The 67680-nt window shown below is 48.0% G+C and overlaps 6 protein-coding genes and 1 long non-coding RNA gene across 9 annotated transcripts; 3 read left to right on the top strand and 4 right to left on the bottom strand.

Moving 5' to 3' along the window:
* Positions 1-23013: 23013 nt before the first annotated feature.
* Positions 23014-24528, bottom strand: LOC120672256. The gene is made up of 2 exons (XM_039952573.1): positions 23363-24528; positions 23014-23273 (listed from the first exon to the last, which is right to left on the bottom strand). The coding sequence occupies exons 1-2, from the start codon at positions 24068-24070 to the stop codon at positions 23031-23033; spliced, it is 951 nt and encodes a 316-aa protein (XP_039808507.1). The 5' UTR covers positions 24071-24528; the 3' UTR covers positions 23014-23030.
* A 3218-nt stretch (positions 24529-27746) lies between these two features.
* LOC120674106 (probable 2-carboxy-D-arabinitol-1-phosphatase) lies at positions 27747-32096 on the bottom strand. The gene is made up of 8 exons (XM_039955222.1): positions 31651-32096; positions 29717-30870; positions 29144-29358; positions 28817-28936; positions 28620-28719; positions 28401-28540; positions 28238-28317; positions 27747-28097 (listed from the first exon to the last, which is right to left on the bottom strand). Exons 2-8 carry the CDS (start codon positions 29820-29822, stop codon positions 27971-27973), a joined length of 888 nt encoding a protein of 295 aa, XP_039811156.1. The 5' UTR covers positions 29823-30870; positions 31651-32096; the 3' UTR covers positions 27747-27970.
* LOC120674105 (D-amino-acid transaminase, chloroplastic-like) lies at positions 30902-35236 on the top strand. 2 transcript variants are annotated; one of them, XM_039955221.1, is made up of 5 exons: positions 30902-31107; positions 32434-32549; positions 32811-32904; positions 33079-33122; positions 33979-35236. In XM_039955221.1, the coding sequence occupies exons 3-5, from the start codon at positions 32886-32888 to the stop codon at positions 34906-34908; spliced, it is 993 nt and encodes a 330-aa protein (XP_039811155.1). In that variant the 5' UTR covers positions 30902-31107; positions 32434-32549; positions 32811-32885; the 3' UTR covers positions 34909-35236. The 2 variants fall into 2 exon arrangements, with proteins under 2 accessions (XP_039811155.1, XP_039811154.1); XM_039955220.1 differs by lacking the exon at positions 30902-31107 and having other exon boundaries at positions 32228-32549.
* A 277-nt stretch (positions 35237-35513) lies between these two features.
* On the top strand, positions 35514-38094 carry LOC120674107 (uncharacterized protein At4g28440-like). The gene is made up of 2 exons (XM_039955224.1): positions 35514-35866; positions 37681-38094. The coding sequence occupies exons 1-2, from the start codon at positions 35608-35610 to the stop codon at positions 37866-37868; spliced, it is 447 nt and encodes a 148-aa protein (XP_039811158.1). The 5' UTR covers positions 35514-35607; the 3' UTR covers positions 37869-38094.
* Positions 38095-38295: 201 nt separating this feature from the next.
* LOC120674108 (probable metal-nicotianamine transporter YSL1) lies at positions 38296-40928 on the top strand. The gene is made up of 3 exons (XM_039955225.1): positions 38296-38963; positions 39072-39169; positions 39394-40928. The coding sequence occupies exons 1-3, from the start codon at positions 38430-38432 to the stop codon at positions 40835-40837; spliced, it is 2076 nt and encodes a 691-aa protein (XP_039811159.1). The 5' UTR covers positions 38296-38429; the 3' UTR covers positions 40838-40928.
* A 51-nt stretch (positions 40929-40979) lies between these two features.
* On the bottom strand, positions 40980-42479 carry LOC120674109. Of its 2 annotated transcripts, XR_005674975.1 has the most exons (3): positions 42374-42479; positions 41978-42014; positions 40980-41185 (listed from the first exon to the last, which is right to left on the bottom strand). It is a non-coding gene; the product is annotated as an uncharacterized LOC120674109 (long non-coding RNA). The 2 variants fall into 2 exon arrangements; XR_005674974.1 differs by lacking the exon at positions 41978-42014.
* A 1876-nt stretch (positions 42480-44355) lies between these two features.
* LOC120673553 (probable transcription factor GLK2) lies at positions 44356-48961 on the bottom strand. Its single transcript, XM_039954444.1, has 5 exons — positions 47893-48961; positions 46373-46513; positions 45202-45537; positions 44842-45033; positions 44356-44738 (listed from the first exon to the last, which is right to left on the bottom strand). Exons 1-5 carry the CDS (start codon positions 48502-48504, stop codon positions 44589-44591), a joined length of 1431 nt encoding a protein of 476 aa, XP_039810378.1. The 5' UTR covers positions 48505-48961; the 3' UTR covers positions 44356-44588.
* Positions 48962-67680: the final 18719 nt, after the last annotated feature.

Genomic DNA, 67680 nt, shown 5'->3' with positions numbered 1-67680 from the left:
CTTATCAAAAACCTCACCACTGTACCTCTTCTTGAAATTTTGGACTAGATGGTACATACACTCTCTATGTTTAGCTTCTGAAAAAACCTCACAAACCCCATTCATCATTGCCTGCCCACAATCAGTGCTGAATGTTAGGCCAACTGGGGTGCCTATAGCTTCCTTCAACCTCTCCATGAACCACACCAAAATTTCATTTGTTTCTAAGTCAATCACACTAACAGCTACAGGGTACATCCAGTTATACCCATCAACTGCACAAGCTACGCACAACTGGCTTTTGATCAGCTGGACCCGGAGACTCCGGGTATAGGTCCGGAGATTCCGGATAAGGAATCCGGAGAATCCGGCCTGTAGCCCGGAGTATCCGGCCCTTCTGAGCCAGAACACAGAAAGTCAGAAAACAGATAAACCACAGCTCAAATATGTCACACACTAGCAGAAATTTCTTCGAAATAACTCAAGATCGACAGCTAAGCACAGAGTAGCACACATTACAAAGGTTCTCACACCACATAGTCCTTACAAATGATCAAGAGAGATTAAAACGGAATGGAAACGACATAAGTTCGATACAAAGGCGACACATGCCCAAATGAGTACATAAATGGCATTTTCACTCCCCCTTTGTCATCAAGTGCCAAAAAGGGAATGAAAAGAAACATGAAGTCCATCTACTCATCATCTTCATCTTGGGCGGCATCCTCGGAGGTATCCTCATCTTCATCGGAGTCGGGGTGCTCACGATAGCCTAAGGGCTCATCTTCTTCGGTCTCCTCTTCCTCATCAAAGATCTCTTGGCCACTTGGAGGAGCACGACGGGAGAAGAAGAAGTACGGCGACGAGAAGAGCGGGGCTGACGACGAGCACGTGGAAGTGGAGCATGAGTAGCGGCAATAGAAGCCTCATCAGCGGCATCCCACTCAGCAAATGGATCATCAAAATCCGGGAGCTCGCGGTGAGGATCCAAAGGAAGTCCCAAATGACCCCGAATCTCATTGATGGACCTTGTGTTCTCATGCACATCATTTGCAATATTCCTACACATCCCAAATAAGCTGTGAAGGGCTCTCTTCACAAAGGAGTCATGATGACGGTGACGAGACGATGAAGAGGCACTCACAGAAGATGGAGCAGGATCATGTCTTGGGTTCCTTGTTGCACCTGCATGAGCTGGAGGAGGAGGTGGTGCATCACCTGAGCGGGCACGCAAGTGAAGAGGCTCATGCTTAACTGTCTTTGGAAATGTAACATTGGTCACCCTCTCTATCATATACATGATGTATGGTGCCGCAGGAAGGGACTTCTTGGCCTCAATCATAGTCCTTCTTAGCTCATTCCAAATGAAGTCCATAATGCAAAAAGGTCTACCACTTGGCAAAGTCCGGGCTAGAAGATTCACTGCATAGTATCTAAGTGCCACGGGATCTCCATCCTTTGCATCAATGGTTGCTCTAAAGAATTGATTCATTGCATAGTAAACTGGCAAGAGATGGTTTGCTTTTCCTTCTTGAGCACAAATAGGATTGTAGAACAAGGTGGGTACTTGATATGTTTTGAGTTGTTCCTCAACATGAATGGGATCTCTCTTCTCATCCTCAGTGCCAAGTCCGAGTAACCTAGAGAAAGTCATGTAATCCACTCCATATTTTGCTCCTTCGATGGTCCAATAAAATGCAATCTCATTTTCATCATAATATAAAGAAGAATGAAATTGAGGAAGGATCTCCTCATTCCAATCATAGCGAAAACCCATAATATCATAGAGACCCATCTCCTTGCACTTTGCCATAGCCTCATTAAAGAATGGATCCTTCATATTCTCATAATATTTCCAATCCACATACTTGCAATGAACAATGGGAGCACGAGACTTACGCATCACAACTGAAGAATAGAAGTCTTCGTGAAGCTTGCACCAAAAACGCCGCTCAAGACCTTCACTCTTGTCATATCTGTAAACTTTCTCTTTGCGTGCCTCCCTAAGTGCCACATCTTGCTTGTAATAGTTTCTTTCCATTTCTACTGTGAAGCCAGGCACTATCCCAGGTCGATGAAGCCTTGGAATGTTAGGATAAGTGCGGTGCCCGGGAGGATATTCAACTTCCAAGCGAGGGGGGTCTTAGGACATATGTCATGAGCAATACCCTTGCTTGTCGGAGTCGGACGGGATGGAGGAGCCGCGGCTCGGCTTTGCAAAATGTAAGGAGCTTTCCTTGGCTCCTTAGAACTGCTCCCAGCGGGTTCCTTCCCGGCACGATGACGTGGACGCAACTCCCTTGGAGGATCATGACACCTCTTTTGTCTTCTTTGTTCCGCATCCTCCAAGGATTCACCAGCACGTGGCCTCACCATGCCTAAGTATAGAAAGGAATGATCAAGACAAAGCTCGATAGAAATTGGAAGAAAAAGAGTGTTTGTGGTGTCCAAGTCCGGAGACTCCGGGTATAGCATCGGAGACTCCGGCCCAGAGGGCCCGGAGTATCCGGGTATATATCCGGAGTTTCCGGATTCAGGCAACTGCAACCCTAGGTTTCAAAAATCTAAGGATTTGACCATGGGATTTGAATGAAACTTGAGCCAAAGGTTCCTACACATGCTAGGAAGAGATGCCCTAAAGATTTTTCAAAGAAACCTACGACATTGGGAGATCGGGCGATCCGAAGTTCAAAAGTACCTTTGAGACCGTTTGAGAGCGCGAGAACTTCAAATCCAAGACTTCCCCGGAGTTTCCGGAGGGGAGGAGAGTCTTCCTTCAAAGATTTACGAGTTCTTGATGCTTGGAAGAGTGGAATCGCCCCTAGGGCGTGAGTGGGAGAGTGGAGAGGAGAGGGGGCGGCGGCTGTGGTAGAATGAGTGAAGGTAACCGTTTACCCCGACCCCCCGCGGTATATATAGTAAAATCCAAATGTCCGGAGTATCCGGCCTCAGGGCCGGAGTATCCGGATAGTCCGGAGTTTCCGGGCCCTGGGCCGGAGACTCCGGCTCCCCCTGAAACTTAGCATAGAGAAGTTCAAAAGGACTTGATCTAGATGGATTTGGTAAAGATAGATTTTGTAGATCTAATGGTGTGAGAGAGATCACTCAACTTGAGATTAGCCAACATTCAATCAAGGAGAACAATGATCTCAAGTGAGCAAAAAGAATAACCAAACTTTTCACAAAACAAAGGTCACACAATTTGAAAGTTTTCAAGATTCTTAATCTATGATCACACAAGTGTATGCAGTAATTCAAGCTAGGTTACGAGAATCCAAGATGTTTAGTTCACTTCTCAAAGCACAAAACCTTGACTCATCCAGAGGCTTAGTAAAGATATCGGCAAGTTGCCCGTCGGTGCTTACATGTTGTAAAGCAATATCTCCCTTAGCCTCATGATCCCTTAAGAAGTGATGACGAATATCTATGTGCTTTGTTCGGGAGTGTTGTACCGGGTTGTTTGCTAACTTGATTGCACTCTCATTGTCACAAAATAGAGGAATTGCATCAAAATGACAACCAAAGTCACCCAACGTTTGTCTCATCCATAAGAGTTGTGCACAACACGCACCGGCGGCAACATATTCGGCCTCCGCCGTGGACAAGGCAACCGAATTTTGCTTCTTAGAGCTCCAAGCTACTAAGGACCGGCCAAGGAATTGACAAGTCCACGTAGTGCTCTTTCGATCCACTTTGCAACCGGCATAATCCGAATCGGAATAGCCAAGTAAATCGAAAGATGAGCCCTTGGGATACCATAAACCAAGGATAGGAGTGAAAACTAAATATCTTAGGATTCTCTTAACCGCCATCAAATGACATTCTTTCGGATTAGCTTGAAAACTCACACACATGGACACACTAAGCATAATATCGGGCCTAGATGCACAAAGGTAAAGAAGGGATCCAATCATGGAGCGATATACCTTTTGATCCACGGCCTTGCCATCTTCATTGAGATCAAGATGCCCATTGGTTGGCATGGGAGTTTTGATGGGCTTGGCATTTTCCATGTCAAACTTCTTGAGCATATCCTTGATGTACTTGGTTTGACTAATGAAAGTGACATCCTTGAGTTGCTTGATTTGAAATCCGAGGAAGAAGGTCAACTCACCCATCATAGACATCTCAAATCTCTTTGTCATAATCCTACTAAAATCATCGCACCAAGTTTTGTTAGTAGAGCCAAATATAATGTCATCGACATATATTTGGCACACAAAGATATCTTTATCAACTTTGTGAGTGAAGAGAGTAGGATCGGCTTTGCCTATTTCAAAGCCTTTCCTTAAGAGGAAGTCCTTAAGGCATTCATACCATGCTCTAGGGGCTTGCTTGAGCCCATAGAGCGCCTTATGGAGCAAGTAGACGTGGTTTGGGAATTTTGGATCTTCAAAACCCGGTGGTTGCTCAACATATACCAATTCGGAGATTGGTCCATTAAGAAAAGCGCTCTTCACGTCTATTTGATATAGCTTGAAATCATGGTGAGTAGCATAGGCAAGCAAAATACGAATTGACTCAAGCCTAGCTACGGGTGCATACGTTTCACCAAAATCCAAACCTTCGATTTGTGTGTAGCCTTGAGCAACCAACCTTGCTTTGTTTCTTGTCACCACACCATGTTCATCTTGTTTATTTCGAAAGACCCATTTGGTTCCAATGATATTTTGTTTGGGTCTTTCTACTAAGGATCAGACTTCATTCCGAGTGAAGTTGTTCAATTCCTCTTGCATAGCCATCACCCAATCCGGATCATCCAATGCTTCTTCCACCTTAAGAGGTTCCAAGGAAGAAACAAATGAGTAATGTTCACAAAAAGTAGCCAAACGAGATCGAGTGGTTACCCCTTTACTTATACTTCCAAGGATGTTATCCACGGGGTGATACTTTTGAATTATGTGATGAACTCTTGGATCTGGAATGGAGGATTGATGTTGGATTTGTTCAGCATCTCTACCATCTTGAGACTGATCTTGATGTTGGATTGATGGCTCAGCTTGAGTAGCCCAGATACTCCGGTCTGGAGTTCGGATACTCCGGTCAAGATGTCCGGAGTCTCCGGCTTCATATCCGGAGTTTCCGGGTTTTGCAGCGGATGTAGAGGTAGATGGCCCTTGAAACATCAACTCATCATCATCATTGTCCACTTGTTCTTGAGGCTTTATTTCACCAATCGCCAACTTCTTGATAGCTTGACTTGATGATTCTTCCATTCCTACAACATTATCAACTTGCTCCCCTTGAGAGCCATTAGATTCATAAAATGTCACGTCACACGCTATTTCGACACAACCAGAGGTTTTGTTGAAAACACGATAGCCATGAGCATTTGAGGCATAACCAAGAAGAAAACCTTCATCAACTTTAGGTGCAAACTTAGAGTTCTTGGGCTTCTTGTTAAGAATGAAGCACTTACTTCCAAAAACCCTAAAGTAAGACACATTAGGCTTTTTACCAAGTAGGAGCTCGTATGCCGTCTTGTTCAAGATCTTGTGAAGATATAGGCGGTTGATTGCATGACATGCCGTGTTGATTGCTTCAGCCCAAAATTGATCCGAGATCTTGTACTCATCAAGCATTGTTCTTGCGGCCTCGATGAGAGTTCTATTTTTCCTCTCAACAATTCCATTTTGTTGAGGAGTGTATGGAACCGAAAATTCATGACCAATGCCCTCTTCATCTAGAAACTCTTCTACATTAGTGTTCTTGAATTCGGTGCCGTTGTCACTTCTCACTTTCTTGATCTTAGTCTCAAATTCATTTTGAGCTCTTTTTGCAAACTTCTTGAAAGTCTCTTGCGCTACACTTTTGTCATGCAAAAAGAATACCCAAGTGAAACGAGAATAATCATCAACAATAACAAGACCATATTTGTTACCACCAATGCTAATGTATGCCACCGGGCCAAAGAGATCCATATGTAGAAGTTCAAATGGCTTGACGGTGGTGACGATGCTCTTTGATGGATGTGGAACACCAACTTGCTTCCCGGCTTGGCATGCACTACATACACGATCTTTCTCAAAAGAAACATTTGTTAGTCCTAGGATGTGATCCCCCTTTAGAAGCTTATTGAGATTTCTCATCCTAACATGAGCTAGTCGGCGATGCCATAACCAACCCAAGCTAGACTTTGCTATCAAGCAGGCATCAAGTTGAGCCCTCTCTTGAGAAAAATCCACAAGATAGAGCTTTCCCTTGAGCACCCCCTTGAAAGCAATGGAGTCATCGCTTCTTCTAATGACGGTTACACCCTCGTTAGTGAACAAACAATTGAAGCCCGAATCACAAAGTTGTGAGATGGACAACAAATTGTAACCAAGTGACTCAACTAAAAGAACTTTTGAGAGAGTGAACTTTGAGTTTAGATTAATGTTACCGGTACCAAGCACTCTTCCCTTTTGATTTCCCGCAAAAGTAATGAAATGATCTCCACTTGATGCGGTTATTGTTTCAAACATACTCCTTTCTCCGGTCATATGATTTGTGCAACCACTATCAATCACCCAAGTTGATCCACCGGAGGAGTATCCTACAAAACAAAGTTACTCTTTTCTTTTAGGTACCCAACAATACTTGGGTCCTTTAATGTTAGTCACAAGAACTTTGGGCACCCATACATGGTTTTTCAATTTTGTGTTCCATGTACGGTGTCCTACAAATTTTGCAACCACTTTACCACGGTGGTTCCTTATCAATACATAATCGGCATAGAAGGATACATGAGATGATTCTTGTGCCTTGATCTTAGTTGGGTTATATGCCTTGAACTTATCTTCTTTGAATGAGGATGCAACAATCTTATCACCCTCATCACATGTTGTGCCTCTCTTGATGAAGTTGACATGACCACTTTCTTGAATTACATCATTTGTCTTGTGAATGGGAGTAGTCATGTTCACTAGACCTCCTTGAGCACCCAAGGCGGTCTTGTTCTTGTTTTTGGTAAATGGAATGGCATGTGGGGTACCTTACCCATTCCTACCAAGTCCCTTACCCACTTCAAACCCAAACTTGCTCATGTATCTTGACCCAAATCTCTTGGTGTGTTTCTCAAATTCACCTACCCTTGTAAAGGGAATTTTCTTTGGGACTTGAGTATGTGATGGAGCCTCTTCTTGCAACAAGTGAGTGAGTCTAGAGATGTAACATCCCAAAAACTCACCAAAATAAATCATGCGCTAAAGTTGTTTTTGTCGTTGAGCTCGACTCAAACCCTGAACCTTAATTCCCAGAACCTCTCCCGAACAACCCGACATCCGATTTCAATCCACGTCCCATCCTTTCCCATCAAACGCAACGCGTCGTAACCGGCCACCGCGAATCCCGCCCCCTCTTTTTTTTCCCTCTCCTTTTTCCTCTCTTCCCGCCGACCGCGTGCCCTACCTTCCGCGCCCCGCACGCCGCGCGTGGCCGACCGCGGCCGCGATCGCCGCTGGCGCGCACCGCCTCCCCTCCCTTCTTTTTCTTTTCCCTCCCTCCCATTTTCTTTCCCTCTATTTCTTTTTCCCATTTCTTCTTTTTCTTTTCCATTTTCTCTTTTTCCTTTCTCTCCCTCCCTCCTTCCTTTCTTCCCCCTCTGCCTCGCTCCCGCTCGCCCGAGCCCCGCCAGGCCGGCTCCCTCCCCTCACTCCCTGCTCCCTCTCTGGCCTGCCCCGGCCCTCCCTGGCCGCGACGCCGCCCGCCCGCTCACGTTCCACTCACTCCCCACGCACGCCCACGCGTGCGCACCCGCGCGCACCCGCACGCGCTCGCCGCACCGCGGCACACCGAGCGGCGCACGCCGCCGCACACGCGCGCGCGCCCCGCACCCCGGCCACCTCCACCACGCCACGCACGCTGCCCGGCCGCATGCGCACCAGCGCTGCGTCGCCTGGCCGCGCGTGCCCGCTGCACCAAAGCCGCCGCTGGCGCTGCCCCGGCCCCGCGCACGCCGCTGGCCCCAGCGCCGCTCGCGCGCACGCGCCGCACCGCCCTTGCCCCGCGCGCCACGACGCGGCCGCCTGACCAGCGCCCCACCATCACCGCCCCGCCATCACCGCCCGCCGCTGGCACCTCGCCCCGGCCCTGCTCAGCCCGCACGCGCCCACGTGCGCCCGCAGTGCTGCTCGCCGTGCCCTGCCTCGCCGCTCGCGCCGTCACTGTGCTGAACAGCGCCGCCCCACGTGCTCGACGACGGCCTCGCCGCCCTCGCCGCACGCCGCGTCACGACGCACGCGGACGGCCGCACGCCATTACTCCACCCCGCGCCGCTCGCCGGGCCACCTCACCGGCCACACCTACTCACGCCGCCGCACCGCCTTCGCTTGGCTATAAAAGGACCCCCCCCGAGCTCCGCGGCCATCCACGCCACCCCACCGCCGACCCTAGCCTCCCCTCTCGGCCCGCAGCGCCGCCGCCGCAGCCACTCCCGCCCGCCGCCGCCTGCTCCCGTCGCCCCGCCGCTGCACGCCACCCTAGCTCGAGGTGAGGCCGGGGATCGGTCCCCCGTACCCCCTCTCTCTTTTCCCCCGGTCCACGGCCACCCCCGGAGTCCGGAGCGGCCGGATTGGCCGCCGCCGGTGAGCCGGCGCCCCCCTGTTTTGCGATGGGAGGAAGGGGATGAATGGCCATTTTGCATTTAGGCCCCCCTCTCCTCCCATTCTATTAAAGGACCCTTGTCCTTATATCCTTTCTTTTCAAAAAGAACCCTGTCCCTTGTTTTATTTTCAAGAAAACCCTTTCACATGAAACATAATTCCAAGTATGCCCTAGACCTTTCCAGTTTAGTCCAAATATTTCTAGAAATTACAAATAGGTCCCTGCCTTCTCGAAGAGTAATTACAACCAGGCCCCTGACCGACCCCCGAACCTCCACTAAACCTATTATTTCATGAACCTAACGACCTCTAATCAACCCGAAACCTTACCAAGTATCTCTTAACTTAGTTTCGGCCTTACCATTAAGAAACCACTCAAAAATGCCACTTCTATCTCTATATTTTATGTGTTCCCGATTCGAGCTCAGCGATGAATCTTTGTTTTGATTGGACGCTTGGTTGTGTGTGCTGTAGACCGCGGAGTGAACGAAGGAGAGCCCGTCAACGAGCAGTTCTGTGAGAAGGGGGACGAGGACCAGTTCCGCGACCCCGAGCCCGAAGGACAGGACTTCCCCGAAGGCTTTGAAGACGGCAAGTTCAATCCCATCCTTTGATGCATGTTTCTGTCCTAGTTTTTATGAACACAACCCAATGGCCTGTTTTATAAAGTTGCATATGTTTTGCTTGCATGAAAACACGGTTGGATAGCCACCCCTTGATTTGTTATAACCAATCCTTGACCACCTAGATTAATGTCTGATTCTGTTTGGACGTTAATCGCTGCTAGAACGCTTAGGACCTCATACTCATTACAACTTGTTTTTTTAAAGAAAATGCGTGTGTGTGGGGAGGGATAAAATGTGGATTTTCAAAGGATGAGTATGGACGGGATGGACGGCATTTCTGTGTGAATTGCCGATTGGTGTGCTTATGCCTGTGTGGCAGGGCAAAGAAGGGAGATATCCATCTTGTCGTGTCTAAGGACCGAGTTGGTGTGTCATCTCACCTAACTCCACTATCGTGCAAACCACTCGACCGTTGAATGGGCAACGGCGTAGCATAAATCCCACTAGTTGGTGTGGTAGCCATCAGGAGAGCTGAGAGCAACGGGTGACTAAGGAAAAGGGATAAGCCCCGAGTGACTTATGCCCGGTTATACCAAAGTGAACGGTCGATGACCCCTTGGTACATCCCGTGATGGCTAGTCAGGCTTAGCTATGGTGGGTAATGGCTATGTTGGGATCTACACCGACACGACGGTGTTCGAGTTGTGGTATCCTACTTGTGGGTAAAGTTGCACACCTCTGCAGAGTTAAGAATCTATTCGAATAGTCCGTGCCCACGGTATTGGGCGAGTTATGGTGTGGTCACATAACTAGTGTTTCATTGGGTTGGGCTGGTGTGAGTTGTTTTGGAATTGTGTCCGGCAGTTGTGCCGTGTGCTACGACGGACGGGGAGTCCGGTAGCAGTTTAAAACCTGGACTCTGTGTTACTGCAAAAACTGATTTCTAAAAAGGTTTTCCGTAAAATGAACCCTGCATAAAATGTCGTTTTTCTGCAAATTAAACCGTAACCTTATCCTTGATTTATCCATGCATATTATTCTGTTATAACCCCTCCGCGGGTGTGGTTGGACTTGCTGAGTACGTTTGTACTCACCCCACTCTTGCTTTTTACAGAAGAAGACCCAGACTTCATACCGGACGACGCCGAGTAGGGTATCGTTCTACACCCAACCTTGCCTGTGGTACCGGCCCTGTCGAGATGCCTCCGCTGTCGCAATACTCTGAGCCCGTGGTAGACCCTATGTGGTTTGCGGTCTGGTGTTACGTTGTAGCTTGGTTAATTATTATTATCATCTGTATCGAGTGTCCTCCAAGGTTTGTACGGTTTTGAACCATCTGATGTAATAAATGTGGCATCAGCCTCCTGGGACTGGTGCTTTGTATCACATTTAAGTCTTCTCTTTTGAGGGGACGCTTCAGGTGGTATCAGAGCCGTAGGTTGGCCGTAGGACGTGACCCTAGGAGCGAAACCCGTTTTTAGACCCTTTACCTTAGGATTTTTTTCTATCCTTAATCCTTTCCTCACACAAACACTTACCTTTGGTTCTTGCCCTGTTCCAGATGGCTGACAATGGATGGATTGGCGGAATCTGTTTCGCAGAGCCCGACCTTCCCAAGTTGTTGATACTCAGCCTGGAACGCATCGGAGTTGTGGATCCACCAGAGTTTCTCTATCGGGAGTACGACTCCAAGGGTACTCTTCGGTGTGACCTGATGATCTTCATAGCAAGAAGCACCCGCTACCCTGATGTGGACCCTTGGTTCATCTCCACCACTGGATTCCGTTTCCCGGATACCTATCGGAAAGCCGCCCGTAAAGTCCTGCGATGGCTCCGAGTGATCTACAAGCATCACCTTCAGCGGACTCCTATGGGGTTCTTCCCGCCAACTGAAGGAAGAGGACGCACCTGGATTGCCCGAATGAGAGGACTCGGGAGGGAAGAAGAAGATCTGGAAGACACTGTATCCCACCTGTCCATCTATCTCACCGGCCTGGATGAGCTCTACCGCGAGCAAGCAGCACAGCTGAAGCAACAAGTCCACAGAGCAGAAAAGGCAACCCAGGAGCTGGAAGAACAACAGACGAGGACCGTACACGCCGAATATTCCCTGGCTGCCCTCCAAGTCCAAATGGATGAAAAAGAGGCAGAACTGGAAAAGCAGCGGACAAGGGCCACACGTGCCGAGAACTCGCTAGCCGCTCTCCAAGCTCAGATGCGGAGGTACGAGGCTCGCTGGGGAATAGGTGGATGGATAGAGGAAGATGAAGAAGAAGAACCCATGGAAACCCATTGGGACGTAGGTACTCAGACAGAGGAAGAAGAGCCCGAGGAAACCCATTGGGATAAGAGTACTCAGACCGATGATACCACGGATCAGTATCTTCCACTGAAGAAGCGCTCCATTAGGATTGAGGAAGAATCCCCATGATAGGAGTAGTCTCTAAGCTAGAACCTTTGCTCTAATAATCATGTACCCATGAAGTTGTACCCCACCATGATGCCATAAATAAAAACCATCTACCCCCTTTGTGTACCTCAAATTATTGTCCAAGTTTTTCACCATGTCTTTGTTTTCAGATGGCTGAGGAAGGTTGGACCCAGGGCGACTGCCAAGCTGCACCTGGCTTCCCCAGCCTGTTGATCAACGCCCTGGAGAGCCTTGGCGTTACGGAGCGCCCAAGGTACTACAGCAGAGAGTACGAGCATCATGGCACTCTCCGCTGCAGGGTGATCATAGTTATCGCCAGAAGTGATCGCTACCCCGACATCCAATCCTGGCGAGTGACCGCTACGGGATTTAGGCACCATGACACCTACCCCTTGGCTATCAGGAAGACACTCCGCTACCAATGCCGGATTTTCGAAGAACACCTAGCACCCACGCCAATGAGGTTCTTTCCGCCGGCCATCAGAACCCCTGTTTGGGAAGCCCGCATGAGAAGCCTGGAACGGCGCCGCCATGAAGTAGACCCTTTGTACCAAGTGGCTAACTATTTGGCCGCTTTGGATCAACTCTTCGATGAGCAGGCCCACCTGCTGAGGGAGCAGACCCATCGTGCCGAGCAAGCTGAACTCGCAGTGAGACTCCAACAGGTCCAAGCAGCCCAAGCCGAGGCAAGAGCCGCGGCCGCGATCAGCAGTGAGGCAGTTGCACAGGAGAGTCTCAGACAAGCCCGCGACCGGCGCATGCGAGAATGGACCAGAAGTGGGACCCCAGTTCTGGCCATCGGAGATGACCATGTCCTACTTGGGACACCCGTCATAGGATGGGGAACGCTCTTTGGAAGCCCTCGAGCCCCACCCGAGAACCCCGAAGGGTCTACTGCTGTCAGAGAAAGAGAAGTTGCTGCTCAGCCCCAAGAGAACGGGAACCCGGAGGACGACGAGCCGTTTGTTTCCCCGGAAGCACGTACCACCCCAGAAGAAGACTCGCCCCGCGAGTAGAGTGTCCAACCCTACCCTGTTGTTGTACCCTTCTAGCCCTTCCAGTTTAAGTTGTATTCCTAGTTTGAACCTGTACCCGGACGTGTAGTACGCGTTCTAGTCTTGTTCCTGTGTTGTACCCTACCTCGCTTTAGTAAAAGTTGCTTGTTTGCCTTGTTGTGTGCTTGTGTTGTGTGTGCCTTTCGGCAGAAGGTTAATTCTGCCTTTTTCAAAAATATGAATTAAATAACTTAAACATCACCTAATCCCAATCTCACAAAAACCCTACCAAATCTGCAGATGGTTTCCCGAAGCGTTACGAGGGCCTCCCGCGTCAGGGACCCTGCAGCTGCTGATGCAGGAGTACACCCTGACGGGCAAAACCATCCTTAGGAAGAACAAGAAGTGAGTCAGGGCAGAGGAGAAAATCATGGTGCACAGCTGCCACCACCACCACCACCACCTTTCATGGACCTGGCACAAGTAATCCATAACCAGACTCTCATACTGGAGACACTGGCCAATGCTCTAGTGAACAGGCAGCCACGAGAGCAGACCTTTAATGACAAGCTGACAGCTTTTCTGAGGGCCAAGCCACCCACTTTTGCCGGATCCAGCAACCCCTTGGATGCAGATGACTGGCTCCGCGTGATCCAGAGGAAGCTCGAGCCATTTGGGTGCCAGGATCGAGATAAAGTTCTTCTGGCTGCACATCAACTCACCGGGACTGCCTTAGCCTGGTGGGAGAATTACTGCGCTGCTGCCAGAGATGCCTCCACCATCACCTGGAATGAATTCGTGAGGGAGTTCCGCCGTTATCACATCCCCTCGGCCACCATGAAGCGCAAGGCAGATGAGTTCCGCGCACTTCAGCAGGGGAGTATGTCGGTGGAAGAATATACTCACCAGTTTATGGAGCTGTCTCGATATGCGCCAGATGAAGTGAACGACGACGAAAAGAAATAGGACATGTTCAAGAAGGGACTAAATCCAGAACTTAGGACCCTGCTCACTCCTCAGATCTATCCTGATTTCAACACCTTGATGAACAAGGCAATCCTCACAGAGAGGGCTAAGATTGAGGAAAGAAAAGAGAACAAGCGTAAGTTTTTGGAAAGTAAGTCACGCCAGCAGGATCGTTTTCAGAAGACCAGAAGCCTCAGCTACAACGCACCAAGGTCCCAAGCCCCAATGCAGTACAAAACTCAGTCTCAAGTGACAGGACCACGGGCCCCTAACACACAGCCCAGAAGCCAGAACACCATGAGGACCTCACAGAATAATGCAAGCCAGGTCACCAATAACAACAGCAATGTGAGGGCCTGTTTCAACTGCCGAGAGACAGGGCATTTCATCGCCGACTGCCCTTATGCCAAGAACAAGCCAGCTACTTCAGCTTTCTCCAATACAGTGAACGGACCCAAGCCAGTGCTGACCGGTGCCAACCGAGTACCCCTCCGCGGCAACAGCAACAACAACAACAACCAGCAGAGGCAACCTCAGCAGTCTTTTGGACGAGCCCGTGTCAACCACATCGACGCACAGGAAGCTCAAGGAGCCCAGGGCGTAGTACTCGGTGAGTACCTAGTCAGCTCAACTCTTGCAACAGTACTGTTTGATTCTGGAGCATCACACTCATTCATATCTTCGAATTTTGTGGAGAAACATAAAATACCTACGGTACTACTAAAAACACCCCTATTAACCCGGACGCCCGGAGGAGACATCAGGTGTCAACTGGGTTGTCTACGGGTAAGGATCAATTTAAGTGGGGTAGAGTTTTTAGCAGACCTAGTAGTGCTTAAGTCAGAAGGGATAGATGTGATCCTCGGAATGGACTGGCTAAGCAAACATAATGGCCTCATAGGTTGTACGGACAAGGTAGTACACCTAACAAACCCAGAAGGAGTCCGAGTGACCTGTCATACCCGGGAAAGTGGAGCAAACCCGATGGTGTTTAGCATGGAAGCCAAGTCCTTGGAAGAAGTCCCAGTAGTGAATGAGTACCCCGATGTCTTTCCCGAAGAACTTCCCGGTATGCCACCAGATAGGGACATAGAATTTGTCATTGATCTTGTCCCTGGAACCGCCCCCATAGCCAAAAGACCCTATAGGATGGCAGCCTCTGAGTTGGCAGAGTTAAAGAAACAATTAGAGGAGTTACAACGGATTGGCTTCATCAGGCCAAGTTCGTCACCTTGGGGAGCCCCGGTTCTATTTGTCAAGAAAAAGGATGGAAGTATGAGGTTGTGCGTTGATTATCGAGCACTGAACGAAGTCACTATCAAGAACAAGTACCCTCTTCCCAGGATCGATGACCTTTTTGACCAACTAAAAGGAGCCAGGTACTTTTCCAAGATTGACCTAAGGTCCGGATATTTTCAGCTCAAGATTAGGGAAAGCGACATTCCGAAGACAGCCTTTGTCACCCGATACAGACAGTTTGAGTTCACAGTAATGTCTTTTGGACTGACAAATGCACCTGCCTATTTCATGAACCTCATGAACAAAGTGTTTATGGACGAGTTGGATAAGTTTGTCGTAGTCTTCATTGACGACATACTTATTTACTCAAAGAGTATTCAGGAGCACGAGCAGCACCTGAGGGTAGTTTTGGAAAAGCTAAGAATGCGTAGGCTATACGCCAAATTCAGCAAGTGTGAGTTCTGGCTGGAGAAAGTAGCTTTCCTTGGTCATATCTTGACCGCGGAAGGAGTAGCGGTGGATCCCGAGAAGGTTGAAGCAGTCTCCAATTGGCAGCAACCAACTAATGTCAGTGAGATCAGAAGTTTCCTCGGATTAGCTGGGTATTATCGGAGATTCATTGAGGGATTTTCTAAGATAGCCCGGCCCATGACAGAGCTGCTCAAGAAAGAGAAGAAGTTCACCTGGACGGAGTCGTGTGAAAGAAGCTTGCAGGAGTTGAAGCAAAGATTGACGACAGCCCCAGTGCTAACCCTGCCGGATATTCATCGGGATTTTGTCATCTATTGTGATGCGTCCCGACAAGGATTGGGTTGTGTGCTGATGCAAGTTGGGAAAGTCGTTGCATATGCTTCCCGTCAGCTCAGGACCCATGAGCAAAACTACCCAACTCATGATTTGGAACTTGCAGCCGTAGTGCACGCACTTAAGATTTGGAGGCATTATTTAATTGGAAATAAGTGCAAAATCTTTACCGATCATAAAAGTCTGAAGTATATCTTCACCCAACCGGACTTAAACCTGAGGCAGAGAAGATGGCTAGAATTAGTCAAGGATTATAATTTGGAAATTCATTACCACCCGGGAAAGGCAAATGTAGTAGCTGATGCCTTGAGTCGGAAATCCTATGGGCCCAAGAATGACCATTTACAAGAGGAAATGGCGCGATTAAACGTGCACATTGTCCCTCGAGGCTCCAGCCAAGTGCTGAATGTTCAATCCACTCTAGAAGAACGAATCAGGAAAGCCCAGAGAGCGGACAAGGGACTGATGGAAATCCGGAGGCAGACCGGAGAAAATAAGGCACCAGACTTTAGAGTGGATAATAGGGGAACGTTGTGGTATAAAGATAGAATTTGTGTGCCCCAGAAAGGGGATTTCAAGCAAACAATCATGGATGAAGCCCACAACTCGGCCTACTCCCTTCACCCAGGATCCACTAAAATGTATATGGACTTAAAACAGAAATATTGGTGGAATGGGATGAAAGCAGATATTGCACGATTCGTCGCCCATTGCGATACTTGCCAGAGAATCAAAGCGGAACACCAGAAGCCGGCAGGATTGTTGCAACCCCTACCCATTCCGGTTTGGAAATGGGATGAAGTAGGAATGGATTTTGTGGTAGGGCTGCCCAGAACCCAGAAGGGACATGATTCCATATGGGTAATAGTGGACCGACTCACTAAAGCGGCTCACTTCATACCCGTACGGACCAACTACGGCGGAGAGAAGTTAGCTAAGCTCTATATAGAGAACATAGTGAAATTGCATGGTGTGCCCAGCCGAATCGTTTCAGATAGAGGGACCCAGTTCACCTCAAGATTTTGGAAAAGTTTGCATAAAGCCATGGGCACCAAGCTAGACTTTAGCTCCGCTTATCACCCACAGACAGATGGCCAGACAGAAAGGGTAAATCAGATTATGGAAGATATGTTGAGAGCATGTGTTCTCACCTACGGCAAGGATTGGGAACAGAGTTTACCCTATGCTGAGTTCTCATACAACAACGGATACCAAGCAAGTTTGGGCATGTCACCGTTTGAAGCTCTCTACGGAAGGAAATGCAGAACCCCTCTGATGTGGTCGGAAGTTGGAGAGCGTGCTCTAGTCGGACCCGCACTCATAAAGGAAGCAGAAGAAAGAGTTGCCGAGATTAGAGAAAAGCTGAAAGCAGCCCAGTCCCGACAGAAGAGTTACGCCGACAAGAAAAGACGAGAAATAAGCTTCAACCCAGGAGATTTCGTGTATCTCAAGGTATCACCCATTCGAGGAACCCGAAGATTTCAGGTACAAGGAAAGTTGGCCCCTCGGTACATTGGACCATACCGAGTTCTGAAGAAAGTTGGAGCAGTAGCATACCGTTTGGACCTACCAGAAGAAATGTCCGATATACATCCAGTATTCCACGTCTCGCAGCTTAGAAGATGTTTGAGGGTACCCGAGGCAGAGCATGTGCCAGTAGAAATGATAGATCTACAGCCAGACCTACGATATCAGGAAGTTCCGGTCAAGATTCTAGACACTGTCACTAGGAGAACCAGAAACTCCGAAGTACGGATTTGCAGAGTTCAGTGGAGCAGACATGGAGTGGAAGAAGCCACCTGCGAACGCGAAGACGCTCTAAAGAAGGAGTTTCCCCACCTGTTTAGGAATCAGCCGAATCTCGACGACGAGATTCATTTTAAGTGGGGTAGGTTTGTAACATCCCAAAAACTCACCAAAATAAATCATGCGCTAAAGTTGTTTTTGTCGTTGAGCTCGACTCAAACCCTGAACCTTAATTCCCAGAACCTCTCCCGAACAACCCAACATCCGATTTCAATCCGCGTCCCATCCTTTCCCATCAAACGCAACGCGTCGTAACCGGCCACCGCGAATCCCGCCCCCTCTTTTTTTTCCCTCTCCTTTTTCCTCTCTTCCCGCCGACCGCGTGCCCCACCTTCCGCGGCCCGCACGCCGCGCGTGGCCGACCGCGGCCGCGATCGCCGCTGGCGCGCACCGCCTCCCCTCCCTTCTTTTTCTTTTCCCTCCCTCCCATTTTCTTTCCCTCTATTTCTTTTTCCCATTTCTTCTTTTTCTTTTCCATTTTCTCTTTTTCCTTTCTCTCCCTCCCTCCTTCCTTTCTTCCCCCTCTGCCTCGCTCCCGCTCGCCCGAGCCCCGCCAGGCCGGCTCCCTCCCCTCACTCCTTGCTCCCTCTCCGGCCTGCCCCGGCCCTCCCTGGCCGCGACGCCGCCCGCCCGCTCACGTTCCACTCACTCCCCACGCACGCCCACGCGTGCGCACCCGCGCGCACCCGCACGCGCTCGCCGCACCGCGGCACACCGAGCGGCGCACGCCGCGGCACACGCGCGCGCGCCCCGCACCCCGGCCATCTCCACCACGCCACGCACGTTGCCCGGCCGCACGCGCACCAGCGCTGCGTCGCCTGGCCGCGCGTGCCCGCTGCACCAAAGCCGCCGCTGGCGCTGCCCCGGCCCCGCGCACGCCGCTGGCCCCAGCGCCGCTCGCGCGCACGCGCCGCACCGCCCTTGCCCCGCGTGCCACGACGCGGCCGCCTGACCAGCGCCCCGCCATCACCGCCCGCCGCTGGCACCTCGCCCCGACCCTGCTCAGCCCGCACGCGCCCACGTGCGCCCGCAGTGCTGCTCGCCGTGCCCTGCCTCGCCGCTCGCGCCGTCACTATGCTGAACAGCGCCGCCCCACGTGCTCGACGACAGCCTCGCCGCCCTCGCCGCACGCCACGTCACGATGCACGCGGACGGCCGCACGCCATTACTCCACCCCGCGCCACTCGCCGGGCCACCTCACCGGCCACACCTACTCACGCCGCCGCACCGCCTTCGCTTGGCTATAAAAGGACCCCCCCGAGCTCCGCGGCCATCCACGCCACCCCACCGCCGACCCTAGCCTCCCCTCTCGGCCCGCAGCGCCGCCGCCGCAGCCACTCCCGCCCGCCGCCGCCTGCTCCCGTCGCCCCACCGCTGCACGCCACCCTAGCTCGAGGTGAGGCCGGGGATCGGTCCCCCGTACCCCCACTCTCTTTTCCCCCGGTCCACGGCCACCCCCGGAGTCCGGAGCGGCCGGATTGGCCGCCGCCGGTGAGCCGGCGCCCCCCCTGTTTTGCGATGGGAGGAAGGGGATGAATGGCCATTTTGCATTTAGGCCCCCCTCTCCTCCCATTCTATTAAAGGACCCTTGTCCTTATATCCTTTCTTTTCAAAAAGAACCCTGTCCCTTGTTTTATTTTCAAGAAAACCCTTTCACATGAAACATAATTCCAAGTATGCCCTAGACCTTTCCAGTTTAGTCCAAATATTTCTAGAAATTACAAATAGGTCCCTGCCTTCTCGAAGAGTAATTACAACCAGGCCCCTGACCGACCCCCGAACCTCCACTAAACCTATTATTTCATGAACCTAACGACCTCTAATCAACCCGAAACCTTACCAAGTATCTCTTAACTTAGTTTCGGCCTTACCATTAAGAAACCACTCAAAAATGCCACTTCTATCTCTATATTTTATGTGTTCCCGATTCGAGCTCAGCGATGAATCTTTGTTTTGATTGGACGCTTGGTTGTGTGTGCTGTAGACCGCGGAGTGAACGAAGGAGAGCCCGTCAACGAGCAGTTCTGTGAGAAGGGGGACGAGGACCAGTTCCGCGACCCCGAGCCCGAAGGACAGGACTTCCCCGAAGGCTTTGAAGACGGCAAGTTCAATCCCATCCTTTGATGCATGTTTCTGTCCTAGTTTTTATGAACACAACCCAATGGCCTGTTTTATAAAGTTGCATATGTTTTGCTTGCATGAAAACACGGTTGGATAGCCACCCCTTGATTTGTTATAACCAATCCTTGACCACCTAGATTAATGTCTGATTCTGTTTGGACGTTAATCGCTGCTAGAACGCTTAGGACCTCATACTCATTACAACTTGTTTTTTTAAAGAAAATGCGTGTGTGTGGGGAGGGATAAAATGTGGATTTTCAAAGGATGAGTATGGACGGGATGGACGGCATTTCTGTGTGAATTGCCGATTGGTGTGCTTATGCCTGTGTGGCAGGGCAAAGAAGGGAGATATCCATCTTGTCGTGTCTAAGGACCGAGTTGGTGTGTCATCTCACCTAACTCCACTATCGTGCAAACCACTCGACCGTTGAATGGGCAACGGCGTAGCATAAATCCCACTAGTTGGTGTGGTAGCCATCAGGAGAGCTGAGAGCAACGGGTGACTAAGGAAAAGGGATAAGCCCCGAGTGACTTATGCCCGGTTATACCAAAGTGAACGGTCGATGACCCCTTGGTACATCCCGTGATGGCTAGTCAGGCTTAGCTATGGTGGGTAATGGCTATGTTGGGATCTACACCGACACGACGGTGTTCGAGTTGTGGTATCCTACTTGTGGGTAAAGTTGCACACCTCTGCAGAGTTAAGAATCTATTCGAATAGTCCGTGCCCACGGTATTGGGCGAGTTATGGTGTGGTCACATAACTAGTGTTTCATTGGGTTGGGCTGGTGTGAGTTGTTTTGGAATTGTGTCCGGCAGTTGTGCCGTGTGCTACGACGGACGGGGAGTCCGGTAGCAGTTTAAAACCTGGACTCTGTGTTACTGCAAAAACTGATTTCTAAAAAGGTTTTCCGTAAAATGAACCCTGCATAAAATGTCGTTTTTCTGCAAATTAAACCGTAACCTTATCCTTGATTTATCCATGCATATTATTCTGTTATAACCCCTCCGCGGGTGTGATTGGTTTGCCTTTTCTTTGCCTTTTGACTTAGCTTGAAATGCCAACCCACTATTCTTGGCCGCTTGTTCTTGAAGCTCGGCTAGATCTTGGTTGATTTTGACTCTCTTCAATTGATCATGGTGAGCTTCAATTCTTCCAAGAACATTCTCGGCGGTGAAGTGTTTGAATCCCCTTTCGGCTCTAATCAAGCTAGGTAGAGTAACATCACTAGCCATATACACGGTCAAAAGCTTGTCCACAATCTCACGGTCACCCCACTTGTCACCACCAAGAGATTTGATTTGATTTGTGATTTTCTTCATGCGGTTGTACATTTCTTTCACACCTTCATCCTTTTTCATGGAGAACAAGCTCAATTCATCTTCTAAAGTTTTGATTCTTGATTCTCGTACTTTCCTTGATACTTGATGGTTCACTAGTAGAGTGTCCCAAGCATCTTTGGCGGTTTGGTGCATCCTCTATCTTGTCAAACTCTTCGGGACTCACGGATGTGTGTAGGATGTTCAATGCTTGGAAATTCCGTTGTAGCACATATGCTTGAACCGGGGTTGGAGTTTCATCTTCATCTGGAATTTCACACCCAACTTCCACAACTTTCCAAAGATCCTTGTGGATTGCATTCATGTAACCGAACATCTTAGTCTTCCATTAATTATATCCGGTACCATCAAAGAAAGGTGGCTTGCCCATATGAATTGATGCATTGTGCTCACTAGGTAGAGAAAATGTGTAATCATGAGCAACTCTTCGATAATCACCTTTGCCTTTTGATTTTGATGAGCTGCCCTTGTTTGAAGAGCGTGAGGCTCTTCTCTTGTAATCGGTGTCGGAGTCATCACTAGAATCAATGATAACACGGGAGCTAGTCTTCTTCTTCCTTTGCTCCTTCTTCTTTTTCCTCCATGCCTTCCACTCCTCATAAGACATCTCATCATCGGATGTCTCTTCTTCACTTTCTACTCCGCCATTCTTATTCTTTCCCTTCTTGTTGTTGTTGGATGTCTCTACATTCTTGTCTTTGTCTCTTTTGTCACTAGGATCACCTTTTTCACCTTCATTAACCGGAATCTCTTGATTCTTTTCATCATCCGATATATTGACCTCTCCGAACGGTTAAGCCCTTTGAATGGAGAGCCAAGCTCTGATACCAATTGAAAGGATCTTAAGATGCCTAGAGGGGGGGTGAATAGGCAATCTGCAATTTAAAACACTTAACAAAAATGTCAGACGCAGACTATCCCGGATACTCCGGGTATATGCCCGGATACTCCGGGTTTGGTGGTCCGGAGTATCCGGAGCTATATCCGGAGTCTCCGGGTTTGAATGACCTGAAACGAAACTGCAAGAATCTCTGTAAGAAAAGTAGATCGAGCCAAAGAAAGAGTACCAGGGGTTCCTTAAGGTTGATATCCAACAAACAAAGTTCACTAGAAACTCGTGAGTGAGTAGATCGAGCTCAAACCCTAGAAAAGAAGTCTCACAAGAAAATGACAATGAAACCAAGTAAACTAACACAAAGGAGACAAGGATTTGTTTCCCGAAGTTCACACCCGAAGGTGCTACGTCTCCGTTGAGGAAGGATTCAAGAGAAGGTGCTCAAGAACCCCTATGCTCCTCTTCCAAGGGCGAGATCACCTCTCAAGCCCAAGGTTACTTACTATGGATTCCTCGGCGAGGAATGGCGATTACAAACTTCTTGTGCAGCTCACAATCTTGGTTGAGCTATCACAAGCACGCCTAGCCGTCTAGGAGCACAAGGCTCCAAGAGTAACAAACTTGAATCCGCGAGCTTGACCAAAACCAAGTGCTCAAGAGATAGAAAAGAGGCTCACTAGCACTAATCCTTGCTCTTGCTTGCTTCTCACTCAAATCCCTCAAGGGAATCACTCAAGAATGGAGAAGGGAGAGTGAGAGAGCTCTTTTTGGCTTAGGTTTGAGTTTTGTTCGTCAAAAGTGGCAAGAGAGGGGGCTGAAGGGGTATGGAGGGGGTATTTATAGTCTTCAGCCCAAAAATAGCCATTGGGCGAAAGGGTACTCGGAGACTCCGGGTATATGCCTGGAGACTCCGGGCAACCCTGATTTTTCAGCCCGGAAACAGCACCCGGACACTCCGGGCAATGAGGTCCGGAGTATCCGGCCCTATACCCGGAGTATCCGGGTAAGGCAGGAAGAAACTTCGGTTTATGGCTCTTTTGAGTTGTTTTGTGGCTCACAATCGTTTGTATAGGTTCTCTTGAGCACAAGATCTAAATCGAAACCCTTGAACCAAGTCCCTCTTGATAGTACGGCATTCCTATACTCAAATTTCAAATTCAAAAACTAATTTCTTGAGTAAACTTGAGCTCCGCTTTTTCATTTCCTTTTTGAGGGTCGTATAACGTCACTTGATTCACCTATACATGTTCACCACCTGCACACATGCTCAATTACACGATTAAATGCACATGTGTTTTGTCATTAACCACCAAAACCCACTTAGGGGCCTAGATCACTTTCAGCATGTCCTCTCAATTAAATTGACTACAAACATGTATGCAGTGGCAGAACAGTCCTTAGCACAAATTTCAGCAATGCCATCAGTGAGCTTGTGATCACTTCAATGTCAAGGTTATAGCTGTCGTCCCTCAACTTCTGGACTATATGAGGCAAAGTCTTCCCTTCAAACTTTTGGGCACACCTTTTCCTATTATTCCATTTAATCAAGATGTTTTGTCTAATGGTATCCATCTGATCATCCAGGTGCTTGCCCTTGTGATCCTTTATCTGCAAATGTAGGAATCAATGGTTAGGTACTGGAATAAAAAAGATATCAATGCAAAAGAAAGTCATGACAAATTGAACTTATTGCTTACCCATTTATTGAATGCCTCAGCCAAGTTATTGGTAATATAATCCACCTTTGACAAGGTGGAGAACTGACTCCTGGTCCACAATTTCTTGTGAGTTTCCTGAAGATATTTCATAGCCTCTGGTTTGTATTCAGCCATTGCTTGATAATGTTTCTCAAACATGTATGGGTTCCAAGAATATACAGACTGACACAAATGCTTATCAAAAACCTCACCACTGTACCTCTTCTTGAAATTTTGGACTAGATGGTACATACACTCTCTATGTTTAGCTTCTGAAAAAACCTCACTAACCCCATTCATCACTGCCTGCCCACAATCAGTGCTGAATGTTAGGCCAACTGGGGTGCCTATAGCTTCCTTCAACCTCTCCATGAACCACACCAAATTTTCATTTGTTTCTGAGTCAATCACACTAACAGCTACAGGGTACATCCAGTTATGCCCATCAACTGCACAAGCTACACACAACTGGCCTTTGAACTTTCCATTCAAAAATGTATTATCTACAGCAAGATATGGCCTACAACCTCTAAGGAAGCCATCAACACAGGGTTTCATAGCAAAAAAGAACCTATTAAACCTTGTTTTGTTGTTGATAGTGTGGTGATCAATCACAACAAAAGATCCAGGACTGCTTTCCTCTATCTGAGCCTTAAATCTGTAAAGGTTGTCAAAACTTTTGCCCCATAGGCCATAAATTGTATCCATAGCAAGTTGTTTACCTAGATAAACTTTCCTGTAGGTCACATCAACTTTGTGACTTTCCTTCAGCTTCTTTTTCAGCTCTGTGGCTCCCAATTTTCCATCTTTCTTTAGCCAATCAATCACTTGGTCGTGCACCCAAAACTTTGTCACCCCTACACATGCACCTGCCCTCCTAGTGCTGTGACACTCCTCATGAGGGTATGGGTTCCTCCTCACCTGCCAACAAAAACAATATCATGGTTAATTAAAAAGAAAAAATAATGATCTATACAAATTAAGGACAATATAAAGATTATCTTTACTGTGACCCCATCGCTCAAAACAAAGGCATGAAGTCTCCACCTACAGCCCACATTCTTGCCACTGCAGTACACCATGTGCCGAGTTTTATCACTTTTTTTAATGTTATAATGGAACTCATATTTAGTAGCATGTGAACCTAAAGCCAGCTTAAAAACATCCATGTTTGAATACAAAGTGCCTACAACCATAGGAGGGTCACTTTTATCATAGTTTGCATCATGCTTCTCTGGAGGCAGTCTATCTTCCACAACCTCATCTATGTCCTCTACTATATCTTCCTCGTTAGAGAAAGATTCATCATCACCCTCTGAATTATAGCATCCATCTGATTGGGAGGCTTCAGGCTTTTTTTGTTGCATATGAGGATTGATAGGTGCTGAATTGTGGGGACCAAGATCAATGTACAACCCTTCTCCATCATTTTGAAACTCATTGCATGGATTTGGGTTAGCCATATGTTCAGTAGTTTCAGCACAAAGAGTATGTGTTTCAAGGCTTGATTCTGCTAGACTAGGACATGACATTGAAGGGGTGAATGGGGCTTCCACGGAATGGCCAGTACTACTACCATCCCATACAGGAATCTCAGGAGGATCACTACCAGGGCTATGATAACATAAAGACAAATAGCAGCACTTAGAAGCTTTATATTTTGCAAACATTTCAACCAAATCTTGATCAGAGCATATTGGGATGTTGGCCTTTGTATCCATGCATGAGTAAAATAATTTTACTATGTCTTCATAAGAGGGAGGACACTTGTCAACAACTTCATCAACCAAATCTTTGAAGTTGGTGAAGTCAGGATCCACAACTTTGTCTACGATGTACCCCCAACCACGGCTTTTGGGAGCAACAATCCGGATTTCTAGATTGAACTGACTCTTTTCGTCTATCCTACAGATGAACAAAAGAGCCCAACATTACAATTGAAGCAGATCCTTATTCTATGTCTACAAAAATTACCACTCTTGCATCAAGAATTAGATAAATGCTTAAAGAAGAAATTACCTTGAAGCAAACGACGGCGCCCTGATAAATTTTTCTGGACAGCGGCTGGCCTACCGCCCTTGGCGGGGGCGTGCCCCGCGGCTGCCACGCGCGCAGTCGGCAAGCGAGTGCGGCCCCACCGCCCGGTGTGCGGTACGCACGAACTGAGCGCGCCAATCCCCTGCTGAGCCTGCGCTCCACGTGGCTGGCACCAGGGTTTTATTTCCCAACCGGAAACCGGTTACCGCCGCCCTCCGGTACCGGTTTACCGGACCGGTTAGGCCGGTAACCGGTGGAAACCGGTTGAATTCAAATCCAAATTCAAATAAATTCAAATTTTCCCGTGCAACCGGTTCCGACCGGTTTACCGGCCGGTTTGACCGGTTTACCGGCCGGTTTTACCGGTTTACCGGTCGGTTTGACCGGTTTGAAATTCAAACGCTCCCGTGCAACCGGTTTACCGGCCGGTTTTACCGGTTTACCGGCCGGTTTGACCGGTTTGATCGGTGGGCCTTCATGGGCCGGCCCTTTTTTTTCTTTTTCTTTTTTGATTTAACTTTAAATTCCCACAAACTATACTAAATGAATGAATTTTTGAGAAAATTTGACACCATTAGATTCATCACACCTTGAAGTATTTTTAGGAATTTTTTGGGAATTTTTCATTTTTTGAATTCAAATTTAAAATTTGAATTTTGGCCGGTTGGGCACCGGCCGGAACCGGAACCGGACCGGACCGGTTTGACCGGTAACCGGTCAAACCGGACCGGTTCCCACCGGTTAGGTTAACCTTGGCTGGCACTCCCGAGGCGGCTCCCTGCCGGCGCTCCGCGCGGCAGCGCCTGGGCCTGAGGGAGCGCCCGGCCGCCTGCGCACGGAGGGAGCCAAGTCATACATGAGTTTCGGCATACTGTCTCTTGCGGCTCATCCATGAGTTGGGACCTCCTCATCGGTTGGTAAGTAGTAAGTCTTCTCTCTGTTTTCTGCGCTCTCTACTTCATGCCTCCGAGGCGGGGGCGGAAGGATTCGGAGCTACATGGAGCTTTCTCATGTGGATCTAGTTGTAATTTCTTACTTTTGTAGGGGTCTCTACTTTAGTAATTAAGATTGCTTTTTTTAAAGAGTAATTAAGATTGTTGACTGCAAGTAGTGGAGGACTATGGTAAAGGAAAAAGCTTATCGTTTGGCCTGGCTCTATCCCTATGAAAACATGTTTAGCATTGTGCGTGAGGGAAATATCCGATCTATACGTATCAAGAACAAAGAATGATAACTAGTTGTACAAAGAGATTAAAGAATGTACTCTTTCTGTTTGAGAAAGAATAACTATTTGGTTTTATGGAGATTTATTTACAATCATTTTGTTAACTTTGTGATTTTGTCTTTTACTTTTCAGAAGTTCATACGGTTTTGCTTTTGACTTTTACGCATTTACCTCTATTTCAACCGTTGACTAGGCGCAAAATCATATTGATTTGTGAATCATAAAGGACGAAAATGACAAAGTTAAAAAAATAAAAATAAAATCATAATTCAAAACAGGCAAGAATACAAATACCCATAATTTTTTATTAAGTTTTATCTGAACTAAACTATATCACGTTCCACATTTCGGAAATACCGTTTCGGGGATCGGGATGGAGAATATTTTCATCCCATAGTGTAAAATCCATTTCAAATGCTGTTCAGTTCTTCGTTCCCTGTTTCTCGATCCGTCGTCCTGGAAACTTCGGTTACTATATAGTACGTACCTCGCGGCCAGGTACGTGCAGTGCTTTCGTTCCCTCCGTCAGACTCGGATATGATCATGGACTAGGGGTGCCAAGTTATAACCATTAGTGCCTCTCCAATCCTCTCTAGTTCAAACCATTAGGGGCGCCATATTGGAACCTTGGGGAAGAACGTACGGCAACAGCCACGCCGGCTGGCTGCCCATCTGCGATCTGCCCTTCTGTTACCAGTAGATGGGCAGCTGTTTTTTTTTTTGGAAAGGAGGCAGCTGGTTTTTGTTGCATCATCGGCGATCTGAAAATGCTGAAACTCCACAGCATCACATCATATGGTTGGTTGGTCAATGTCTAAGCTTCCCTTGATTTAGATATTGGAAGGTAAGATGAGATGTCCTTATCTCATTCTGGCTACAACTGCATTATTGTTTTCTGATTAAAAATGTTGTTAATCAATAAGACATATCATCAGTGGTGATCTCCACTTCCTCAAACTCCACTAGTCTTGTAGGAATCGTTATCTTTTCTGTAACGTTTCAGTGAAATTTCTACAGAATTCTCGAGTCCCAAACAACGCCATGTCAGTCTTTCGGAGGACTGGACATTTAGCAGTCTTTGGTTAGGCCAATAGCATCTGAATTGTACCTTCAGAAAATCCCTATCAGAAATACCTCGTCAGTTCAGGGAGTATTTGAGCAAGCACATTGATTCAGTTTGTATTCACATGGGCAGCCACTCACATCTGGCAGGGGCAATTTGTGTAACCTATCGTTATGTACACTATGGTCACGTTTACCAAAATCATTTCAAGAATGACTTGTCTACAGGAAGTGTAATATAAGGGTAGGAAATATAATACAATGCAGAGTGAGGGGAGAACTAACTAGTACTGATAGGTGTGATTACTGTACATGTGTGCTGTCATATTGAGGGCTTGAAGCATAGCTTCTCCTTGTTTGTTGACCGTGAAGACACACATGCCACCATTGTTTACATCAATGGCACGGAACCTGCATTTTTTGCTAGCCATTTGAGGGAAGGAAAAAACAAAGATTGTTGACAAATTGCGATGTACAGATCTCGGTTTTCAATTGCCAATGCTGCGCATAATAAGGTTCGAAATTGGAGGGAAAGAAAAGGTCAGACTTGCCTCTCAGGAGGGAGACCTAGTGCTGTGCAGATGAGTGCACGCAAAATAGATTTGTGCGTGACCACCAAGAAGTTTTCACCCTGTCGAAAAGATATGTCAAAACCCTGAATGTAATAGGCAGCAAGAGCACACCCTGAAGAAAACAGCGAGGAAAGGTTGATACCGGAGTGAGCAAGATCTGCTCCCAGGCTTGTCTTGCTGTTCCCCACAACTCCCTAATCGGGTATATGCCATTAACACGAAAGTTTGCAGGGTCCTCCCTCCATTTGGTGTACAACTCCGGGTATTGCTTCTTAGCATCCGCTGCCTCCAAGTATGCAATACGGTCAATTTGCAGAAATGGACAGTTAGAATAGGAATGTGCTGCAAGCTTTATTCATACCATTGGTCATGCCCTCTAAAAAGAAGAGGTGTGCCTCCTTCAGTGAATCGAGAAAAACAAGGGGTTCTTCCTTCCCTTGCCAAATAATTTCGGCAGTTGACTGCAGTGCAGAGAAATATCACGCATTACACACAGGCATCATATTCTTCATATCGTTCACAATCACATTCATACAGTAGACTTGGAATTGTTGGAACCTTTGCTCGTGAGATAGGACTAGAGAAGCAAACGTCAAACTTCATGTTTGCAAGAGCATCACGACACTTCTCTACCTGCTTGGCACCGGTTTCTGTTAACACCGACAGATTTGAGCTTCCCTAGACAAGAGCAATGATTTCATGAACGGATCCAAAAGGCACATTTTTTTTCTAGTCAGTAGAACAGAAAAAAAGGTGCCCTGAATGAATTGGTGAAATGGTTGCAAAACAGAAATTGCATGTTACAAACAGACATTCATCTCCAGAGTAAACTAAAAGTCAGAGAAGGCACGGCCCTGTCATTGAAAATGGGTAGCGCTGACTAACCTGGACACGGCTTTCTGCATTCCATGAGCTCAAGCCATGTCTAACAAGAGTAATCTTCTTGGACGAGGTTAGAATCTTGTTGGTAAGTGATGTCGTTGCTCCTGTGAAGCTGTAAGCAGCACCAGTAACTTCATTATCAGGAAGGCTCTGTACAGATACTTCGCTCAGACCACTATGACTTGCTTTGATGGAAAAAGTTCGTCGAGCATTGGTGCCTACAACAAGCAAGAACGAGAATCAACTGTCAGCATCAGCAAAATAAGTTATCTGTTCCAATTAGGTTGAAAGTTATAACACTGATTGGAGTACTAGAAAGGATTGAAGCTTAAAAGTCCCAAAAGGATTCTGAAGAAATGCAGCTCACAGCTCCCCAAAGGATAGAGATTTCGTGTCGCGCGCGCGTGCGCGTGTGTGTGTGCAAGCTTTCTAGCAACAGGGTACGTGGAACATGTTCTGGTTTCGTCATAGTGGAATCCAGTTAGTAGTATTTCTATGGTTAGAGAGCGTTTGGAAGGGTGCAGTGAAACAGAGTGAGGGAGGGAGGGATAGAAGCACACACACACACACACACACCTGTGGCGAGGCTGCGGAGGCGAGGAGGGCGCGCGCGGCCGGGGATGGGCAACGGCGGCGAGAACGCCGACGGAGAAGGCCGCGTAGGCAGTGAACCGGAGCCCATTTCACCTCGAGGCGGTCGGCGGATACAACGATGGGCGCTGCTGGTTTCTTCTGGCAGCAACGCCTGTCTCTTTCTCAACTCTAGATAAAATGAATGAATGAATGGATCTCCAAAAAAAAAACTCTTGGTGAGATGGAGTTAACCAGAGATGAAGCATTCAGCATTTCAGCCCGTACAACCATGTCATGACACCCATTAGAAATCTTCTTTTTCTCTAACACCATCCTATGTCGCTGGCCACCACAAATTCATGGAGATATTTGTGCCACGGAAGTAGCGCCACAACTGCGGCATATTCTCCTACCAGGAGCGAAAATCTAAGCTGCAAGCAGTGAGTGACCAGGTTCCTATCCTGACAGAAAAAAAAAATCACACATATCCCAGCCGATAGACATACAGCACAAATTGGCAGCTACCATAGAAGCAGCAGCATCAGTTTTTCTGTGACATCTGTCGCATTCACCGTTCATCAAATACACGCATCAATATAACTCTTCTTCAAGAAAAAAACGACTGGCTACAAGCAGTACTGCAGACAAGATCAGAAACACAGCCCACACAAACTGACCAAATTAAGGTGCCTTCCGCCTTTGACATGCATGCATTCAGCAGCTTTCAATCCATTCTTGCTGCGAGGTGGCTATTGCAGACATTGTACATACACATATAGGTAGCAGCACTTGGTTAGTTGAAGCAGACACAAGCATGCACATCATATCTCTCGGGTTAACTAGGTTAAGCGGCTCTGCTGCCATAAGAACCCATTGTCTGAGGTGCTCAAAAGAGGCAAACCTTTCCACACAAATACAGGAGCCCCTCCATATCACATACAGCTTTCCGGGGTAATGATGATATAACAACAAACTGTCAAACATCAGAGTTTCATTTATTCAAAGATACTGCTGCCAGTGCGCTCCATCATGTATGTAATGTAACCTACTAGTATCCATCTTTCAGGGCTCTTCGTTCTCAGATGCTGCAAAGGCATAGCCGCATAGGAGGCAACCTAGCTAACTGGAAGCTCAACCTCATAAAGTATAGGGATATCCTGCAACAGGGCAACAATGCATTAAGTTAATAAATATTTTGTGGTATTTCCCAACTATTCTTTGCAGGAAAGCTATATATGTCCAGGTAGGTACTACATGTTGGTCTCATTGAAATTCCTCATCACTCGTGCAGTACAGATGGTCAACCTCGCTCGTTTGAAAAGGCTGTCCTGATGATGTCTCCAGAACGTCAACACAGATATAATCTATCACCATAAGAACTGGGGACAATGGAGGTTACTTATACTTTACCATATTATACTGCTCTGCATCATGTTAACACAGGTTCCATCTAGTCCCTGAAACCAGATGGCCTAGCTACCAATAGTGTTTTGCATGTTAGCACGGGTTCCATCTTTCAATAAATAGTGAAGTCTTTGGTCTAAGTCAAGCAAGCAAGCAGATACAAATCATTGGCCATCCATCGTTATGAAGTCTGAACATATGTACAGAATCTTTGGACCAGTCAATAAATACCGGCTGTATGCACAACTAGTGTAGTCAATCACGCGAAAGATAGAAAAACAAGAGCACAAAATTGGTAAGTCTTTGCATCCCAAATTTTGGTAAGCAATTATTGTTTGCTTTCAGAGCAGTACTTAAACTAGTGATGGTGTGCCGGTAGTTAAAAAGAAAATAGCATGTATGTACTATGACTAAGTAAACCAATAAGATCAAGTCGTTGGTGAACATAGAGACAGATCCAGCAAATTAGTAGTAGCAGAAAGAAGAAACGGTAGGTAGTTGATGGGATTGAACTAGCAGGGGGTATAAATTACCATGTGAAGGACGGTGGGTCATGGTCGTACGAGGAAGAAGGCGTAGAACCCGGCGACGATGGTGAGGATCCCCATGGCCCAGACGAGCAGCTGCGCCCAGGGCGGCATGATGGCGGCGACCTTGGATGAGAACATGAGCGTGAGGAGCGTGGAGAGGCCCCAGACGGCGAGCTTGATCCCTTGGCGGCCTGGGGGTGCGCGCTCGAGCAGGTGGAGGCAGCGGAAGAGGAGGAGGAGGGCGACGTAGGCGACGGCGACGAAGGCGACGGATGAGGTGTCGGGCCAGGAGCGGTAGACGGCCATCCCGCAGTTGAAGCTGAGGAAGGCGAAGCCCAGCGACGGCAGCCAGCCCGGGCGGCCGTCGCGGTCCATCGCGCCGGCGGCGGCGGATCGGAGGAGGGGGATGGTGGGATTCTGGTGGTGCTGGTGCTGGGGGACCCATACCATGAGAGCGGGGTTGTTGGGCCTGGCCCACTCCACATCCGGGCCGGCAGTCCTGCCTGCGGCCTGGCCTGGCCCACATTGTCCGTCTCCGTCTCCGTCTCCGTCTCCGTCTCCGTCTCCTGACGTTCATGTTCTCTTCCGAGATCACCCTCGCTCGCTCACTAGCTACCAACCAATTAAGGGCCGGGGCGGCCATGGATCATCTTTGTGCTGTGTGCTGCTGCCTCGATCATACACACGCTTGCTTTTCATCATCATCTGATTCATTCATCCACGGTACGCTTTGCTGCGTGCATGCTTATCATCTGTGTTTGCCTGTCCCTGTCTTCCTCTACTCAGATGGATCATCAGGGAGAAAACAAAGGGCCGGGAGAGCATGTAGTGCCTGTGCAGCTGTGCTCCACTCCAACGACTCCAAGCAAAAGCAATATAATATGCAATGCAACCAAACAAAGGTGTGTCACCTTTCGTTGTCGTTTCGTTTGGGGGCTACTACCTTTCATTTCGTATAGAGTTCTGCATCTAGGAGTATCTGCCTGCACTGCTGCACTTGCAACGCAACGCCGACGCCGAGACAAAGCAAAAAGCATGCAGCCGGCCCGGCCGGCCGCCTAGCCGCGCGCTGCCCGCTGCTTATAAAATAGCTAGAATTAGTAGTACATGCCCACCAGCTTCAGTTGTGCTAGCTGCTCATCTCTAGCCTTGTTGATTGGTAGCTGATCGAGTGCTAGCTGCTGCTGACCACTAGAGCAGCAGCAGAAGGAGGAGGAGATCATCAGCTCATCATCCACATGGGTTCCTACGTCCAAGGTATTATATCTATCGATCTATATATATAATTGCTTCTTTCCCTCATCATATCCATCCTGCTTGCTACCTAATTGCATATATATATGCTTGCTTCCTATACTGATCGATTTTGTTTTCTTTTCCGAAACAACAAAACAAAACAAAACAAAACAAAACAAAACAATACATGAACAGGCGATAACGATGAGGCAGTCCCGGTCTATCAATCTGGCGCTGAGGTCAGTCACTTACTCATCATCTCATCTCCTCCACCTTCTTATTACTGACTGACTGACTGACTTACACTACTGTGCACGCATGTATTATTCTTTTCCTTCCAATGCAACAAAGTGCTAGCTAGCTAGCGGGTAGATAGAGTACCCTTTTTTTCTTGGAGTCTTGGTTGATCCATCAGTGGAGCGGTCACGGGATATGATATACAGTCGATTGTCTAGTTTGAGACGCAATATTTGGTGGGCTGTTAGCTTACAGTCAGTTTTGACATAAAAATAAAAAAAATGTGAGATAGACAAGTGGGCCATGTATTTATAGTGGAGAGCTAAATCGTTATACAAGTAGGCTGAGAAATAAGTTGCAAATGTTTTTCAGCCAGCAGCCGCCTAAATCATTAGTCTTGCTCTTAGACTGACGGATGACGACGCCCCAATTATTGAAGGACTTTTTTCTCTCACCCTTTTCCAGTTTCCTCGCTCTATGGCTCTTTGCGACATGACTAGACACACACTCATCAGTTTTTGTGCTACATATACATCACGCACTACTAGTCGTAGAAAGTAGTACTAGTAGCGCACTACCTACCTTTTTTCTTAATGCATGTAATTAACTGTTCAACTGCAACTGCAAGCTGCATGATGTTTAGCAGCACAATTAATTAATTAATTACCTCATGCAAGCATAAGCATGTGCTTCAAGTCGATTCAGCATTAAGTAAGCTAGCTCTCGATCGATCAGCAGCTTAATTAATTACCATTCTAGTAATATATATATATATATATATATATATATATATATATATATATATATATATATATATATAGTAAACATAAGCGAGAAAATCTGCATGTATGTATGCAGGTCCTGCAGAAGCTGCAGGAGAAATGCCAGGCGGCGGCGGCGGCCATGTACTCGAGCGTGGTGGGCGGCATCATCCTGGACCCTGCCATGATGGTCCTCCCGGTGGACGACCACATGGTCCACCGCGGGCACGGCGTGTTCGACACCGCCATGCTCCTGGACGGGTGCCTGTACGAGCTGGACCCGCACCTGGACCGCTTCCTCCGCTCCGCCGCCCGGGCCCGGATCGCCGCGCCCTTCCCGCGCGCCACGCTGCGGAGCATCCTCATCCAGATGACCGCCGCCTCCGGCTGCCGCAAGGGCTCCATCCGCTACTGGCTCAGCGCCGGGCCCGGGGACTTCCTGCTCTCCCCCAAGGGCTGCCCGTCGCCGGCCTTCTACGCGGTGGTCATCCCGGCGGACTACGAGCAGTGCCGCGGCGGCGTGCGCGCCGTCACCACGTCGGTGCCCATGAAGCCGCCGCTGTTCGCCACCACCAAGAACGTCAACTACCTGCCCAACGTGCTGTCCATCATGGACGCCGAGGACCGCGGCGCCTTCGCCTCCGTGTGGGTGGACGAGCAGGGGCACGTCGCCGAGGGGCCCATGGTCAACGTCGCCTTCGTCACCCCGGGCCGCGAGCTCGTGCTCCCGGAGTTCGACAGGATCCTCAGCGGCTGCACGGCCAGGCGCCTCCTCGCGCTGGCGCCGAGGCTCGTGGAGGACGGCCGGCTGGCGGCGGTGACCACCAGGAACATCACGGCCGAGGAGGCCAAGCGCAGCGTGGAGATGGCCTTCGTCGGAAGCGGGCTGCCCGTGCTGCCCATCGTGGAGTGGGACGACCAGCCCATCGGGGATGGGAAGGTTGGAGAGCTGATGCTGGCGCTGTCGGATCTGCTCTGGGAGGACATGAAGTCCGGCCCGGACAGGATCGCCGTCCCCTACAATTAATTAATGGTTAATTAATCAAGCAGTGCGGCCTCCGACAAATTAAACTACCTACTCTAAATTAATAAGCAATAGCTATGCCTGCATCCTGGTGGCTGCTTGTGTGTGTGTATGATGGGTGGGGATGGGAAGCAAGCTCCATGCCATATATATTGTTGTATGCTGTGTTCGGTTGGCTGTGGCTGGTAGTTGGTGCTAATTTGTTGTTAAAAAAAAATAATATTGGCTGGCTGCTGGCTAGTGGCCGATGCTGATTTGGTGCGGAAGAAAATCACTGCTGGCACAAAGTCATCAATATCATTGTTAGCGTGTGCTCTGTTTAATAACGAAATTAAGGTGGTTGCCTCTCTTATCTATTGGATCGTCGATCGGATGAATTATAGTACTGAATTACTATGTAGCAACAATATACAATTCGTCAACAAATAATGTTACAACAATATACAATATATATAGATATATGGAAATAATAATTAGTCAAGAAATGCCAGCTAGCAATCTTGAAAATCGGAAAAAAAAAACAAATAATGGCCCACGGCCTTGGAGCAACCCCGGCCCGGCCCAAGAGCCCATAGCTGCTGGTTGTCTTGATCCATGCCTCCAGCCCCCCACCCCGACCAGCGACCAACCACTCTCAGTCTCAGTCACCCACCGCACCCCTGAGCTAGGGTTTCCGCACCCCGATCGATCCAAGCTGCCTCCATGTCCACCGCGGCGGCGCAGGGCGGCGACAAGCCGGCGCTCCGCAAGCCCGTCTTCACCAAGGTCGACCAGCTCAGGCCGGGCACCAACGGCCACACCCTCACCGTCAAGGTCGTCAGCGCCACCCCCGTCCCTGGACGCGCGCGCCCAGGAGCCACCACCACCACCACCACCGCGTCCCCCCGCGCGCCACGCATCGCCGAGTGCCTCGTCGGGGATGAGACCGGCGCCATAGTCTTCACGGCCCGCAACGACCAAGGTGACCGCCTCGCCGACCGCCTCCATCTGTTTGTTTTATTGCTGTCTGTAAGGCGCGTGGCGGGCTAGCTACATTTATCTGATTGATTGCACCAACAACTTACTTGGATGCCCAGCATGCATGAAAGACGGGCCTTCTTCTCTTTAGTTCATATATATTCCCATGTATTATTTATACCACACCCCGACCTGGTTGTCATTTCAGATGCATGATGAAGCTCATTACAAAAAAGCCTTTCCTGGTTGCCAATGCATTCTTTTGTAAATTTATTGTATTTATTTACTTGTGCCTGCCGATTATAGGACGAAACATAGGGAATTGGTGCCGAGACAACTTCATCTTATCAATTATTTTTCCCGTTCCAATGATGGATGGGATAGCTGCTACCAAAATTATGTGGTACTTAGGTAGTATTTGGTTGGGGAGCCTACCGGGATGGAACCATTTCATCCCATGTTTGGTTGGAGAGCACAAGAATGGAGCGGTCCCTTAAAGCAAATATTCACTCAAGATTCGGGACGGCTCGATCCGCAAAATCGGGCGGACCGAGCCGTCCCGCTTTGATGCCGTCTCGCGTTGTGAGGCGGAAGCACCTCAGGAGTGGTGGGGGCGATGGGCTGCGTTGACGAAGCTCGAGCGGTGGGGAGACAAAGCAAGGGCGGCGCGGGGGGCCATGGTGCTAGGCAGATAGGGGGTGGGAGCCTCGGTGGCGGTGGCGCATGGACATAGCTCCGGGTGCTGATCGAGTCCCGGCAGATCGGGACTAGGGGCCTCCACAGCGGCGTGGCTGACCGGGGTTTGGGAGCCTCCGTGACGGCGCAAGACAGATGGGGTCTGGGGATCCTCCGCGACGGCGCAAGGTGAATGGGGGTGAGAGCCTCCGCAGTGGATCGGGGCCAGGGAGCTTCCCATGGCGGATCGGGGTTGGGAGCCTTTGCGATGGCGCAAGGAAGACAGGTGTGGGATGCCTGCGCGGCGGTGGTGCGGTGGAACCAAGATTTTGGGGGGGGGGGGGGGGGTGAGGCTCCGCGACGGACTGGTGTCTGGGGTACAGGGCCTTGGTGGCGGGAGCTGGCCTGGGACACCCGGACTGCGGCTAGAGCTTGAGGTTGGCTGGACCGCTGGAGTAGGCGTGCAAGCACAAGCAGCAGGGAGGAAGATGACCTGGCTGACAGGTAGGGCCCACACAGGGAGGATGACGGTAAAAAAAATCTGCCATCCTATCCTTCCAACTAAACAAGAAATGGAGCCACTCCATCCCTCCAACCAAACAGCTATATAAGAACCATTCCATCCCAAAAAAATAGGGATTACCTTTCCATCCTACCTTACTCCAACCAAATGCTACCTACCTCAGTTCAGATGAGATAGGATTGTTGATCTTCTTTTATGTACAACAGTAACATACAATAAGTCAGCCATGTGCCATATCAGAGGTCAATCAGTAGTATCTTCTCTTGTCCAATTAGATTTTTAGGGGGCTCAAAGCATGTCAGATTAAGAAAATATAAGTGCCATATTTCAGTTGTCCTGTTTGTTATCTGGTAGACAGCCAACCACTGGCAGCTTGATTTCAAGGTTTGTAAAAATAGTAAAGATGAAAGCACAGTAGCAACATTTTCAATTTACAACTGATCACTGGGTCATCTGTTTCCATATTTGTGCCGTGTCTCTGCCAAATATAATTTATTCTTGACTTGTTTGTCTTTTTCTTCAGTTGCATTGCACGGCGTCATGAGAACATTATGATTCATGATTGATTTGACAATGTACTTGCCCTGGGCTTACGATGAACTCGCTTGCCTTCTATGCAGTTGATTTGCTGAAGCCTGATGCCACAGTGATCTTGCGCAATGCTAAAATTGACATGTTCAAAGGATCAATGAGGCTTGCAGTTGATAAATGGGGGCGGATTGAGGCTACAGAACCTGCCAGCTTCACAGTGAAGGAGGACAATAACCTGTCACTAGTAGAGTATGAATTGGTTAATATGGCTGAGTAATTGGCCAAGCTTTTCTACCCCTTTTCCGCGCCATAAGAAGGAAGTACCATGAATGAACATCATAAAGCCTCTCAAAGCGAGTTTATTTGTTACAGTGGTACAGTAGTAGATAATTAAGGTGAAGGTTGTATCGCTCCTGTTAGAACTTTGGATTGAGTAAGCTGAGTTGACCTTGCATCGACGAGATTGTATTTCCATTCATCTTGTTACTGCCTGTGTTGCTGCACTCGCTGGTCGCTGGAGATGAGTGGCCTCTATTTTCTTTTGGGCGTTGCTAATCATCAAGTGTCCGTCGTATGATTGAAGATGAGCGGCCCGTTAGTTATCTTGTTCCTCCGGTTTTTCTCTGCTGCAGACTGCTCTCTTTCTCCTCTGGTGTGTATACAGCTTTTAAGTCTGTTTTGTTACGAAGTGGTTTGGTAGCAATGTTTGGCCAAGAAAGGAAGGCCTGCCTTGTGGCTGCCAGTCCTCCGACCTAGTTACCAACCAGACCTGCTAAAAAAAGGCGATGCCTACGGGAACAGAGGCCTGACCTGACGCGTGCATCTCCGGTGAGGCAACATGGCAGGAGACGTCGCATTCGCCGGTGCTGGCGAGGCTTCCATGGATAAGGAGCACGAGAACGCGTCGTCCGTGGAGGCGCTCTTTGCGGGTGTGCCGCCTCCGCCGTGGTGGAGGCAGGTGACGGTGCGGTCGGTGGTGGCCAGCGTGTTTCTGGGCACCATGTTCAGCTTCATGGCCATGAGGATGGGGATGACCATCGGCCTGGTGCCGTCCTTCAACATGGCGGCGAGCATGGTGAGCTTCTTCGTCCTCAACTCGTGGACGCGGCTGCTGGGCCGCTGCGGCGTGCCAACCCCGGCCTTCAACCGCCAGGAGAACGTCGTGGTTCAGACCTGCGTCATCGCCTGCTGCACGCTAGCGTTCTACGGTGGCTTCGTGAACTTTCTGCCGGCCATGTCGGAGACGGTGGCCAAAGCAGCCGGCGGGCCAGGCACAGGCAACACCGTGCGCATGCTGCCTATCAGCAAGATCATCGCCTTCAGCTTCCTCACCGGCTTCAGCAGCTTGTTCATCACGCTCCCCTTGACCAAGGTGTCTGATTTTTCTTTTCCTTTTTTTTTAAATGATTCTTCAAGTTGAAGAATGAATCTTGCAAATGGATTACTAGTATTTGATTTGGTTTGGTTTGATGGATGGCAGATCATGATCCTGGACTACAAGTTGCTGTACCCATCCGGTTCAGCGATCGCCGGACTCGTCAACAGCTTCCACACGCCAAAGGGGGCGGCAGCAGCAAAGTACTACTTCCTCCGTTCTAAATTATAAGTCGTTTTGATATTTCTAGGTGCATACCTAGATAGAAACATGTCTAGGTACAATAAAACTATACATCTGGAAACATCAAAACAACCTATAATTTGAAACGGCCGGGGTATATGCAATCTGCTGATAAAACTGTTGTAGGTTCACATTGCTTTGCTGCTAAAACTATACATAATAAGAAAGAAGCTTCTTCCTGCAGATTGCAGGTGGCTGCTCTGCTGAGGTCTCTGGGTGGAAGCTTCAGCTGGGCAGCCTTCCAGTGGCTGTACACGGGAGGCGACGGCTGCGGCTTCCAAGCCTTCCCTCTCTTCGGCCTCGAGGCCTACAAGAAGCGCTTCTACTTCGACTTCTCGCTGAGCCTCGTGGGCATCGGCATCATCTGCCCGTGCATCGTCAACTTCTCGCTCCTCTTCGGCGCCGTCGTCTCGTCGGGGATCCTCTGGCCCATCCTGCAGGCCAAGCAGGGGACATGGTACACCGACCCCGCGCCGTCCAGCCTGAGAGGGCTCAACGGCTACAAGGTGCCCATGGGCGTCTCCTTGGTGCTCGGGGACTGCCTCTTCCAGCTCACGGCCGTCAGCATCAGGACAGCACGCAGCTTCCACCGCCGGAGCCAGGGCGGCCAGTCCCACCTGCAGCTGCAGCAGCAGGATCCCGCGGCGAGCTTCGACGAGCGGCGCAGGATCCAGAGCTTCCAGAGCGACCGGATCTCCACCGGCTTCGCGCTCGCCGGCTACGCCATCCTGGCAGCCATCGCCAGCGTCTTCCTCCCCGGCATGTTCCCGCAGGTCAGGTTCTACCACGTCGCCGTGTGCTACGCCGTGTCGCCCCTCATGGCCTTCTGCAGCTCCTACGCCTCCGGCCTCACCGACTGGTCTCTCGGCACCATCTACGGCAAGCTCGCCATCTTCATCTTCGGGGCGTGGGTCGGCGAGGCCTCGGGCGGCGCCATCGCCGGCCTCCTCGCCGGCGGCCTCGTCATCGTCGTCATCGGCAACTCCTCGGAGCTCATGCACGACTTCAAGTCGGCCTACCTGACGCTCACCTCGCCGCTGGCCATGTTCGCCAGCCAGGTCATCGGGACCGCGCTCGGCTGCGTCATCAACCCGCTCCTCTACCTCGCCTTCCAGAAGATGGCCGGCAAGGAGCACCTGGGAGCACCGGGATCGCCCTACCCGGTGCCCATAGCCATGGCCTACCGCGGCATCGCCGACATAAGCGTGGAGGGGATCAGCTCGCTCCCCAAGCACTCCGTCATGCTCTGCATACCTTGCTTCTGCGCGGCGCTCCTCGTCGACGGCCTGGCAGCCGCCGCCGCCGCCAACAAGTGGAGGATCCACGGCTACATCCCAAACATCATGGCCACGACCATCCCCTTCTTTGTTGGACCAACCTTCACCATAGACATGTGCCTGGGGAGCCTCATACTCATCTTGTGGAGGAGAGCGGACAAGCAGTCTGCAAACATGCTCTCCATTGTGGTGGCGTCTGGTCTGATCTGTGGAGATGGGCTCTGGACGCTGCCATCCTCGCTCCTCGCCATGTTCAAAGTCCAGCCACCTATCTGCATGAAGTTCCTCACCGCCTACCAGAACGAGGAAATGCAGCGGCATTTCGTCCCCAACTTGACAGCTTCACAATGAATGTAAATTAGATTATGTTGTCCGACAAGGAAAAAGAATCACAAGTTGAGTTGAGTTGAGTTGGTTTCCAAAGATAACTCCAAATGGGGGACCAAACCACCTACGATGACAACTCGCAAGCATTTCAATCACCAGATCACGCTGAACAAACCAAGCCAAACAATTTTCACAACGAAAAACAGAGCACCATACAAAATTCTTCATCAAGTCATCGTCGCAGTTCACATACAGATAAAGTAAAACGTATGTTTTTTTTGTCAGCTCATTCTGCAGGGTCACAAAAAGAACTCCAAGCACCACTGATCTCCTGGTTCCTAAAGCGCTGGCATCATACTCCATCGGTTTCCGCTGTTGCACAAATAACCATATCAAGTCGTCAAAACTGTTTTAAAAATTCAGGAAAACAAATTCTATATCACTGACAACAGCATGCGACATGTTTCCAAGTTCCTTGTCTAATGCGGTTTTCCCAGTAGGGAAGCCTGCGACCCATAAGGTTTTTCTTATCCAGTACTATGACGCAAAGCTAAATACACTCTAGAGTAATAACTCTTAAGTGAGCCATAGAAAACAATTAATGGACTCTAACATCAACGGAAAGTGTACTATAGTCTGCTAACTGCTACAAACTATAAAAAACATCTCTTGAAGCATTTTCTTCAAGACAGCTTTAGCGCATAGTAATTTCTTAAATCGATTTTGCTTCATCTTTCCAGATAATTTGTAGCATTTTCAAACCAATTTGTTTAATTTTGTCCCAAAGCAAACTTCATAAGTGATGTAATCACATTCTTCAAAGCAGACTGCAAGAGTTACACACTGTATAATAACACATCCTCTGGATCTGGCACTGTAAACTGTCACCGTCCTTTCTGGCTACAACACTTTGAGGGCTAATTGGTTGAATATATAAAACCAACCAGTTTGTGGAGCAAAAACTTTTGTCCACCGATGCGCTCTTCGAAATGGTGAAATCAAACAATGGTTTATACCAAAAAATAAGCTGTTTCATTCATAAGCAAAAGCAAAGCAACCTTTAAGTCACAAGGCAGAACATGGTAGTCATCTAAGGTTGTGTGTTGCATAACAGTCAACGGCATTTAATTTACAAAAAAAAGGAGGAGGCATTCTAGTGGTCACCTTTCCCCGGTTGCTCTTCATCTAGTTTCATCAAGCCCTACAGCAAGAAATGAAAAGAAATATAGAAAATGTGTCTCTTTCAATAGACAAACAAGAACCAGGCTGGTGAATGATGCCAGCATGAGATAACACGCATCAACCTAAAAGACGGAAACGCGGTTGAGCATCGTGATCTAAGCTTTGAACTGCTAAAAGCACAGGTATTAGATGTTGAAGGAACCAGGAAAATTGTTATGCGCACAATTGGACACCGAGGCGCATGTTCTCATTTGCACAATCGACGTGAGTCAGTCAGGTAATTACATTGCTAGATTGGGCCAAATGCTAGTGTAGTCTCTAGTTTCTGAATGATTCTAGTGCAGTTGAAGATTGGAGTAGTTGTTTTTCAGTCTTTACCTTGGATGAGCCACCCGAGGCCTCGGCCAGGGATGGCGAGCATGGACGTCATCCTCGCACCGGCGGTGGCGCTGTGCAGCGGCAGAAGCGACTCTACGCAGAAGCTTTATACTGTTTTATCAATATCTTAACAATTTTAAATGTAAAAACTCAAAACTACAAGAATCTAGATCGTTAAAAGTATTAAAATTTTGGTATACAAAGTGTCTTCATTTGACAACAAACAAAAAATATATTAATTTTCTAATGCGACAAGCAAAAGTATGTTATTATTATAGTGCTGTAATTTTATATAATTTTTTTGAGCACCTTAATATCATCAAATGAAAAAATTTAAAACTAGAAAGTTATATATATCGTCGAGGGCTACAATTTTCATATAAAAATCATCTTCATCCGATGTCGTATCGAAGAGTTATGATTTTTCGAAGATTCAGCCGAAATAAATTAGAAAAGTAAAAAACAAAACCGCGGTTACTGTAGCAAATCCGGGGTTAATGTAGCAAATTCCTGCCACATAGTGCCATGCAAAACGGGTTCACAAGTTCAAGGGCTAGATGTCTGATTTCTAAGTTCATGGACCTGTTTGACACAGTGCTGCAAGTTCAGGTGCCAAAAGTGTATTTTACTCTATATCATATATATGTGTCTGTGTAATGTATATGTATATGTAGGAGCGTAACTAGCTTTTTGATGAATGTAGTAGAACTAGTACAGCAAGGACGGCTGATGGCTGGCTGAAACAGATGGAGCTAGCTAGTCTGAAAGTTATCAACACTACTACAATAAATATTTTCCGAGACGGTAAAAAACTATTAACCGAGACGGTCAACCCGAACCACCTCGGGGCAAAGGTCACAGTAAATGACCTATTTTCCGAGGTGGTTGTGTTGCCCGCCTCGATTAATCAAATAAAAAATTTAAAAAGAAAAAGGCCTGCCGAGCCAATCACGGGCCCATCGAGCCCACCGGCCTTCACAGCTGCATCTCGCCGTCGCTGCCGCTCGCACGCTGCCGCGTCCCGCCACCAGATCCAGCCACTGTGCCCCGCGCCGCTGCCAGACGAGAACGGAGGTCGCCGCGTCCCGCCGCCGCTGCTTGCATGCCGTCACCGCCGGATCTCGCCACCGCCGCCACCTGATCCGTCGGTCTCAGGCACGCCCGTTGCGCCACCAGGCCCACTGCCGTTGGATCTGCTGGCCTCGCCCCACCGTCGGCGTTGATGTGGAGGCCGTCGGCCTCGCCCCCTCCAGATTCGGGGAGGCCGTCGCCGACCGCTCAGAGCAGGGGCATGACGGAGGAAGGGGACGCACCGCCAACCGCTCGGATCCGGCCCCGCGGCTCCGCCAAGCCTGCGCAGCATTGCCGCCGTGCGGTGGAGAGGGAGAGGTACGCCGCCGTGCGGTGGAGAGGGAGAGGGAGAAGGAGAAGGGAGAGAGGGGCGGTGGTGGTGGGAGTTTAAAAGCGGTAGGCACGGAGCGCTTAGAATTTATAAGCGCAGAGCCTCGGTCAAAAGATATATGGCGGATCGTCCGTCCTATATGGTCGGACCGTCCGCCCCTTCGATTCAGCGCATGACGGGTTAGCTTGCGAACTGTCCGCACAGCTTAAGCGGACCATCCGCTTCACATTATTTTAGCCCATCCAGTAAGCCACTATTTTGGGAGGCGGGCTTTATAATACGTCCGTTTTGGTTAATATATTAATCAGGCGTTTGCGTTAGAACAACCGTCTTAATTAATCGATATTAATCGAGGCGGGCATTTTAAAAATGACCGTCTCGGTTAATATGATAACCGAGGTGGTTTTAATAATCGCCTCCGTTAATAAAAATAATCGCCTCAGTAATGCTAGGTATTAACTGGGGCGGTTAAAAATTCTGCCGAGAGTTTTCAAAAGGCCGCAGTTAATGTTTTTTTAGTAGTGCAATCTGTTTTGCTTTGCTTGTATATCGATTGGGACCATGCATGCATTCCATGTCATTAGCACAATTGATTCCGAGGGTTATTCATGTCATCAATCAGTTTGCATACATGAACATATACATATAAGTCGGGGTCCCGTTTCTTGTACTCACTTGCACACCTACATTATTTAATTAATTTATTACACACACGCACGCAACGCCCTCTTCTACTCTAGCTCTGGAGGCTATATAATATAATATAATATAATACATGTCGACGAGTAGTTGCCTATGCATGGATGGATGAGATCAGGCGCTGGAGGGTGGGACCTTTGGTATGCCTTGCTTGTGCAGCTCCGACATGACGCTGTCCATGGAGGGCGGCTTGAGCCCCAGCGGCAGCGGCAGCCATGGCTTCACTAAAACATCTCCAATGGCCGCGTCGATGCTCTCCTTGGACTGCACCGTACCGTATATTATATATGAGAAATAATATAATGCATGCAGCACATGTACACGTATATGTACATATACATATACATACACATATATATATACATACCGGGTGCGCGTCGAGCTGAAGCTGCAAGTCGGCGAGCTTGGTGGTGGTGGTCGTCGGCGGCGGAGGGACGACCATGGGTGGTCTGTACATGGTGGCCGGGTGCGGGTGCGGCGGCACCGGGAACCTCGGCACCATGGCGGGCGTCACTGCTGCTGCTGCCGCCTGATGTGGACCGCCCCACTTCCTGGCCGCCTGCAGATATGATCGATCCGGCAACCAAACGGTAAATCATCATCAACCAGCCAGCAGTTACTGCTTACTACTGTACAATAATGCAATGCAACGGAATGACGCTGCCAAATATATACGACTACTACTTAGTAATTATGCAAGCAAGCTGCTAAGGCAGGACGTACGCACATTGTACTGCTGCTGCTGCAGGTGCCAGTAGGCCACCGGCGGCGCCCACGGCCGGGGCGGCGCGAGGTGCCGCGCCCACACGGGCAGCATCGCCGGAGGAGGAGCGGCTGCCTCAACGCCTGCGGTGGGCGGGTGGCCCCACACGTGCAGCGGCCGGCACAAGGGCGGAGGCGGCGGCGGGAACCCGAGGGTCGGCACCACCCACGGGCCTCCCGCCGCCGCCGCCGCGTCCAGCTTCCTCGCCGGAGCCGGCGCGTACATGTGGTGGCGCTTCTGCGCCCAGCTCGCGGCCTCCGCCTCCCGCGCCATCAGGTGCTTCCTGTGGGACCGGTACTTCTGCAAAGCAAATATATATAATAAATATACAATTACATCATCATCTAGAAAATATATATAATAAATAGAGTATATAACAGAAGTTTCGTTTTTTTAACTTGGTGGCCAATTCTTCTTCTTCAAAAAAAAATGGTGGCCAAGGCCAAGCATGCAGCCGTTGTGGGACCCACCCGGGCCGGGCCTGCTCATCTGAGGGACAGCATCAGCATGCATGCTTACTGCAGCTAGCTAGCTGCTAGCGCCTGTACCGCTCTCGGCTTTGTTGGCGTCTCCTCCCTCCCTTGCACGGGTTGAGCCAAGGAATAATAATAATATTTCACATGCACACTGCCTGCAATCTATCATTTGCAATGCTGCAGCCGTGACCATGCCATGCTTTCAGTACCGCTTGCTGCAGCTGAAAATAATGCATGTCTGCCGGAGTGCCAGGCCACCCGTGTTTCAAATCAAATACTACTGCATGTACTTTTACCAGCCCATGCATGCATGTACTAGCTAGCTTTGGCAGAGAGCCACCAGAGCCTCGCCCGGCCTGGTAAAAAGATGGACGACTCACATGATCTATAGTAGTCCTCAACAACAACAACAACAACAACAAGTTTTTTTCGTTTTTATTTCTTTCCAAAAGAACAAACAAACCAGAAGATTCACATGATGATGGCCTGCAGGTAAGTAATGTCTATATATGCTCCATATGTATGTGTGTACTGTAGATATATTACTTGTGCTAATTACACACAAGTAGCTAGTACGTAAGACAAGTTTGAGCTCCCCTGAGAACTGGAAGCTGACATGTTTTTTTTTAATCGAGAGGGGGGTGCACGTATATACGTACCTGGAGGTGGCTGGCGATGTTGTGGCGTGTGAGGCAGTCGATCCCCATGATCTCCAGGATCCGGGAGGGCACAGCCTTGTCGATGCCAAGCTGCTCCACCGCCTGCACGAACCGCCGGTGCAATTCCGGCGTCCAGTCCACCTGTAACAACATATATATATGTATCTTAGCACAAATAATCATCAAGCATATATATGCAGTTAATTATAAGAAATGAACTAATAAACCATTGAGATGAGCCTCAGTAGCACCTCAGGTCCTGGATTCAACCCCCTATAGGAACGAATATTCTAGAATTTAACGGTATTGTGCTTTTAGTGGTAGTCGATGTTCTCATCGACAGTGAAACATTTGCGGACTTCATCAATCTCGAGGATTTGCTAGATCAGTCTTCGAAGCTGCTCATATGAGTAGAGTTTGCGTACGTGTGTTCGTAGAGGTGAGTGTGTGCGCGTTGTGTTAGAGTTCTACTGTGAAATCTAAAAAAAATCTAGATACATAGATTTTGTTATATATCTCGATATAGTGTTTATCTAGATGCATATAGTAAAAATTGTATATCTAGATTTGCTAAAATGACCTAGAATTTGGAATGAAGGGAGTACCGTACTAGCTTGTACATGAATATTGGGAAGGAAAGAAAAGGAAAGGAAGGGGTAAAATAATAGAACAGAAGAATCGTCGTTGATGAGCATCTATCTGTAGTGTAAATAATAAAATGGTATATAGATTGTATCTTTACAAGTATTGTTACTACTGCATATGGTAGCCATGCAAGACAAGATGGACTGTAGGGCGGACCGTGCTGGGGAAAAGGGCGAATGAATCAAAGGCACGGCAAGGCGCATATGGTTGGTTGGCTTGCCGCTTGCATTGGGAGATCCCGTGACACCACACAGTACACACACACATCTCTGCGGCTAGGCGGCGATCCGATCCGATCCGTGCTGCTGCTGCTGCTGCTAAAAGATTAGAAAGATGTAGCCGTCCGACCAGCCGGAAAAGGGATCGCCGGCCGGCCTCTACACGGGGATTCCACGGCCCTATTCATTATATTTGTTGTTGCATTGCATTGGGTGTCCATGCCTGATGACTACTACATGCAAGCTAAGTATGGAGTATGCAACCAACAATGCAAGAAGACTAGCAGCTAGCTGAGGCTGATCGGCAGGCATATATCGAGCCAATGGCTGCTCGTTGACTATGGATCGGAGGTAGATATGATGCATGCCCGGATTGTAGCTGCTATAGCTCATCAGCAGGCAGCAGATCCATCCCGTGATGCATGTCATGTCTGTAGCGCTTGCGTCAGATCTGCGCCTAGCTAGCTCATCTATCTATCATCCGTGAAGGTCAAGATTTATTTTAATTTTTTCTTTATTATATATATATATTAATTTATTTATAAGTGCAGCTAGTAATTACTAATTACAATGCAAACATGCATCAAGCTAGGCCAAGGTGCGTGTGCTACTGCTTGCTAGTAATTAATTATTCTTTGTTATTAGCACCGCACGTACCTTCACCTTCCGCTTGCCGTTGGAAGAGTTCTTGTCCGCCGCCTTCTTCTTGCCGCAGTGGCCCCCCGCCGACGCCGACGACGACTTGGTGTCCGACCCGGCGCCGGCGGAATCCTCCTCCGTTGTCACCGCGCTCGACCCCTCAGCATCCACGCTCTTCCTCGTCGTCGTCACACCTGAACCTGATGCGGCTGCTAATTTGTCGTCGTCATTTCCCAGCAACATCCTCCTGTTGATGATCTCGTCTGCTTTCTTCTCTTCTACTGTCGTCGATGTCGTCACTGCTTCTTCCTCTGCGGCTGCTAGTGCTTGCCGTAGGTCGTCCGGCGGCTTGGCCTCCACGCGACAGCCGTCTGCCTCCGTCGGGCTCGTCTCCGGGGAGGAGAACTCGGCGAGGAGCTCCGTCGGGTCCACCTCGAGGTCGGGGAGGATGTCCCCGTCGGCGTCGAAGAAGGGCACGTCGCAGCTGAAGTCGATGTAGTCCAGCAGGTTGTCGTCGACCATGAAGTCGTCGCAGACGCTGCCGGACGTCGGGAACACGACATGGTCGCCGACGAACCCGCGCTGATGATCCACCTTGCTAGGGCTCCGAAGGCTCGACACCTCAAGCATCGATGATATGATATGATAATCCACCTGCCCTGCTGCTTATTAGATAGCTAGCTAGTCGATCGATCTAGTAATACCTGGCCTTCTTAATTTAATCTAATTAGAGGCCGCCTAGCGAGCGAGCGAGTAGAGATCCAACAACAATCAGCTAACAGCTCTCTCGATATATAATTCTGATGGTAATCTCTGGCAAGAACTAACACAAGAGAAAGAGAATCGATCACAAGCAAGTGCCAAGCAAGCTGATGAGCTAGCTGGGATGGAGATCTCTGCTGGCCGGCCGGCTGCTAATGGATAGAGCACGCAGCTGCAAGAGAAGAGGGGAAAGAGGAAGAGCAGGAAGCTAAGGGATAGATGAGGAGAGCAATGGAAGTACTGGCTACAAGACTAGTTTGGTGGTGATTTTGGAGTATTAGGGCCAGGACAGGAGGACGCATATCCACCACAAATAATAAGCGCGCGCTTTCTCTCTCCCCCCCCCCACTTGCTTTGCTTTGTGGGCGGCAATGCCCGCCAACGCCCCCCTCTCTCTCTCTCTCTCTCTCTCTCTCTCTCTCTCTCTCTCGTGCGTACATTATTGTACACCACCGGCTGGCTGGCAGACACTGTTTGTTAGTAGCAACTAGCGTTTCTCTCTCTGTCTCTCTCTCTATACCGTATCTCAGTGCCTGCCGTCCGGCAAAATTTGACCATATATACCAACTTGCCCAAGCAAATTGTGTCCTTTTCGATTTTTATTTATTGCGCAATATACAAATAATTGCACATGATTGAATAACGTGATAAAATGTATTTAGTTTGAAATGTGATATTCCTGTACGGCTGTACCTGACCAATCATACTACATATACATGTACCTTCACTTGTCTCTAAAAAAATTAAAGTAACCTAATAGTATCATAACTTGATCTGGTCCAAATATATAGTGCCACACTTCCATCATATATTCGTATGCTATATCGGTTTCTCTTCTTTACTACTATATATCCTGCATAGTTCATATTCAAAAACACTTGCTATCTAGTATGGTCAAAAATCGATTTAGCATAGTACATTAATACCATTTGTTATTTTAGAATTTTATCCTCTATTTGTTTGAGTTATTCCCACTTTGATTTGTTGATCACTTAGTACATTTGTTATCTATATGTTGAACAATTTCAACTTATGACCAATTTATATTGTTGTACTCAATTATGTGCTATTAATACTTTCCTCGCAAAAAAATGTGGTATTAATACTTACATTGGGCTGTTAAAAAAAATTACACCATTTGAAATTTTGAATACCCACATTCCAAATCCTAGACCCACCCCTAGTATCTACCCAGAGAGTGTTCCCCTGTTAAACACCCATCAAGAACCCTCTCCTTTCTTTCCACGCTCCATCCATCCTATCCATTTAGCCCTCTTCACGAAACAATTCCACTGGTCTTCCTCCACGCCCTGCCTGCGGTGTATCATGTCCTTCCGCAATGGTGCCCCCTGCCCCCCAACAGCTTCCGCCTCGCCTCAACTTCTCTCCCTCCCATTCCCCTTGCCCTCCTCCTCCATCTAGATGGGGGGAGGGGGTGGAGAAGAAGAGGTCATCATAGAAGAAGAGATTGAATTACTTCCGTTTTTCCATTTAATTTGTTACTTCTATATTTTTCTTTTAGCTTCTGGAACCTCTTTTCATTTCTCCTATACTATATATCAGAAAGGCTCTCGAATTAAGCTAAATCAAGAACCTTCTTAATTTAGATTTTGCGATATATGTTTTTATGTGTGTACACACAAATAGGGATGGTAACAGCCGGATCATATAACCGTGGTGCTCACTTCACCATCCAACTGAGCTCTTATATATCTTTTTATATAATTTTTTTTCTTAAAATTATATAAGATAAGAGCCCGCCCTTTTTAGGATTGGGCTCTTAGATCATCTAGACAAAAATTTGAGACCCTCTGACACCCAGCAGAGAGTGTGCCATTTGAAAGTTGGTTGTTGACCTGACTGAACCCGTCTAATTGCCTAAATGTCCAGGAACTAATAAGGTGAGCTTTTCATATATCCGAGGTGACATGCACCTGGTAGTAAGAAACATAGCACGTGGTGATCGGGCCCATATATTTCATTCCCTCTCTCTCTATATATAAATTGTATATAGAGAGAGTAGGATGTGTGTGGGTATTAGAAGCGATCGAGCAGCGTGTATAATATTACCGCACAGCATATGTATCATGCTGCTAATGGTTTGGGTGTGAACCGAGTTGAGCAGTTTGGATTTTGCTTCGGTCCCCATTTAGTTTGGTGGGAAATGGTTGCTCTAGATATTAGTTTGATTTGGTTTGGTTTTAGAAAGAAAATAGTTTGGTTTGGTTTGGATGCTGCTATGTTGAAATCGATCAGAAACTCAGTTGAGACATTACGATTATGAAAGCATTTGTAGGCGTTTTTGAAAGGATCTTGGTGATGCCTAGAGGGGGGGTTTTGAATAGGCGAACCTGCAAAACTTGAAAAATTCTTCGCAGAAATTAGTCCTGTCGGAACTTCCGACCCACTGTAGAAAGTTCCGACCCCTATACTATGAATTGAACTAATTTCAAAACTAAATATGAAATTGCAAAAAACTATATGAATCAAAAGTTCACCAGTACGTAGTAGAGCACCCTGCAAGTGATCTTGTGCACTAGAACAACTCAAGAGAGTAGATCGGGTCAAATTAAATTCTAGGTCAACAAGAACAAGTATGAACAAGCAAAGTAGATGACACAAAGGTTTGTTCCCGAAGTTCACACCCATAAAGGATGCTACATCTCCGTTGAGGAGCTCACAAAGAGCCGGGTTGCCCTATAACCCTTATTCTCACCCAGTCCACCACTTAGGAGGATTGAGTACTCACTAGCTCTTGTCCACAAAGGACGGGGTGATACAAACTTCCCGGGGCGCTCACACACGAGAGGGCGCTCCGCGGGCGACGCCGAACCGTCTAGGAGCAAGCTCCAAGAGTAACAAACGCGAATCGCCGGATGGAGATGCTTCTAGCGCCTTGAGAAGAACGTGGCTGCTCACTCTAGGTCAAAGACTCAAGCTCAATCACGAATCTAGCTCACACCAAAGCCCTTGCTTGGATCCACTCAAGGATTTGGCACTTGAAAGGGTTGGGGAGGTGTTTTGGAAGCTTGAGAGAGAGTGAGGTTCGAGTAAAGTCAGCAACACTGAATAGAGGGGGTATTTATAGCACCACCTAAAAAACTAGCCGTTGCTGAAGTTTTATGTGCTTATCGGAACTTCCGACCCAGGGTCGGAACTTCCGACCAGTTCATTTTCAAACTGCCGAGAGGGGTTTGTCGAAAACTACACAGGACCTCCGAGAAGGGGGGTCGGAACTTCCGACCCAGTCAAAAACAGCTGACCGAGGACCTATTGTCGGATGAGACGGGACACTTCCGATGGGGGTCGGAACTTCCGACCCCTACTAAGTTTTTCTGTTTTAGTGCCCGTGTGTGCATCGTGTCGAGAAATGGTTTGAAAGTTTCTTTTCTAAACACTATAGCATCTCCAAACCGTAGTTTCGTGTCCCTCTTAATAGTACGGTGCTTCCTATACTCAAATTCAAAATAGAAATTAATAAAACTCGTCAATGGAGCTCATGCACCGTTCCTCAAGCGAATTTAACGTCGATACTTGCTCTTTTCAATTTCAATGATTTTAAATCCTGCTCATAACTCAATAAACACATTAGCTCCTTAATTGTGCGTGTCATTATCATCAAAACTCACTTAGGGGGGCAAATGCGCTTACAGTTTTGCTCTGGACAACCCTTATGCACATACGCACATGTGTGCTTGGCACCATTGGTCACCATTAGTAGATCGTTTTGAGAAACTGTTGATGTTTTGGTTTAAAATTGCATGAAGCTTGGTTTGGTCTGATTGCGACATGCAATGGTGGTGGTTTGGGCCGGTTTGATTTGATGTTTGTAAGAAAAATGGTTGCAGTAGGCCAGGGAGACATGTATACACTTACACGACGTGGGAGGGAAATACTTGCAGTTAAGTAGGCCAGGGGCGCCAGTAGTACTGCTGCAGTGCGACAAAAGGGCTGGCTGCTGCTTGAGTAACAAACAGGTGCGACCATGAGCAGCAGCATGCATGGCAGGCAGCAGGCCCATCTGCTGCGGGCTGCGGCTCGCTTCCGCTCAGCGGCTCCGGCTATCGGATTCACCGCCAAGCACCCGTCCACGTACTATCCGACAGCGTCTCGTTCGTCTCCCCTGCCTAATTTCCGCCCACAAGTCGTCTTCCCGACCACCGCCGTCTGCCGGCAGCCTCACCCCCACTTCCTCTTCAAACACCGTCCGGCGGCCAACGGAACCCCAACAGCCCTCGTCCCTGAAACTTTGGCCGCCGCTGCTCAAGGAGGAAGAAGATCAGGAGCGTGAGCCCACCTGCAGCAGCTTGCACGCCTCTTCTGCGACGCCTTATTAACAGCATCCATAGATAGATCTGTAGACTCGATCCGGAACGGCGGGCATGCATCTTATTATTAATAACTTGGCTAAGCATAGCTCTTATATCTATAGATAGCTAAAATCTTGATATAGCTATTATGTAAAACGAAACAACTAGAAAAAAAGAATGAAATCCAATAGCTTCTCCAAAATCCAAAAAAAGATGGCTAGCGCTCAGCGCTAGCCAAAAATGCCCAGCGGCACCCTTTTGATAGAAAACGAGGATACAAGAAAGTTTTTTTATCTTCTTTTTCTGTTTTAGCTAGCTCACTCAAAATACAAGATCTCTTAGAGCATTTCCAAAAGCTCTTGTATAATCTTTGCTAAATTTAAAATTTTTACAAGTTTTGTAAAAGGATAAAAGACCTCCTATAGAGTGGGTAAACCAACAGATCTTTTAAAACTGCACTCTCATATATTACCAAGGCAGTGGACCCCGCATGTCATACTCATTTCCTTATCTTCTGGGTGAGCTGCCGCACCGCCGCCCTCCTCCTCGCCTGCGCCGCGGCCGGTGCAGCGAGACGGCGGGGGCAGGGACCGGAGGCGGGGGCAGCTCTCGACGGCGGCCCGGGACGGCGGCGGCCCGGGACGGCCGGAACGGGGGCGGCGCTCGACGGCGGCCCCTCGCGGCCTCGCCGGAGAAGGAGGGGTGGCGGAGGCGACGAATCAAGCTCTACTGCTGACGAATCGAACTCCAGCACCGGTGCGCGAGCTCGGCCCCTGCCTCCAGTGCTGCTCGCGAACGTGGCCGGCGATGGAGCTCCCCATGAGAGGCGGCGGCGGCGCTCGCTCGCGGCCGCAGAGCTCTCGCCCGCGAATGGGGCTTGCGCCGGACTCTGCTCACCGCCCTCCACGCTGGCCTCCGCTCACCGCCACGGCCGCCCTCCATGCCGAACTCCGACTCAGCTTCGTGCCTCGCGTCGGCCTCTGATGCGCCCGCTGGGGCCTCCACGCCGGCATCCGCTCGCGGCCACCACCGCCTTCTCGCCGGACTCCGACAAGACGCCGACGAAGGGAGGATGCGCCGGCGGGAGGCCTGGCGGAGGAAGAAGGCGCCGCGGGAAAAAGGGAGCACGTGCCAGGAAGGAGATGGCTAGCGGTGGCGCATTGCAAAAATGCTCAGCGGAGAGGAGGGGATACAAAACCAGATAGAAAAGAGAGGTGGATATAAATACTGTTGGATTGAGTTTTTTCCCATAAATTTTCTATTTTTACAAATCTAAATAGGTTTACAAGAGCTCTTAGAGATGCTCTTACAAAACTACTTTTACATGCGGCCGGCTAGTAACCACCCGCCTCCAACTAATTAACTGAAAGCACATATGTAGTACAAACCAATGATTTCCAATGGAGTAAAAGGAGACCGCGTGTGTAAATGGGTGAAAAATATATAAAGAACAAATAATGAATCTAGATTTTCCAAGGATATATAGATCTGACTTGGTGGGTTTGTTTTGAGCCAAATAAAATATGCACCCTACGTTCAGAGATGGCATATTTTAGAAAAGGAAAAGTCCTGCAAAATAGATTTTAACCTTAATTATTTCTCTTACGAAATATATAATGTTATTTGCTAAAGATTTACTAAAATTGCAAAACAACACAACTTTGAGTACAAATATGCATGTTCATCACACAGTACAAATTAGCTAATAAAGTGTATTATTACAGCCAAATGCAAAGACCGGAAGGGAGGGACCGACAGTGTCCATGCATATCATATATATCAGCTGGAGGTAGAGGGGGCGACTATGCCCATCATGTCCTTGTCCTGTGCTGTACGTGGTGTCTCCTCCGGTCCGGTCTCTCTTGCATTTGCATTGCATTGTGTCCTCTTGTTGCATTGCCTTGTGCCTTCTAATATATATTTACTTATTATTATTAGCTTACTACTACTGCGGCAGGATGCAGCACAGCAGCAGCAAGGCCATCATGTACGTACAGTAATCACTTGTCTTCTTCCCGTCATCATATATATATAATAATATGTAAGGCCATCATGCATATACAGTATGCATGTGTCATTTGCACGGCACTCATCACCGTACCAATCTCTTGTTTGCGTGGTTGTCGTTGCACGCCGGTCCTAGCTTTGTTTCCTGCTGTCTTCTCCGATCCCTAGCGGCTATAATTTTATCTTACTGTTACTAATTATTTGTTTTCTAGCTTTCCCGAAATGCACTTGAACACAATATTAGAGAAGCCGAAAATTTTTAAAATTCATGAAACATATCCACTATGGGATACAGGCAAGGCACTCGGCAACAGCTCTATTACACTCGGCAAAGGGTTTGCCATGTGCCGCCTTTGGCATAGATCAAACGACAACCAAAGTGATAGCAAAGAGAGCTTTGCCGAGAGCTTTTTGTCAGGCACTCAGATGGCTCTCAGCAAAAAAGTAGGGGTAGACCAAATGATGGTGACGAAGGCATTGCTGAGTGCCATGAGCCCATGACCGCAAGGCACTCGATAAAGCCTCCCTCTTTGCCGAGTCCCCAAGGTATGACACTCGGCAAATCCCCCTCCTTTGCTGAGTGTCAAGGTAAAAACACTCGGTAAAAAAAAATGCAACCTTTACTGAGTGCCTCAACCTAGACACTCGGCAAACACACGAGCACTCGGCAAAGGGACTCTCCATGGTGCACAGGAAAGAGCCTTTACCGAGTGCTCTTGTAAAAACACTCGGCAAACTGCTTGTTTGCCGAGTGCCTGAAATAATGCTCACGGCAAAGTGTCGGACACTCGGCAAATAGCCGGTTTCCGGTAGCGATCGTAACCATCGGATTTGTAGATCGTCTTAGTCATTCTTGATAAAAAAAAGACATTACATCTAATTTGTTTCTGAAGCACCAGCCTTTACCATCATGAATAACAACCTAAAATAACCACAGGCTAAAGAGACATCTAGATTGTTACGCACGCTTGGCAATATGAAAATAACCCCTTAATATGCTCCTCTGCCATTATTGTTTAAAAAATAGCCTATAGTAACACATAAATGAATTAGCATTTAAATTACCCGCATATGTACCATTATGGGCACTACATTCTTTTGAAAATCATAAAAGGTGTGTAATTAAATTACCCAACTATTTTGTTATTATTTGAAACAAAACTAAAGTAACAGTATTGACTTGCACCTAAATTACACACCTTTACCATTGTATAATTAAAAGGATTGACCCAAATAAAGTATTCCCTATACATTTCTAAATTACCCACTTCCATTAATATATAAGAAAACACAAAGTATACATATATGATTATCATATATATACGTGTACGAGGGAGTAATGAGCATATCGACATGCATGGTTTAGCAACCATGATACTATTTCTTAATGATTGAGCTATTTATCTATGGCTACTATTTTAACGATTATTTTTGCTAGTAGTAATAGAAGGTGGGTGTAAATAAACGAGAGAGAGAGAGAGAGAGAGAGAGAGAGAGAGAGAGAGAGAGAGAGAGAGAGAGAGAGAGAGAGAGAGAGAGAGAGAGAGAGAGAGAGAGCTCAACTTATCCTTGAAGACCTAATAGTGGTCATGTCTCATGTAAATATAAGATTGCATGTCTCTAAGGAAAATTACTAGATCATGTAGATGTACCAGTTAACTAGAAAGTAGGTGCACCTTTAGCGCACAAGCAGTAGGACCTGTGAAATAAAATGATACCATTAGGTGTTTATTTCAGTTGAGAAATATAACATAGTAAGATTAGAAGTTAGATATCTTAGGTGTAACGCAAATATTTTAATTTTATTGTATACCCATGCTTGCATTTGTTAACCACCTAGATTTATCGTTGCTTAAATGAATTTATTTGTTGAAAATGATGAAACGATAAACCATATTGTGAACGAGTCAATGGGAACTCTGTGGTAGGTTGTCTATAAATTGTTGATCCGTGGAAGAAGCTGTTATGAATCAAAGTCTAAGCTATAGTATATGAACAAAAGAGACTTTGATGGTGGCCAATTAAATGAAGCCTGTTGAAGAAGAAGTCAACGAAGCTTGTTGAAGAAGAAATCAACGAGTTCACACTGTATACATGGGTCTCTTCTCCTATAAATAGGAGGTCCCTTTCATCAATTGAGGGTGGTTAAAAAGTGAAAGCAATACAAACTCCATTCCCTCTCCACTTTGTGTCCTCGTGCCTCTAGGTGAAGGACCAAATCGGCACTGAAGTACCAAATCCCCACCGCGGGAGCAACTTGCGGTGATGTTAGGATGGTTCTACCTCCGCTCGCCGTCGGCCCTGAAGTGCCGAATCGTAGCCGTCATGAGGACGTGCGCGCAGATCGGGCTTGACCCCAGAAGGGTAGGCACCGCGACATGGCCACCGGCAGGCGGCGCGGCCGCCGAGCCCCGCCTGGCCTCAGCCGCCAGCTCCGGCTCGCATTGGGCCCCACTAAAATATCCAAATACCTGGCCCGAAGTCCGTGGGAATTTAGTGGCCTGAAGCCCACTATATTTACTTTTATTGCATATTATAAATTACTACAATTTATTTTCTTGCATTTATTTAATTTTTGTGAATTTACTTTATTGCAATTTATATATTTACTTAATTGCAAAGCAATCCTGAAGATTGCACCTGGAAAATTTTTGTATAGTCCTGAAGACTATACTTAGTCATAACCCTGAAGATTATGCACCGACATTAATTCTGTGCATTAACTGTGCAGGCATGTCGGATATCGCAAAGAGGGAGTTCGATGCGCTTGCTATGGACGGCAGCAACTACCTCACTTGGGCTACCGACATCGAGATCAAACTCGACAGCATGGGCCTCGATCATACCATCGTCCAGCCTGAAGCTGGCAAGGATGAACGCACAAAACCTGATAAAGCAAAGGCGTTGTACTTTTTGCGACACCATCTCCACCCAGACCTGAAGTCTGAGTACATGACGGAGAGGGATCCATTGGTTTTATGGTAGTCCCTGAAGGACCGCTTCAGCCAGCAGCGGTCGATTGTGCTCCCAAGGGCACAACAAGACTGGATCACCCTGCGCTTCCAAGACTTTAAGTCTGTGGCAGCGTATAACTCTGCTTTACACAGGATTGTGACTAAGATGCGTCTCTGTGGCCAGAAGATCACAGACGCTGATATGATCGAGAAAACTCTATCCACCTTCCACCCCGGAAACATTGTTCTGCAACAGCAATACAGGAACTCAAAGTACACTAAGTACTCTGAGCTGAGCGAGGTATTGTCTGTCGCTGAATAACAGAAAGAGGTTCTTATGAACAATCATTCTGTCCGGCCCACTGGTTCCATGGCTCTGCTTGAAGCACACGCCAATGATGCTGAGAGCTCTCGCAACCACAAAAGGGGCCGTGGAAAGGGGAAGTGGAAAGGGAAAAGAGGTGCCATTTTCAAAGGCAAAGGAAAGGGAAAGCCCAAGGGTAGAACCGAACCCAAGAAGGAAAAAGGTGACCATAGCGAGGAGGAGCAAGGTGAATGTTACAGATGCGGGACAAAGGGACATTGGTCCCATAAATGCCGCACCCCCAGTCACCTGGTTGACCTTTTTTAGCAGAGCAAGAAAGAAAAAGGTCAACATGAGTCCCACTTCACCACTGAGCCAGAAGCTCAGGAGCACGACGACATGAATGTTGACGCAAGCGGTGGAGATGTCCGAATGGGCAAAAGTGAGGACAACCTTCTTGATGACATTGACGTATTTGGGGACCTACAGTAATCTCCAAAGTACCATGTCACATTAAATGCGATGTCCACATGTACTAGTTTATTGTCATGATATTTGCCCATGTATGCTCTCGAAGAGCATTTGTCTAATGAATGGTCCAAACCTATGTAATGCTTTTCCAGGAATAAAGTAATGTAGTTCTATGCTTTATGATCAATGCTTGTTTCTTATTTATGATGCTTGACAGAATTTGTGGGGGCCCTATGGCTGAAGCGGAGATTTGTCTTGTAGACAGTGGCATCATGAAGCATCCCCTCATAAGAGAAGACTTAAAAGTGATACAATATCAGTCCCAGGAGGCTGATAACACTTTTATTACATCAGATGGTACATCACCGTACAACTCTACGCGGAAGTGGGCAGTGAAGCGCCACTATCGCGAGGATAACAACTAACACCCACACAACGATATTAACTACGAAGAGGGGGTCATTAGAGTCTTGCGCCATACGGAACTTCCTGCGGGTGACCCTATCCACAGGCAAGGTTGGGTACAGGACGGAACCTCTACTCAACGTCTTCGGGAACGAAGTCTGGGTCTTTCTCTGTAAAAATTAAGAATGGGGTGAGTACAAATGTACTCAGAAAGTCCAACTACACCCACGGAGGGGGTATAAACAGAATATAATGCACAGGGTAAATCAAGGATAAGGCTAGGGTTTTATTTGCCGAAAAGCTAATTTTGATGCAAGGGTTCATTTGAAAGAAATGATTTTCAAAACAAGTTTTCTTGTACCAGGTAACACGTAGTGTTGATCCACACAGGATCCCAGTTTTAAGTTGCTACCGGACTCCTCATCCGCCGTAGCACACGGCACGACTGCCGGACACTTTTCCCAAAACAACTCATGCCAACCCATCCAATCCCAGCAGAAATACTAGTTATGTGACCACACCGTAACTCGCCCAGTATAGTGGGCACGGCTATTCGAATAGATTTTAACTCTGCAGAGGTGTGCAACTTTACCCACAAGCGGGGTACCACAGCTCGATCACCGTAGTGTCGGTGCAGATCCCAACAAAGCCATTACCCACCTTAGCTAGACCTGAATAGCCATCACGGGATCCACCACGGGGTCATTGATCTATCACAAAGGTTTTAACCGGGGCATAAGTCACACAGAGCTAATCCCTTCTCCTTGATCACCCGTTGCTCTCAGCTCTCCTGATGGCTATCAGACTAACTAGTGGGGTTTATGCTAAGCCGTTGCCCATACAACGGTCGAGTGGTTTGCACGATAGTGGAGTTAGGTGAGATGACACACCAACTCGGTCCTTAATTGTGACAAGATGGATATCTCCCTTCCTTGCTCAACCACACAGGCACGAGCACACCATTTGGCATTTCACAAAGAAGTGCCATCCATCCCATCTAAACTTATCTTTCGAAAATTTCACATTTTTCCCTTCCCACACACTCACACATTTTCCTTTTATAAAACAAGTTGTATTGTGTTTAAGGTCCTAAGCGCTCTAGCAGCGATTAACGTCCAAACAAATCACATTCAGACAATAATCTAGGTGGTCAAGGAATGGTTATAACAAATCAAGGGGTGGCTATCCAACCATGTTTTCATCGGGCAAAACATATGCAATTTTATAAAATAGGCCAATTGGTTGTGTTTATAAAAACTAGGACAAAATATGCATCAAAGGGCGGGATTGAACTTGCCGTCTTCAAAGCCTTCTGGGAAGTCCTGATCGAGGTACTGTCCTTCGCGTTCGGGGTTGCGAAACTGGTCCTCGTTCGTTTGCTCGCAGTACTGCTCGTCAACGGGCTCTCCCTCGTTCACATCGTGATCTACGACGCATACAAACCAACACATAATCAAGAAAAAGAAATAAAAGCTTTATCGTTGAGCTCGAATCGGAAACTATTAAGATATGGAGATAGGAGTAATGTTTTTGGGCGATTTCCTAATGGCATGGCCAAAACTATGTTAGGAATGGCGTGGTAAAGTTTCGGGGCGATTGGAGAATTTTTGGCGCATGAAATGATAGGTTACAGGGAGGTTTAGGGGTCGAACGGGGTTCAAGGGCCTTTTTGTAAATATTTTTGAGGGGCAAGGGCTTGGTTGTAATTTTAGAAAACATCGGGGCCACTCTGGAAAAGTGTAGGGGTATAATTGGAATTGTGTTTATATAGTGGAGGGCTAGTTCCCTAAATAAATAAAAGTGGAAGGGCCTTTTTGGAAAAAGAGTTATAAATGGTGGGGATTCTTAATTGAAATGGGAGAAGGGGAGGGGCTTAAGGGCAAAATAGCCCCTTCCTTCCTCCACCCAACGCAGAACAGAGGAGGGGGGCACTGGGCGCCGGCGGCGGCCCTCGCCGGCGGCCCAGGGCACGGCGGCGGCCGGGTCAGGGGGGAAGAGGGAGGGGGGCATGGGGAGTCGATTCCCCTCCCCAATTTCAGAGGAGAGGGCCCGCAGGGAGGGGCGCAACGGCCATGGCCACGGCGGCCGTGGCCAGCGTAGGCAGGGGCGGGCGCTTATGGGGAAAATCGAGAGGGAGATGCGAGGACTCCATCCCCCCGCTCACCTTGGGCGGAGGCGGCTCGAGGAGATGGCGCGGCTAGGACCAGTGGATGGTGGCGGTGGCAGGTGTGGAGGCGACGCTGCAGGCTGGGGAGCGGGAGCTGCGGTGGCGGCGTAGCTTGTGGAGGCGAAGGGCGTGGCGGAGGTCCCTTTTATGGGCGAGGAAAGGCGGTGGAGGGGGAGCGAGGCGGTGGTGGCGGTCGGCGAGCATCGCGTGGCGCCATTAATGGCGCTCCGGCCGCTTGCGGCCGTCTTGGAGTGGCGCAAGGGTGGCGAGGCTGGCACAGGGTGACGAGACGTCTCGGGCAGGCGGTGAGCGGCGCAGGCGGCACTGTGTAGGTTGACGCGGTGAGCAGTGCCGCGCGTGATGCGCGTGGGCGTGCACAGGGGTGACCGGCGGCGAAGGCGGGGCTCGCACGCGGCTCGGCTCGCTGGCGGACGCGGAAGCCCGGGCACCGAGGCAGGCGAGCAGGACAGCGGCTCAGTTAGGCGGGGCGTGTACGGGGCGGCTAGCGTCGTGCTGCGAGCGGCGAGCGGCGCAGCCGCGCGGTCCACGCACGGGCGGGAGCGCGTGCGGCGGCGAGGGGCTCGGTGTGCTGGGGCGTGCGCGTGCGCGTGGATGGCGCCGAGGCAGGTGCACGCGCGGGCATGGCCGGGGCGGCGCGGCGAGCGGGCTGCCCTGCAGCGCGAAGGGGAGGAGAGAGGGAAAGAAGGAGAGAGGGAGGGAGAAAAAGAAAAGAAAAATAAAAAGGAAAAAGAAAAGGGGAGGAAAAAGAAAAATAGGAAAAGAGAGAGAGAGAAAGGAGAGATCGCTCGGCGGATTCCGCGGCAGCGACCGCGGCCGGTCGCGCACGCGCGCCGGTCGGGCATGGCGCACGGGACGAGGAGGAACAGGGAGACGGGTCAGTGGTTGGATATCGGGACTAGGTTTTCGGGAGATCGGGCGGGGAATGATTTTGAATGGACTGAGCTCAACGATTGAAAAGAAATTTGAAAAGAAATATTTTAACTCGTGATTTAACTTGGTGAATTTTTGGGATGTCACACATCACTAATACAATATTAAGGGAAACCAGATATTTCCAAACTCTAACAAAGAAAAATGGAGATATCATGACCATTGCCGGAAGCAATGCTCATATTGTGGGCACCGGAAGTGCCACATTGGTTCTCCCTATGGGTACGCAGATATTTGTGAGGGATGCACTACTGTATCTGATGAGGACTAGGCCCGATCTTCCGAGAGGTAGAGGTAAATTCGATTGGTGGAGTGTGTGACGTTGGTGATCCGGCTTCTAATCAGCACGATTCGAAGTCAAGCAACCGTTACACCACTACTTCGTTGGTTATCAACCAAGCACAACTTGATTGAACTCGCCGAGAAGGCTTTTCCTGCAAGCGAATCGAAGAACACAAGCAAGAAGATGTAAACATACAATCTGATATTGCAAATATGAATGAAGCAAATCAAAGAGGGGTTTGAGAACTCGATTCCAAAGGACTAATCGACACAGTGGAGGAGATCAAGAACGGGGGCCCTGGATCACTGTAAAAGGACTTGTCGCCACAGTTACAACGAATCAATCTCTATTTCTCGAAGGAAAACACAAGAACTAAACAAAAACCTAGTCTAAAAGATGGTGGCTACTGAGTTTATATCCTAAGGGACGTCCTAGGGTTGCTGGTGGAGGCTAAGGGGGCGTCCACCACTTGGGCCAACACGGTACATGGGCCAACAGCCCAAAAGATGGTGTTGCAACAACTTGACAGATTCTAGATGTTCACTTATTTCGACGATTTCCGTCGACTCCGAATGAATTTGGGCCTCAAACCAGATCCATTGGAAGCTCCTTGAAATTATCTTTCCATCCATATAAAGATCATCCCAAACGGACTCCGTATGCGGCCTGGGCATTGATTTTGGTGCGGGCTGCTCCTGTACTCCGAAGCAGACTCGAACTCGACTTGGATTGGGCCTCCAACTCGGCTTGGCTGCCCTTGCTGGTCCACTATGCCTCCAAACTCCTCCCCAACGTCCTCTTCATCATCTCCATGGTTTCTAACAATAATTAAATCATTAGGTAGTAATTTATTCTCAAATTCAGATGACAAATTTATTTGGAACGAGCTCAGCTTATAATCAATTGTCGTATCCGAAGGTGTCGTGCTCTCATCATCCTCCCCTTCTTGAAAGAAAAGCCGTCCTCGGTGCCGATTGTACTCGAAACTGATCCTGTAGGCTCCTTGATCCGAATCCACATGAGCTTTGTCAATACTATCCTGCAAAAGATTAGTACTAACAAAAGGCAGCATAGGAATAGATGGCGTATGAATATCAATAGTGTCGGATCCACTTAGTTGATTACAATCTTGAACAACAAAAGAATAATTCAGATTTGCACAAATGTAAACCCGACGTATCAAATATTGTCATTTATTGTTATATTTGCCAATAACATGATATGTATGCCTAGACAACCATGGCCAATCAGCACACATAAAAAGTTTCTCCTTTAAATTACTTAGATTACACAAAACATCAAATTCAATATAGCCCAAGGTATGTAAAGAAGACATCAATTTCATCTCATCTGTATCACTAGCAACATGAATCACATTTGTAAATTCAGCAAAAACGTGTGGTTCAGTGCTCTCATGTTCATGACCAGGTAAGTCATCTTTATCACAGGGAATATGAATCAAATCATGTTGTGACAAAGGTAAATCAAGAGTTGGTCCCACTAATAGTTTCTCTGTCATAGCATGATTGGTGGAAGAATTTAGCACATCAAAAGAAGCCTCGCCATCCATGAGTGCAGCACCATGAGCATTACCTTTGCTCTCAATTTCAGCGGGAGTAATAGGTGCATTGTGAAGTGATGGCTCTGAATTTTCACATGAGGATGTGAGCTCCTCATTTTTGTCCATGTCATCCTTGTCCTCTTACTTTTGTTCAGAATCCTGCAAAAGGTTAGGTGGTGCAAGAGATACAACAATGGACTGATCCTCTAAGTTATGCACATCATCATATGAATTTAAAGAAGGAGGTGTATTAACAAAGGTTTCTCGCATAAGAAGTTTCATATCATTCCAAGTTTGAGGTTTATCTGAAGAATCTAAAGAATCCCACCAAACTAAAGCTGAGTGTCGTAAAACACTGGATGCATTTTTTACCTTCCTCCTTGGACACATAAAGCGAGTAGCAAATATGTTATCTATGGAAATTTCCCACTCCATGTACTCACCAGCACCAATGCCATCATAAGTTGGTGGATATAAAGAACCTGTCATTGTTAGAAGATAGCAAAAGATAACACAAAAGTATTATCCCTATCAACTAGCAACTACTAGGTAGTGGTGAAAGTGGAAAGTAATATATCAAGCGGCTTACCACCGTCTTGCAAGTGTTCTTACCAAAGCCAACAGGAGGCACAATCAGTTGTCAAGCTTGGGTGTAACAGTTGCAAGGTGAACCTGTGCTGACAGAAGTATGTATGTGGAGTTTAGGGTAGGCACAATATGGTAGCAAGGAATATCAATAATTCAATTCAGAATTGCAAGACTGAAAAGTAGTCCCAAACTAGTCTATGTCGCTGGCCTAAACTCGTCCTGGACCTAGTTCAAGAAAGCAACCATACAACTCACCACAAGACCACAGAATGATGCAATCACTTCTATTTTTTTTCTTCTTTTGGTTTCTCCGTTCTTTTTTTTGGTGCGGCTCATTTTTTTTGCACCTTTGCCTTTTTCTTTTCTCTCTTTTTTTTTAATCTGAACTGCTGCAAAAAAACAAGTGCTATAACAAACACCAATTCTGTTCAGAACACTACGACCTCAGTATAACATATGTATTTTTAAATTCGTTGCTCCTATTGATCTGAAAATTTTACAGATTAAACTAGACAAAAATCTTGATCTAACCCAACTAGAATCAAGTCGAGGTCTACAACTCTAGATATAAAAATAACAAAATCGCTGTTCAGATTGTGATATGACACTAGCACAAGACACGTTTTAAACAAGCAACACAATGACACAACGTGGGACTAAAATTCAGAAAAGCAAACTGAACCGAAAAATTGTGGGGCACAAACGGATTATAGGATAGCGGAAACAAAATTTTTTAGGGGTTTTTGTGGACTATGGGTGATGAACAAAACCGAATCTAAAGGAGGGGGGAACACGATAATACCTCACAAACAACCTGGAATCCTGATACCACTTGATGTGGACTAGGCCCGATCTTCCGAGAGGTAGAGGTAAATTCGATCGGTGGAGTGTGTGACATCGGCAATTCGGCTTCTAATCAGCACGATTCGAAGTCAAGCAACCGTTACACCACTGCTCCGTTGGTTATCAACCAAGCACAACTTGATTGACCTCGCCGAGAAGGCTTTTCCTGCAAGCGAATCGAAGAACACAAGCAAGAAGATGTAAACACACAATCTGATATTGCAAATATGAATGGAGCAAATCAAAGAGGGGCTCGAGAACTCGATTCTAAAGGACTAATCGGCATAGTGGAGGAGATCAAGAACGGGGGGCTCTGGATCACTGTAAAATGACTTGTCGCCACAGTTACAACGAATCAATCTCTGTTTCTCGAAGGAAAACACAAGAACTAAACAAAACCCTAGTCTAAAAGACGGTGGCTACTGAGTTTATATCCTAAGGGACGTCCTATGATTTCTGGTGGAGGCCAAGGGGGCGTCCACCACTTGGGCCAACACGGTACACGGGCCAACAGCCCAAAAGACGGTGTTGCAACAACTTGATAGATTCTGGACATTCACTTGTTTCGACGATTCCTATAGACTCCGAATGAATTTGGGCCTCAAACCAGTTCCATTGGAAGCTCCTTGAAATTATCTTTCTATCCATATAAAGTTCATCCCAAATGGACTCCGTATGCGGCCTGGGTGTTGATTTTGGTGCGGGCTGCTCTTGGACTCCGAAGCAGACTCGAACTCGACTTGGATTGGGCCTCCAACTCGGCTTGGCTGCCCTTGCTGGTCCACCATGCCTCCAAACTCCTCCCCAACGTTCTCTTCATCATCTCCATGGTTTCTAACAATAATTAAATTATTAGGTAGTAATTTATTCTCAAATCCAGATGACAAATTTATTTGGAACGAGCTCACCTTATAATCAATTGTCGTATCCGAAAGTGTCGTGCTCTCATCAGTATCCTGACTCAAAGTGCACCCTTTTGAGCTTTAAAGATATCCGTTCGAACGGTTTCCATATAGAAACTGAGATTGAGCAAGGCACTGAATATCTGCTCATCACTAAATTCGACGGATACCGAAAGCAAATAGTGGAAAAACTCCCTTCATCGCCATCGTGTCTGTACTATATGTACATAAAACCCGATGAAGGATATGTTGCGATGAAAACCATATTCCGAAATGCTGAATCGTTTCGAATATGGCATGACCGATTGGGTCATCCTGGGTTGACCATGATGAGAAGAATCATCAACAATTCTGATGGCCATGATGTCAATGGTTTCCCTAATCCTGAAGATTTTATTTGCACTGCATGTGCAAAAGGGAAACTAATCACTAGACCATCCCTCCTGAAGATTAGGGATGAGTCGCCTGTGTTCCTGCAAAGGATACAAGGTGACATTTGTGGACCTATCCAGCCCCTATCGGGACCTTTTAGGTATTTCATGGTACTGATTGATGCATCTACCAGATGGTGCCATGTGGACCTGTTGTCCACTAGAAACCATGCTTTTTCAAAGCTTATTGCCCAAATAATCAGGCTAAGGGCGGGTTTTCCCAATAACCGCATTCAGTCCATTCGGATGGATAATGCTGGTGAGTTCAGGTCAAAAGCCTTTGATGATTATTGTTTAGCCATGGGCATTAAGGTGGATCATTCGGTACCACATGTCCACACACAAAATGGTCTAGCTGAATCCTTGATCAAGAGGATCAAGTGGATTGCACGGCTGTTGTTGCAGAATTGTAAGCTGCCAACCAGTTGTTAGGGCCATGCTGTGTTGCATGCTGCAGCACTAATTCAACTCAGGCCAACTGCATACCATGAAACATCCCCCTTACAGTTGGTGCGTGGGAAAGAACCAAGTATTTCCCATTTGCGTATATTTGGCAGCGCAGTGTACGTGCCAATACCACCACCTCAGCGTACATCAATGGGACCCCACCGGAAGTTGGGGATCTATGTGGGTTATGAGACTCCGTCCATAATCAAATATTTAGAGCCTATGACTGGAGATCTTCATACGGCTCGGTACGCTGATTGTGTCTTTGACGAAGACCATTTCCCACCATTAGGGGGAGAAAGGCATCCAGAAGAATGCCGGGAAATTGAATGGAATGCAACGGGGATGCAATCCTTAGATCCACGCACCAGTGAGTCTGAATTGGAAGTTCAGAGAATCATACATTTGCAAAATCTTGCA

The sequence above is a fragment of the Panicum virgatum genome, chromosome 5N (assembly GCF_016808335.1).
Source record: "Panicum virgatum strain AP13 chromosome 5N, P.virgatum_v5, whole genome shotgun sequence".
Taxonomy (NCBI): domain Eukaryota; kingdom Viridiplantae; phylum Streptophyta; class Magnoliopsida; order Poales; family Poaceae; genus Panicum; species Panicum virgatum.
This window is presented reverse-complemented; position numbering and strand designations above follow the sequence as displayed.

What these genes read in the sequence shown, in the direction of transcription:
- LOC120672256 (XM_039952573.1), bottom strand. Translation starts at nt 24,070, where the DNA reads ATGGATACAATTTATGGCCTATGGGGCAAAAGTTTTGACAACCTTTAC. An exon ending in CTGAGGCATTCAATAAATGG is followed by an intron (nt 23,274 to 23,362) that starts GTAAGCAATAAG and finishes CTACATTTGCAG; the next exon opens with ATAAAGGATCACAAGGGCAA.
- LOC120674106 (XM_039955222.1), bottom strand. Translation starts at nt 29,822, where the DNA reads ATGGGCTCCGGTTCACTGCCTACGCGGCCTTCTCCGTCGGCGTTCTCG. An exon ending in CCTCCGCAGCCTCGCCACAG is followed by an intron (nt 29,359 to 29,716) that starts GTGTGTGTGTGT and finishes TGCTTGTTGTAG; the next exon opens with GCACCAATGCTCGACGAACT. An exon ending in CTAGGTCTCCCTCCTGAGAG is followed by an intron (nt 28,098 to 28,237) that starts GCAAGTCTGACC and finishes CAAAAAATGCAG; the next exon opens with GTTCCGTGCCATTGATGTAA.
- LOC120674105 (XM_039955221.1), top strand. An exon ending in TCTATCAATCTGGCGCTGAG is followed by an intron (nt 33,123 to 33,978) that starts GTCAGTCACTTA and finishes GTATGTATGCAG; the next exon opens with GTCCTGCAGAAGCTGCAGGA.
- LOC120674107 (XM_039955224.1), top strand. Translation starts at nt 35,608, where the DNA reads ATGTCCACCGCGGCGGCGCAGGGCGGCGACAAGCCGGCGCTCCGCAAG. An exon ending in CACGGCCCGCAACGACCAAG is followed by an intron (nt 35,867 to 37,680) that starts GTGACCGCCTCG and finishes CCTTCTATGCAG; the next exon opens with TTGATTTGCTGAAGCCTGAT.
- LOC120674108 (XM_039955225.1), top strand. Translation starts at nt 38,430, where the DNA reads ATGGCAGGAGACGTCGCATTCGCCGGTGCTGGCGAGGCTTCCATGGAT. An exon ending in TCACGCTCCCCTTGACCAAG is followed by an intron (nt 38,964 to 39,071) that starts GTGTCTGATTTT and finishes GATGGATGGCAG; the next exon opens with ATCATGATCCTGGACTACAA. An exon ending in AAGGGGGCGGCAGCAGCAAA is followed by an intron (nt 39,170 to 39,393) that starts GTACTACTTCCT and finishes TTCTTCCTGCAG; the next exon opens with ATTGCAGGTGGCTGCTCTGC.
- LOC120673553 (XM_039954444.1), bottom strand. Translation starts at nt 48,504, where the DNA reads ATGCTTGAGGTGTCGAGCCTTCGGAGCCCTAGCAAGGTGGATCATCAG. An exon ending in ACGGCAAGCGGAAGGTGAAG is followed by an intron (nt 46,514 to 47,892) that starts GTACGTGCGGTG and finishes ATGTTGTTACAG; the next exon opens with GTGGACTGGACGCCGGAATT. An exon ending in ACATCGCCAGCCACCTCCAG is followed by an intron (nt 45,538 to 46,372) that starts GTACGTATATAC and finishes TTTGCTTTGCAG; the next exon opens with AAGTACCGGTCCCACAGGAA.